This window comes from Neltuma alba, unplaced genomic scaffold (assembly GCF_004799145.2).
Source record: "Neltuma alba isolate B1F8T4 unplaced genomic scaffold, ASM479914v2 tig00003330_pilon, whole genome shotgun sequence".
Taxonomy (NCBI): Eukaryota; Viridiplantae; Streptophyta; class Magnoliopsida; order Fabales; family Fabaceae; genus Neltuma; species Neltuma alba.
The window spans coordinates 1-62765 of record NW_021633239.1 but is presented as its reverse complement, the minus strand read 5'-3'; the positions used below and the strand labels follow the sequence as shown (position 1 = coordinate 62765).

General features: G+C 30.0%; 5 protein-coding genes across 5 annotated transcripts; 1 reads left to right on the top strand and 4 right to left on the bottom strand.

Annotated features, from left to right (window-relative positions):
* Positions 1-25505: 25505 nt before the first annotated feature.
* On the bottom strand, positions 25506-26061 carry LOC114741245 (uncharacterized). The gene is made up of 2 exons (XM_028929496.1): positions 25740-26061; positions 25506-25552 (listed from the first exon to the last, which is right to left on the bottom strand). The coding sequence occupies exons 1-2, from the start codon at positions 26059-26061 to the stop codon at positions 25506-25508; spliced, it is 369 nt and encodes a 122-aa protein (XP_028785329.1).
* Positions 26062-30739: 4678 nt separating this feature from the next.
* LOC114741243 (uncharacterized) lies at positions 30740-31229 on the bottom strand. The gene is made up of 2 exons (XM_028929495.1): positions 30899-31229; positions 30740-30780 (listed from the first exon to the last, which is right to left on the bottom strand). The coding sequence occupies exons 1-2, from the start codon at positions 31227-31229 to the stop codon at positions 30740-30742; spliced, it is 372 nt and encodes a 123-aa protein (XP_028785328.1).
* Positions 31230-34886: 3657 nt separating this feature from the next.
* Positions 34887-35923, bottom strand: LOC114741242 (uncharacterized). Its single transcript, XM_028929494.1, has 2 exons — positions 35602-35923; positions 34887-34939 (listed from the first exon to the last, which is right to left on the bottom strand). Exons 1-2 carry the CDS (start codon positions 35921-35923, stop codon positions 34887-34889), a joined length of 375 nt encoding a protein of 124 aa, XP_028785327.1.
* Positions 35924-46353: 10430 nt separating this feature from the next.
* LOC114741241 (putative lipid-transfer protein DIR1) lies at positions 46354-47533 on the top strand. The gene is made up of 2 exons (XM_028929493.1): positions 46354-46678; positions 47517-47533. The coding sequence occupies exons 1-2, from the start codon at positions 46354-46356 to the stop codon at positions 47531-47533; spliced, it is 342 nt and encodes a 113-aa protein (XP_028785326.1).
* Positions 47534-51881: 4348 nt separating this feature from the next.
* LOC114741246 (scarecrow-like protein 3) lies at positions 51882-53690 on the bottom strand. Its single transcript, XM_028929497.1, has 2 exons — positions 52404-53690; positions 51882-52321 (listed from the first exon to the last, which is right to left on the bottom strand). The coding sequence occupies exon 1, from the start codon at positions 53688-53690 to the stop codon at positions 52473-52475; it is 1218 nt and encodes a 405-aa protein (XP_028785330.1). The 3' UTR covers positions 51882-52321; positions 52404-52472.
* Positions 53691-62765: the final 9075 nt, after the last annotated feature.

The following is a 62765-nucleotide window of genomic DNA, read 5'->3' as shown; positions in this document are numbered from 1 at the left end:
TTGCAATTCATGCCTCCTTAGTATGATCATCATGATCATTTGCTTATTTTTCTTTTCTTTTGGAACTAATCATACTCTTATGCTTCTAACATATCTTAAAAATAGGAGCACTTTTAGCTGAAATATAAGAATTAAGAGCTCTCATTTGAGACAGCAATTACATCTGACAGATATTAGTAATATTTATGAATGCATTACTTTATGAATTTTTAGTTCATATTACTATATTTGAGAACCTACATTGATTGTGAAAATGCATTCTATGTGTTCCCTTTTCCAGTTACACATTTTCTCCCCCTCATATTGTGAACATGCAGTGTAGGTTTTTCAAATCGATAAGTCTCCTTTAGAAATATTATTGTGTTCATTTAGAGACAAGCAAGAATAAGGGAGGTCTTGTCTAATATGATCCCAACTGACTTTTAATATTCATCTATGTGCATTATTTACAATGGGAATATATATATTGCACATTTTAAGATGGAAAATATCTAGCTTCTGACCAAAAGACAATTATAATGAGAGAATTCATAATACGTTATTCGCTTGATGCATTTAAATGCAAAAAAATATAAATCAATCATCCTAACACTCACATGGAAATTCTGTTCTATAAACTCTGGTTCTAGCTACTTATAGAGGCTTTTACTAAGCATATAATTATCAGCAACGTGAGAAACAATCATTAGCAATCCCAACGATAATCATATCGATTCATAATCAGGAACTTATATACTCAATGTAATTATTTGAACATATTTGCAAATTTCAAGTTGCAAGTTGATTATAAACACTTGTACCTTCATAGATGTATCATTCACTTCTAAAGTATTACTTTGGTCCACATAGTGTCGAAAATGAGCCAATATATAAATTTGATACATTATAAATCTGTATGATACAATTTTGAGCACCGTTAGTGATGTCCTCTTATTTAGTTCTTTGAGAACAAAGAGCACATAAAAATTCTTGAATCATATATTATTTTTAAAGAATCTTCTAGTTCTTAATAAATGACAATGCACTTTTTCATAATATTTTGTATCATTATGATCTGGGATGATCTAACAATTATACCAAATATAAATGCATAAACTTTTGGTTTATTGTAAAATTATTCTCAATTATTGGTAAAACTTCTTGTACATGTCATATTATCTTTTTCACCTTAATGTTTATAAGGAACATTTATTAATTATGGATTTTATCTTCAGGATAATAATCACGATTATAGCTCTTTAGAGCCTTATGTTTCATCTTTACCTAATGATAGATACTTGTGCACTCATAGAGGGTGAGCGCCACTAACTCTTTTAGAGCCTTTTTCAAAAGAAATATTAGATATAAGAGAATGAAATAATATTAATGATAACAAATTTTATCTAACATGATTCACACTTGTATTCTAACAATCTCCCCTTCAATTTGAGTCATATAAATATATTTTTCTTATTTGTATTTCAGATAGAGTGAATATATATATGTAAGCTAATAACATATCTTAATTAGAAATCCAAATACTTCCTGATTCACAATAATCATTGATTTTAATCTAATTGAGCTATCACCCTAAGACCTTTTAATAAACAAATATTCTAATATATATTTATGGGTAATAATTTTCATTATCAATTCCTTTTCTGCCTAAAAACAATGGGGGAACTACATTAGTTATTCAAAAAACTATATCAATTTTGTTACCAGTTCTTCAGGAACTATATCAACCTTTTGTTATTAATTCTGCTGGAACTTTATCAATTTTTTTATTACAATAGTTCTTCAAAAAATGCTATATATAGTTCTTTAGGAACTAAATATATCGCTATTTCACTATATGATATACTTCACTTCTTGTTATGATTTTTCAAAATATGAAGTATTTTTTTCCCCAAAACATATATATTTTCTCAATATTTCATTATTCAAAAAATATTACTTCTTTGTATATATTATGTAATGCTTCAAAACTAATTCATAAATTTATAAATTCAACAGGAAGAGATCTATAAGGACTAAAATCAAACTATATAGTTACAAAAATTTGAATTATAAGCTTTTAGTGAAACATCCTACCTTTGAGACACTCAACTTAGTCCCACATATCATCACAGAAATTGATATGGCAATAATAAAAGCAGCAAACCAACATGATTGTAAAAAGAATCATAATCATCTGATAGGCATAATTATACCCTGATTACTATTCCTAAAAAGGGCCTCAAGCCACTACCTTAAAGAGAAATTCCACTTATTTAAATGAACTTGTTCACCTTCTTGTGGATCCATAAATAAACAAAATAAAAAGAAGCAAATCTAACGGTTCTGAACCTACTAATCAAGTGTAGTCCAATTCAGCAGCAATAAGATCATAATAAATGCAATATTTCCCAAATTAACTAAATGAATGGAAACTAGTCTAACTGTCCTGGGTAGCAATTAATAGTAAATCAAGCATAACAATTATGGAAGGCTGGCTACTCCCCAAAATAGCCTCACGCCTCCGATGTTTTCCCTGCTGCATCTCCTCTGCTGCTCTCACCTGAAAAGTGATAAAAGTAATGGGGTGAGACAAAACATCTCAGTAACTCAATTCCTATCTACCTTACCCAGCAACACTACCCGTGAGATGCCAGATGGAACTCGTAATTTAAGCAGATAACCAGGTGATTAAATCAATAGTTCAAGCATATCATAAAGGTGTTTATGACAACAATAGAGCTATAACTATAACAATTAAAAGTATAGCAAGACAATAAAGTATACCACACATGGAAGTTTGCATTCTATTTTATTACTAGTTCCAACCTTATCTCCTCCTTATTCCCGTCGACGTGAACCCAGGGGCTAATTGCTACCCACTGGTGTGATGCGGACTGGCCAAAGTCGGCAGAACACACAGGGGCCATAGGTTCCTCTAGTAGGGGATGCTGCCCTCAGGGATGCTGCCTGGGTATGAACCACTAGAGTTTCGCAAGCCTGGGGGATGCTGCCCCGGCATAGGAAGTGGCCAACCACCGAGCGCCATGTGGTGGCCGTGCCACGTGGTCACAAATATCATGTCTCCATCACGACCTCCTCCTTTAATAACAATTAATCAGTCCATCTTAATTACCATTTGGTTAGTCTTAACAACTGCTTCTCAGCATGATGGATCTCACACAAATCATAGAACAAACAGTTAAGATAATTAAGGCTAAATAACTTAGTTTCTTTCATCCAATATCTTGAAGAAATAACTATTCCACCGAGCAGTTTCATAAAAGCAAAAAGTCCAATATATTAGCCAATAACTAAGTTTTCATTCTGAGATTTTCATAAAGCTCACTGATAGTCTCGATAAGTGAGGCAAATAAGAAGAGAGTTACCTTGTGCTCTAGCAAAAGTCATTCTAAAATCCTTAATCACAGTCTCTCAACAATAAATATATATAGTCTCTCATTGCGTCAAAGCTAGTTATAATGAGGAGAGCAAGTTATGTACAAAGGAGGAGGAAGAGGAGAAAAATACAGAGAAAGAGAGAGAAGAGGCAGAGGAAGGGACAATCACTGTAGAGGAGAAAAAAAAAAGAAAGTGAAGAGGGAAGACTCAGGTACCTGACGGTAGCTCCAGAAGCAAAATACTGAATGAAAGCAGAGGTTGGAGCCTAGGTTTAGGTTACTAATATAACTTTTTAAAATTCAAACTAACATATATATATAGATATATATATATATAACTTACTAAGATAAATTTTTAAAATTCAAACTAACGCATCTTACCTTATCTTTTTATTATTTTTATTTTATTTTATTAAAAAAAACTTGTAGATGAATTTTATGATAACAAAAGAGTCAAGATATCTCAAAAATTTTATATGGATTTTTCTAAATGTTATATACATACATATTTTATACTTCAATATCTCTTAATTTATTTCTAGATATTTGGGTGTGTTTATATTTTGCATTATCTTTTCTTGATTATATAGTCATTTGTGATTCCCGTTATCTACTAAATTAATTTTTATATTTGAAGAAAAAAAAGAGTACTTTAATTTCCTGTCATTCCCTGGCCCTTCTAGTCATTTGGACCTACTAATTACGCACCTATTCTTCTTGAAGGCCCAAATTTCATTCTAACCCTAAAAAGAATCAGGATGTTACATTTAGGGCTATTTATAAGTCATTAGTCTCCAAGACTTTATATAGTAAATATATTTTTTTAAAAATCATTTGTGTTAATCAATATTTGAACTGTAAGCCTTCAGGGCTTTAAAAATATCGTAAGTTATTATTTTCATGTCATTCAATAACATGAGTGTAATAACTGCTAGTCTTTTAGTAATAAGAAATTATAATATTAATAGATATCAAATTGAATGTCAAGAATATATGAGAATAAGATAAGAATAAAATTTAAATATTAAAATAATTAAATGTACATAAAATAAGGAGAAAAGATAAACTCTTGTACCAACACATTCTTTATTAGGGTTAATTAATCCGCAAGTCCTTATAGTTTCAATCAATTTTGAATCAAATCCTTATAGTTTTTTTTCTTTTTATTAAGTCCTTATACTTTTACCTATTTTTAATTAGGTCCTTGCATTTATTTCTCTTTTTATTAAGTCCTTATAATTTCACTAAATTTTTAATAATGTCCATGTAGTTTTAATTTTTATTTATTAATTAATAGATTAATACTGAAATATAAAATATTAATAATTATATAATAAAAATAAGTAATATAAATAATTAATTCAGGAAAATTTTTTGGAACAATTAATTTTTTTGTTAAAAAAATAAAATTATTATAATAATTCATTATTTCTAGAATATTATGTTTATAAACTAATATTAAATAATATATATTATTTTATGTTTATAGAATAGTACTATTAGAATTTATAAAATAAAGAATAAAAAATTCAGGGACTTAATTAAAAATAAAGTAAACTTATAAGGATTTGATAAAAAGAAAAATAAATGCAAGGACCTAATTAAAAAACAGGAAAAAGTATAAGGACTTGATAAAAAGAAAAAAAATTATAGGGACCTGATTCAAAATTGGTTGAAACTATAAGGACTTGTAGATTAATTAACCCTTCTTTATTATATTGTCATTAGTTTTCTGGACTATATTACTTATAATTCTACTTATCATAATTTTTCTTTTATAAACAGACCATATAATGATCATTATCAGAATCAAAACTATATGGCTTCACGTCGTTTAATAAAAAAATTAAAGATACATGACATCTAGCCATTTAATTTCAAAATAAAAAAATTAAATATATATAGCTTCTGGCTATAAGATAGAAATTTAAAGTTATATGGCTTCTAGCCATTTAGTTTCAAAATAAAAAAAATTATATATATAGCTTTTGGTCATAAGATATAAATTTAAAGTTATATGGCTTCTGGCCATTTAATAAAATAACAAAAAATAAATATATATGACTTCTAGCTATAAAATAGAAAACGAAAGCTATATGACTGCGAGCCATTTAATAAGATATAGAAAAATCAAATATATATATGGCTTTTGATCATAAAATAGAAAATCTGAGTTATATAGCTTCTAACCATTTAATAAGATGACAAAAAATCAAATATATATGTTTTTGGCCATAAGATAGAAAATCAAATTTATATTGTTGCTAGCCATTTAATAAAATAAAAAAATTAAATATATATAAATATGACTTCTAGTCATAAGATAAAAAGTCAAAGTTTTATAGCTTCTGGCCACAATGTAGTAAATCAAAACCATATAGCTTCTAGCCTTTTAATTTAAAAAGAATAGAAAATCAAAGTTATATGGCTTCTAGTCATTTAATCTTAACGAGATGAAAAATTAGAATTATATGGCTTTTGGCCATTTAACTGTAGACGGTAACCCTTTAAGGATACTACTAGTATCCATTAAAACTTTGGGTTCCATCGAAATAGTGACGTCAAATCAATAAGGAATAGAGGGGGAAAAATCCTCTTATCATAATTAGTTCGGAAGGTATAATATCCATATCAAAATTAAATTGTAGCACCAAAATATAAAGCAAAATCTCTCATCTTAGCTATGGAACCTGATGTATAAAACAACAGTAAAATATCTTTTCAATTCCATATAATTACTCAGATTATCCTAGAAGATCGATTACATATACAAATACTTTGAAACACCATATATACAATGTTTGAAATATTTTTATTTGAATAGAGCAAACGAGATATATTACCTTAGTTAAAGTTTCGTGTTAATAACGTATTATAAATAAAGAAGAAATAGAGAAGAATCATACAGAGGAAGAGAGGATCAACAAGAAAGAGTATTTCTTATTCCATTTAAAAGTGCTCGATACATTATATATGACCTTTATTTATAGGCACAGCTTTACACCTTTGATAGAATCCACAGATTACACAATAATAAGAGATATTTGAGATTATAGGAGATATAAGAGACAATAGGAGATATATAGACATCCATAAAGATATTATTATATTCATAACAAAAATAAAGTAAATTGAGGTCTTGTATTTAATATAATTTAATATAAACCCAACTTCTAAATAACTCTTATATTAAAAATTAGATAGTACAGTTTTAATGAAACAATTTCTAAAGGCTACCCTAAATTTAAAATGATAGGGAATATACGTTGGAAGTATTAGTTTGGTTTGTCAAGACGGTTGTCTAAGATGCGATGAGGAGACGTTATTCTTATTTCTTTTTCTTTTTTATAATATAAGGACATCTATTGAGTTGCGAGGATTAATCCTTCATGGATTGCGGGTTACACAGGCTAATTCATCTGACTTTAGTCATTTGACCCCACTTACCGAGTGGGTTAAATAAACCCACTCATTCAACTCATTATATATGGATGTAGGATTAATATAATAATTTGGTCCTTCAAATATGTCTTTATTTTGATTTTAATCTCTTAAATTTCAAACAATGGGTTTTGGTCTCTTTAGGGGTAAAAATGATTCATATTTTTATTGAATTATAGGAATCAATGTTTTAAATAAAAGAGATTTAAAGGACCAAAATCAAAATGAGAAAAAATTTAAAAGACCAAAAATTATAGTAACCCTATATATATATATTGACTTTCTAATATCCTAAACTTCAACAACATTTGACGATTGTTTTCTAGGCGTAATACCTCCATGAAACACCAATATTTCCTTCTTTACCATGCACATCTGTATCCACTACAGTAGAATTTAAACAAAGAAAACTGTTTGATTAGTAATATATAAAAATTAGTAATATATAAAATTGAAAGAACAATAAGAAAATTAAGAATTACTACCAAAAACACGTATTAATATATTATCAATATTACCATATTCCAATGCAGTGATTTATGTTAAGAAAAATAAGAATACCTAAAAAACACGTGTATTAATTATTTTTTAAAACTATGATACATTGATTGGGATTTAGGAATATTGTTTTAAAATTGGACTTATTTTTATTTTTATGTTACAGTGAGTTAAACAGTTCAACTGGAGCTCGTGGTTCGGCTCATTTTATTACAAGCTACTACCTCTAGGTCTTAATATATAAGATCTTATTTGATTTTTATTTTGGTCATAAATATAAGACCTCAATCTTCTTTATCTATCATATTTATGTATTTTTTTTCTAAGATAGTCCTTCTAATAGTAGTAGTTGTAGCTAATATACTTGATTAGTAAAAATATTTTATGAACGAAAACACTTATTTATTACAAATAACTAATTTAACTTATTTTTTTAATCTCCTTAAATGAGTCAACTAACTCTTATAATTAGGACCGGAGGTAATAAAAAAAGGAGACCAGACTGAACAGTTTAATTGGGAAACTGGTGAACCGAGCTGGTTTGCTTGTTAGACCAGGAATGAAATGAACTAGTAACAAACTGGTAAAAATTGGTTTTAAACCGGTAACTCCTGATTGAAGTGGGTTGCCTGGTTTCTTTTATTTTTTGACTCCCAAAGTAGAAGAAGAGACAAAGGGAAGAGAGCCAGATAAAACATATCAGATTTGAAGAAAGGAGAAACAAAACAAGGAGGAGGAGGAAGGAGGACAAGAGGGAGAGGCAAAGAGAAGGAGAGGATTTTGCTGATCGTTTCTGTGAAGAGCCACATCCGTGTTGTTTTTGCTTGTGAAATCCATTGAAGAAGAAGTGTAGAGTGCTTCAAAGAGAAGTGGAAGGAGAAGAGAAAAACAACATAAAATAAAAAAATTCAGAAAAAGAAGAAAGAGGAGAAAGAAACGAAAGCAGCTCTGTCTTGGATAACAACAAAATGAAAAGTTTGGTGTAAAGTGTCAAAGACCCTATGTACAGGTTCTATTTTGCAATCCTAGCATAACTTTTTCTCTCCATTTTTTTCATTTTTCAAAGCCTCATATTTGATTTAATTTTTTTATTGCTCATGACATGCAAGTACATATTATATAATAAAAAGAAAAGAGCAATATCCGGCAAAAAAAGAGATGAATGGAGTTTCTTTATTATATTACACATGTAATACTTATTTAAGGATGTTTTTAAGTATTATTTTGATTAAAAAAATCTATAGCCACATATAAAAAATTTTGTGATCAAATATAATATTTTGAATTTTAGTGATTGAAAGATCGTAATGATGAATATTTTCAATTATTTTGTTGCTTGTTGTAATTAAATTATTATTGTATTTTCTTATATTTTGTCACAATTGATTATTAATATTGTTATGTTTTGTTATTATCAATTGAATTATATTATTTTAATATGACCGGTTTGATTTCAGTCTGATGTCGATCTAACCCATTAACCCATAAACTACTTCCTCACTTGGTCCGATTTTTTATTCCTTGTTTCATTAAAACAAATTACCGGATGAAGAAGCGACCCCACTGAACTCAACTCATTTCATCGGCTCTATGCATAATCACTATTTAAGGAAAAAATAATCATCTCCTAGATTTAGTATTTTTGTATTACCCAGTTTTAATATAATCCATAATTATTTTCATCAATTTTCCTTCTTCTTTTTTTTGGGTAAACTACATAGATGATATTCATAAGATGTATAATATGTTTTTGTGTTGGTGTTTTGTAGACTCTTTTTTCTTTGAAATGATATGAATATATTTCTTTGGCAAATTTTTTTTCATATTATGAAAAAAAAGATGTAATAGAAATTATATTTCAATCATCAACATAGAAAATAGTAATAGTTTTTGCCAATAATAATAAATTCAAATAAAATAAGAAATAATTTAGAATGTTAAAAGCAAACATAAATAATTTGTGAGGTAAAAATACGAAATATACATTTCAAAGGAGAGAGGACATCCTTCCAAAGAGCAAAAAACCGGATTGGACACTAAACCAGTTGAAATAGTAGTTGAAGTGTTAGTTGGTCCAACCGAGAGTCAACCTCGTGGTCTAACCAGTCATATTAAAATAATATAATTTAATTAAAAATAACAAAAGATAACAACATTAATAATCACTAATAACAAAATATAAGGAAATATAACAACAGTTTGATCGTAACAATAACAAAGTATAATAATATTAAGAATTTTGATCTTTATGGTTTATCGTTAACTAAAATTAATAATCATTGATACCAAAATTATCATTAAAATTCATTTAAATCTATAGGGATTAAAATATTAGGAGCTGAATGAGGAAAAATAAAACCAATAACAACATAATATAATTATCCAAACCGGTTCATATTGGTATTTACTAGTTCACTTCGGTGTGACTAGTTTGCTACTAGTTCAACTCTCCCCTCGTTTAACATCCAAAACAACCAGACCACTGGCCAGTTCACTGGTTTTCTGGTTGAATCAGCCAGTTTGGTCCAGGTTTTTGTTCCATGCATCCTTCTGCATTGCATTGGAATTTGCAACATTGATCTATGGGAAAATTTTGATTAAGGACTATAGTAGACAATTTATTTCAAATAACCCCCAAAACATTCTGAAATGTCACTGCAGGACCAAAGGAGAAAATTGAAATTAATTTAGGAAAGGAAAAAACATTTTCACCCCTTAAAACTCTATGATCCTAAAGCTTTTCCCCCCTCTCTTGAAACATTCGACAGCTCCAACTCTTCTCTCTCTCACTCTCTAAAAAATCCGCTGTTGCGTTGAGAGAGATCATTTGTAGTCATCATCGTTTTGGTAAGGAGAGCCTTCACCATCACTACTATTCTAGTATGGAGTGTCTTTACCATCGATACTGTTTTGATAACAAGTGTAAAACCCTTAACCTTAAAAACATCATAAATCATCATAAAGTCCACTACTATGGTAGAAAAGGAAAGCTGTTAAAACGAGCTACCATAGTAGAAGGAAAATTTCATATTTTTAGAAATTGACTTTCAAACTCGGGTCAACCCGATAGATGTTGCATGCAACTAAAATAATCCATTCATATCTACTGGGCCTCCGAGCCTCCGGCCCGGGTAACACATACATCAAAGTCAGCCCATCTAAAAAGTTTTCAACTATATAATCCAGAGTTCATCAAACACTAGCAATGGCCTCCGGCCAATCAAAATAAGGAGATACATTCTCTCCAATTTACAACAAGGCCGGGTAATCAAATATATCAAAAAGCAGTCCTAAATGTGGCAATATATACTAGTCATACATATACAAATGCTAGAGGCCTAAAGCTAACCAAGCTCAAGCCTCTGCGTCTCTTCCCGAAGGCGCACGCCCGGAACCTTCACCTGAAAACATTGTAAACCACGGGGTGAGACAAAGTCCCAGTAACCAACCTTTCCAATACTAGGTACTACTAAATAGGTGCTCGTGAGGTGTCAAGTGGGGCAGTTCACAAGTAATATAATAACAAGATAGCCACAATAAATCATGTGAGTGAAATGATGCAATTCCCATTAACCAAATCCCTCACTTTGGGGGATTTTCAGGAGTCGAAGCCGGCCTATCCCTCACTATGGGGGACGTAAGGAGCCATAAAAGGCCTATCCCTCACTCTGGGGGACGTAGGGAGCCAAAGGCCTATCCCTCACTATGGGGGACGTACTAAGCCAACCATCATGCATTAATGGAGGCCTTACCACGTGGTAGTAACTATCAAACTCTCACCAAATCCCAAATCATGCATCATGCTCAAATCATAATCAAAGAGTAATAATCATTTCACAATTAACCTCATTCAGTGGCATATCTTTCACAATTCCAAAAATACATTCATCATAAATCAAAACCCCACAAGACGGTTTTCCCTTTTTATATACAACATATAGTTTGAACACAATTACTATTTAGAGCACAAAATACAAATCTACTCACAATACCACAGAAGCAAGTACTAAGGATTGGAAAGTGGTTACCTCTCGCCTGAGCAAGGAATAACAAACCGACAATGTGGCCCCGTGCACCACCACGACTCACAACCGGTCTACACAAGCACACAAACACACAACCATCATATATTAGCTTTCAAACTAATAATGTGGCCAAAACAACACTTGGGGACACAAAATTCCTATCTCCCATCAAAACTCTACCCAACTCAAAGGGTATAACTATCAAAACAACACTCCAAAGTCCTCAAAGTCTATTAAAACATCAAGTCTCCTTCCAAGCATCAATTAGAATTCAAACCTCAAGGACCCACTATAGGAATTCAACCTCCAACATCTCATTTGAGCAATTAAGGTTCCAACAACAAATCTAAACCGATTAAACATCCAATTTAACCCTCCTTAACATAACCCAATTCACAAAACTCAAAATCAATCTCTACATTATCATCCTCAATCCCAAATCATCCATTTCCATAAACCCTAGCTCCAAAAACTCAAGATTCTTTAAATCCAAGAAAACTACACCGATTAAATACTTAAACTAACCCAATGCAATCAATTAAACTCAAAACAATCGGTCAAAAACCTCAGTTTCATCACAACTTAGAAAATCCTAGGGTTCCACCAAAATCCTCAGAAATTCCAATCAAGAAGATAGATTAGAGGTTAAAATCACTTACTTGAGGTAATGGATCCTTAGAAATGTCTCCTCCAAGCCAAAAGTTCGAAACCCTAGCAGAGCTTCTCTCTCCTCCTTCAGATTTTTCTTATTTTCGCACGCTAAACCCTCCCGCGACTATATAGATTCCCGACCTTTCGCCGCGGCGAACTAATCCCGAGAGGGATTACTCGCCTGAAAACCTGACTTCGCCGCGGCGAACCCCAATCTTCGCCGCGGCGAATGCTTCCCGAGAGGAAACTCTCGCTCGCCCAGAAAACATTCGCCGCGGCGTACCCCTACCTTCGTCGCGGCGAAACCTTCCCGAAAGGGAAGCCTCGCTCACCAGAGTAACTTCGCCGCGGCGTCCCCTAGACTTCGCCGCGGCCAAACCTTCCCGAGAAGACACTCCCCTCTGAAACTCCCGGTTTACTTCGCCGCGGCGAACATACCCTGAGAGGGGTACGTTCACCTTGAAGGGAATTGAAAGACGACGCGCAGCGGAAAACAACACAAAATTTTAAAACTTTCAATCCCTTGCCCGGATCTACCGATCGCGTTTAAGTCAGGTAGTAAGAAGTATTACCTTCGGTGTTCGGTTTCCGAGTGGCTTGGTGATTCCGCCGTTTAGGATGCCTCTGCTCGCCTCCTTTATTGTTCGAAGTCGACAACTCCGGTCGGCTTCCTCTACCGGTATCCACATGAGTAGCCCTCAACCTCGAATGACGTGCTAGCGTCTATGTCCGTCTAGGGTTTTCAGAGAATCCGTCCACTCTTATCTCTCTTAGGCCGTCTCTTATCTGTTGGTTCTCTCACACCTAAAACCCTAGCTCCTCATATCAAATATATAGGATGCTATAGGTTTAATGAATAATATTTAATTTCGAAATTAACTCTAAATTAATTCCGAAATTAATACAATATCAAATATTGCCTAATCAGATAAGAGAACAATTAAATAAATATGGTTTTAAATTAAATCCGTCTCACAGATTTAATTCACTTATTTATTTAATAAAGAGATGACGGAATTAATTTATATATTTAATTTATCCTTATAAATTAAATCTAACAATTAATGTCTCTTATATTTATATAAATATATATATATATACGAATATATATATATATATATACACGTCCACCCTATTTATTCATTGAATCTGGACATATCCTAAATTTAATGAATCTGGACATCATAACTCGTGTTGGGCTATTTTGTGTGCGACCCTGTAGGCCCATATGAAGTTGGTAGTGGGCCATTAACTATAATGACTCACAAGTCATAAGCGGTCTCTAGCAAGACATCACGACTACCCAAAACATATGAGGATCATTGAACGATGCAACCTTTCATACAACCATATCGCGTCCCTTTTGTCACACGACATTTTGGTCATGGACGAGGCATGGAGAACGTCATCCTCCTATTCATGACCGTTACTTTCTCAATCCCTGAGTAGTCTGAGTATAGAAATGGAACTACCTTTCCATTATAGTATGGCCATACATTTCTCAGACTCACTCATCGAGGGGCCCAGTAATGTCTCTCTACGAATGTGAGGGACAAATTCCATCTTGACCATTCACATTCCTCCGCATGAAAAACCACTAAGCCTGAACATAGTCTTTATGATCACTCAGTCAAAAGTGACTTTTGACTAGGTCAAAGCTAAGCGTTTCTCATGTAGGAATCCATGATGATCTCAGGTCAAAGGGTACAGTGACATGGTTTGTATATGAGAGAAGCTTATGACTTAACCCATGCAGCTCTCTTATAGCGGGTCGGTCCAACACCTTGTACTCTTACATGTGCCTATGACTTTAATTTATACCTCTATATATCTTTAAAGTCATACTGGTCTTATTTCATCTTTGCTCCCACATAGATGACCGACCAGGGACATTTAGGATAAACCATGAGTTATCCAAGGATAGTCATCACAATAAACATGCAAATAATATGATAACATAATTAATAAATTTATAAATCAACAATGTTCATAGCAAAATGATTGGCCCCTAGGGCACAATTTCCAACATACCTATTCCTCCAACAAACCTCAAATTCAACCCAAACACCCAGATCAAGATTAAATCACTAATCTATCCTCAAAATCAACCCAAAAAAGACTATTAAAACCCGATAAAAACTTAGGATGTTACAACAAGAGCCTTTGTTGTTGTCATAATCTCTTTCTCTATACGCAACCTCTTTAACTACCTTTCCATTTAAAAATTCCTGCATATAATACTGCAAATCATTTTCTATTTCTTTTATTGTAGATTTTATGGGTTTGGTTTGGATTGTTGTGAACTTCTAAATCAGCAAGAAATTTTTTTACTACTCAGATTTATGATAAAATTATACAATGGGTTGATTTTAGGTTCTCACTATTGAGTGTTGAGAGTAAGCCTTCCAGTTCCTATGATGAATTATATTATGAATTTGCAAATTTCACTTCTTTGGAAAAATAGTGATTTTGTGTTGTGAAAACTCATATTTTTGTTGTGAATTCACAAATTCTTGTTGCAAACATATATTGGTATTTAATTATTGAAAATTGATTGAAATTAATATTTGAATGATGCACAACAACATATTATATATAGCTAGCGGCAGTGGAATCAAATGTTTATGAGTTCAATGATTATTTTGAGTTTTTTTTATTACAACTATACAAATGTATTGATGGTTCTTGTCCTTGCGCCCTAGGAACAACATAATGTACTAAAGTCTAAGTTGTTGTGGTGCTCATTACTCACAGAAAAAATACGAAATTAGGTGTTGTTGTGAAATTGTTTCAATAGATAAAGATACAACAAAAAAAAGGCGATGACATAGCAATTGTTATATTCAAGATGTAATTTAAGCTACTTTAGAATGTGTTCAAATTTGTGTATAGAGAATTTTTACAATTTCAGTTTCAAGGAATATATATTATGAGTATGTTTCATATCAATTAATTTTAATCTTTTGCTTATTCCTAATAGTTTATAAGTATATGATGTACTACTGGCAAATGAAATTAGGGAATTGGTAACAATAATACATTGCTTAACAACTTCATGTTTTGCAAACGTGACTATCATACAACTGAAATTAGAAAATTTACAAAAGAGATATGTATATTAACAACAAAAACATATCCACTTGCAAGTGAATTAGTTGAATTGAAGAAGATGAACATAATAATTCACAAGTCTAGGAGGGATTATTTACAAGTGGAATTAGGCAATCTGTGCATGAACACAACAATTCAAAAGTCTGGGAGCAATAGTTCACAAGTGGAATTAGAAAATTTGTGACACAATTATGCCCATTAATAACATAAGTAGGCCTATTTGCAAGGGGATTTATTCCATTCATAAAGTTAAACAGAACAATTCACAAGTCTAAGAGCGACGGTTCACAAGTAAGATTAGGACATTTGCAATACAAATACGCCTATTAACAATATAAATATGTCTATTTATAAGTGGATTTATTTCATTCATAAAGCTAAACAGAACAATTCACATATCTAAGACCAACGGTTTATAAGTGAAATTAGGATATTTGCAACACGGATATGCCCATTGACAATATAAATATGTCCAATTGCAAGTAGATTTATTTCATTCATAAAGTTGAACAGAATATTCACCACTCTGGGAGTGATAACTCAAAAGTAGGATTGGGATATTTGCAATACAGATACGTCTATTAACAAAATAAATACATCCATTTGCAAATGGATTAATTTGCTTTGTATTTACATAGTTGCCAGCCAATTTCAGAGTACAGTAGTTCATCTATTATTTTGCTTTCTAAGCTCTTCATAGATTCGCCTTTCACATGGAAGATGTAAAATAATTGCTTTCCACTACCGCTAACCATATACTCCCTCCGTTCCTTATTATAAGAGACATTTGATGCTTATAGTATGTTCCTAAATATAAGAGACACTTAAAAGTTGTTTCTACTTTTTTGTGTTAATTTCCTATTTTACCCATATTTATTGTCTCCAACTAACACTCTCTCTCCTTTCCACTTCTCTTTCTTTTAAGAATTTACTATTGTTCTCTCTCATGCTCTCTCTCCTTATTAATGAGGGTATTTTTAGAAAAAAAATTATACTTTTTACATATTAATTGTTCTTAACTAATTTTAACTGTTTTTTTTATCAACGTAATTCGGTTATTCGTCTCTTATAATAAGGAACGGAGGGAGTATAATATATTACTGCACATCATTCAAGTATTAATTTCAATCAATTTTCAATAATTGAACATAATATATGCCTACAATAGGAATTTGTGAACCCACACCAACAATATGAGTTTTCACAATATCAAATCATCATTTTTCTGGAGAAGTGGAATTGGCAAATTCACAATACAATTCATGATAGGAGCTGAAAGGCTTACTCTCAACACTCAACAGTGTGAATCTAAAATCAAGTAATCAACCAACTATATAATTTTATCTCAAATCTGAGTAGTAAAAAAATTTCTTACTGATTTAGAACTTCAGACAAGCCAAACCAAACCCATGAAATCTACAATAGAAGAAATGGAGAAGGATTTGTAGTATTATATGTAGAAATTTTTGAATGGAACGGCAATGAAAGAGGTCACGTACACACATAGAGAGAGAGACTATGATGACAGCAAAGGCTCTTGTTACCAGAACAGCACCGACAACGAAGGCACTCTATACTAGAATAGTAGTGACGGTGAAGGCTTTTCTTACCGGAACAATGACAACGGCAAATGATCTCTCTCAACACAACAGCAGATTCTTCAAAGAGTAAGAGAGAGAAGAGCTGGAGCTGTCGAATGTCTCTAGAGAGGGGGGAAAACTTAGGGTCACAGAGTTTTGAGGGGTAAAAATGTCTTTTCTTTTCCTAAATTAATTATAGTTTACTCTTTTGGTCTCGTGGTGACATTTCAAAATGTTGTGGAGGCTGTTTAAAATAAATTATCTACTGTGATCCTTAATTGAAATTTTTCCTTAATTTACATCGTTGTTTGATTGAAAAAATTAACATTAGAAAATCATATTCTCCTCAAACGCTTACATGACTATAGAATGGGCCATTCATTTTTATTTAAAAAGGGACTTATTGAATGCTTATTGAGAAAATTACTATATAATTTCACATAAGCAATCTAAAGCATTAAAAAGTCTTATAATAAGTGACATTTACCTGCTATTATTTTTTCCCTCGAAACTTGTCATTATATACTATTATTTTATAATAAGACTTTTTAGCAACTAAATAGTTTATGTGGTACTGTATAGTAAATTTTTTTTCTAATTATTTGATTTGTTTGCCAACCATAATTATTTGATCATTTGTATACATTTTTTTGAAAGTATTGAAAATGGGAAACTGTCATTGGCAAAAAAATAACAAAAGAAAACGGGAAAGTGATCATTCAATATTTTCAAAAGTAAAAAAAATTATTAATGGCTATGAGGAAGAACAAAGGCTTATTTTACTTCATTTCACTTTTTTATTTTATTTTTGGACCTTGAGAACATGGCTTGTTTGTGCTCTATTTCTTTGAGTTTGTCAGCCTTTGAAAGAGGAAGAGGATGGCAAGGGAAATTATATGTATTACATTTAATTAATTGCCAGAATTTATTACTAATGTAATGATCTTAAATAGTAGTAAAAGTAATTAGGTACATGAGGTGAATTAAATACTTGACTACTTAATGAGAATATGATCAAAAATTAAAATACATCTAAGCTCTTTTTTGTTTTTTTTGGGACTACATTTAAGCTCTTTTGTTATTGATTGGGAAAGTCAGCATGCTGGCGACATTTATCTCTGAATAAAAATGGTTTTCTAAACCTAAATCTACCAACTCTATTATAAAAATATTATTGAAGTTATGATTATAAAAAAAAAGTAAATTATGCCCTCTTTTGTCTCTGATTACATGTCCGAGAAGCGCATGTCAAGAAAAGTAGAAAACACAAATTTATTTGATGTATACAAAATTTCTTTTCTTTTAGAAGTTTTCCTCAATTATTGTCAATGGAAAATGCATTTTCATTAAGACAGGTAATCTTGATCCTTTATAAGGGTTTCTTCAGGAAAAATGTTTTTATTATATTTAAAAATTTGTAATGAGACTTATAAATAAATAAATAAAATTAAAACATTATATTTAAGATGTATAAAAAACATCATATCTAAGGACAGAAGAAATATACTCGACCAATTATTATTATAAGGGAAAATTGGGGAAAATGTTTTTATCAAAACATTTATTGGTGTGCAGAACCTAAATCAAAGTATTGTTTTTGTATATACAAAATTTGCATAATACTAACACTTTTAGTGTATAAAAATTTATTAGGTCTTTCAGCCCATTTTTATTTAGAAACTTTTTCTCCATCTTTTTCACATTATAAAATATTGTTGTAGAACAAAAATTCATTGTCGTATTGGTAGAACAAAAATTCATTTTCTTATATGAGGAGAACTAAAATTAAATTGTTACTTCGAAGTGGGCATTAATTGAATGGGAACATGAATGCTAGGTTTTAAGAAATAAATTAATTATATCTCAAATTCTTGGACTCTATATTTTTGCTACGAGTGCCTACAATTCAAGCCACACTTATCAATAAAGATAATTAAAATTATTAAATTTGGGCATTAAATGAATCGGAACTTGAATGAGAGGTTATAAAAAAAAAATGAATTAATTATATCTCAAATTCTTGGACGTATGTGTATTTGTACTACGAGTACTTGGGAGTACCTACAATTCAAGTCACACATATCAATAAAAATTGTTAAAATTATTAAGTTTATCATAAAATTTAAATGATTTTCAATTTCTTTTGGCCAACAAATGATTCTCAATATTACCTTTTTTTTTTTTGTTGCCATCATCAATACTATTCTTATTAATCACACTATATAACATTATATTAATTTCTATTCTGTCTCACTAACCTCATTAAATATGGACAGATGGGAAAAAAATTATTTAATGCTCATTGAGAGAATAAAAAATCTCATAAGACGGATAAAAAATTTCTTAAGACTTCTTATAATATAGACAGGAGGGAGTATATAATTACTATCTTCAATCTTTAATATAAGATATAGTTAACTAATTTGTAGAGATTAAAGGAGGTGTTAAATTACTAAATTATAACATATATTATATAATCTCTCCAAAACATTTATATATATTATTAGATTATATATCAATTTACAAGTAAGTCTAATTAGTTTAGATAAATATTTACTTTAAAAGTAATTTAGTAGTTTTTTTAATTTTTCCAAATTAATCAATCGGGTCTCATATTAGAGAGCATCTCAAATTATCTATAGGGTTGAATCTAGTTTCTTATCATGTGACGAACCAATATTTAAATTTCTAATAAAGGCAGTGTTTACGTTTAATGTTCAATTGTGCTTCCATGGATCCCCAATGAGAAGATAGGTGCACTTAATTAGGAAAAAAAACAAAAGAGCCTCTCAGATAAAAAAATAAAATAAAAACATTATGCAGTAATTGCACTCACTCACTCTAAAATAACTAAAAGCGTGTTGACACTCTTGTCAGCCCTTTAAACTTTTTGCATTTTATATTAATTTTTTAATTGAGGCATGTATTACAAGTTTGTGAATAAATTCATTTTTCACTATTTAAATAATGCTTGCGGAAAATGTTTATTTGTTTTTTTAAAATTTTTTTTATTAACATACTTGATGAGATTGAATCGGACAATGCTGGTGGACCTGTTGATATATAGAATAGATGTTAGTGAATTAACAAAAATTGTATTTAATTTCAATTAATATGTTGATGATTAATGGTCAATCATTTACTTTAAATTTAATTTGCAAACTATATTTTGAATGAAATTTTTTTAGTAGTAATTTTTTATCAAACAATTTATATATAAAGTCATGTTCATCTAAAATAAGATCAGCTTGATCATATTTGTATCATCCCTTTTTTTCCTTAATCCTTACCTTTTATTGAGTTTGAGGATTTGTTAACATGTGGTATTTCCTCTCAAATAATACTCTGATGATCAATTTTTAATTCTTTGTATTAAATTTAACTTGTAATTATAGATGGGGATTTCCTTATTTGAATTTGAATATTAATCCATGAAATTTTTAGTATTGATTTCTTAAATTTTATACATCAAAATGAATAAATTATTTACCTATTATAGCCAATTTGAAATTTTTTTAATTAAGTTCGGGTAAATAATTTTATTTTTGAATCAATCTAAAAATAAATAAAAATGAATAAAAATGACTATGCAGGAAATGGAACGAGCTACCAAATCATTATTAAGATTAAATATTATATATATATTATATTAATATATGCTTTTGAGCCATCAAGATTGATCCTTGATTATTGTCTCTAGGCCATGGGTGGTGGAACTTTATAACCTGAAATAATTATTTAACAACGTTAAGGGAAAAAAGCACACACATGCATATGGTCGTCAAAATTTTTTTTAAAAAAAATTGTCATCAATGTCAACAAATATGAAATTTATGATTTACATCATCAATATATAAATATAGTTTTTATTAAATTATAGGCAATGTTTTTGTTCTTTTCATTTTTTTTAACATATGAAGTATAAAAATTGTGGGCAGATGTACGTACGGTTTTAAGGGCATTTTTTATTCCCCTCCTCTTGGGAAGGAATATATTTTAAATGTTGGAGAATTTTATAATAAAAATAGGATAGAGTATTTTTTTTAAGAATATTTTTGTGTTCACCTCCTAAATAGAATGAATATAAATATGTTTGAGTGTGATTGTGTATCTGTTGTAATTAACTTCTATACAAAACGGAGGGTAAGTTTTATTATTTTAATATTTTTTCCATGTTTCCGTAGGTTGTGTGTAAATACTAAATTAAATACTGAAAGGATAAGTATTTGATGCTTTTATGGTATTAAATTATTAAAAATCCTTAATTATGTGTTTATGTATATAAACATATGAAAGGTACAATTATATCTGTCTAAAAGATTTTAATATACAATGTGAAAGCAATACTTTTAAAATCTGCATCAAATAAAATTCAAAAAATTTTAAAAAGCCAAATAAAAGAGAAAGGAAATTAGATTAGATTTAGTGATTATTTAGTAAGAAAGTACAAGTTAATAATTTTTTATTTGAAAGCATATTTAGACAGTATATATTATGTGCCCCCTAATTTATAGTAGCATTTTTACATTTTCCAAAAAGAAGAGATACACAAAAATACTCCCAAATCTATATATATTCCTCCAGTTCTTAACATACGACTTAATTGTTGAGTTAATCTTAATTTTAAATATAAGTTTTATTTACCATGTTTATCAATTTTTCCTAAATTACTCATATTGATACTATGTCAACCATAATCAAATAGGAGAGGGAATAAGGATATTAATGAAGATGATTATGGTATTTTAGAAGGAAAAAACATGTCATATTTTTTATAATTAACTAACTTACATAAATTATCTTAATCTAATCAAATTTTCTAAATAAATCTTGCATTAAGGTCTAAAGGAGTAAATTCATATCCCAAAATGTGGTGATCACTGTAAAATATCCACATACTAGTTTGGAATTCAATTCTGTAATAGAATTATCTAACAGCACCTAGTTTGAAATATGAAAAACGAAAAAAAAAAACGAAAAGACAATAATAGTTTAACAAATAATAATTTTAATTTATGAAGAATACTTCGGTCAAGTTTCTTATATCCATTATCTCAAATTCTCCAATCACACAGGATATGTGTCCTGTTTTTTTATGTACATTTATAATTAAATGCTATTAATTAAGTGCTAACATTTAAAAAATAGAACAGATAGTCATATATAATTGTAGAGCTTGACATAGTAGATATAAAAAATTTAATATAAGTATTTCCTTGCCCCTTAACAAAAAACAACACCTATTAAAATAGTGATAACTAGTTTCACGAAAAAAACTATAGTTTAACAAGTAAACAACTAATTTTAGCGTGAACAACTGTCATTTCACGAAAAAATTAATCCTATACCAGTTCATTAAAAATTTATAGGAATTAAGCCATTTTGAGAGATCATTTTGACATTCTCCCTTTTGACAAAAGAAAATATGGAATAATTTCAAGTTCTCAGCCTAAAAAATTATACTTTTAATAAAATTTTTTTTGAAGGAATTAAAAAATAAAATTCAAAACTCAACCAGTATCCAAAAATCAGAGAGAGAAAGAGAGAGAGAGAGAACATACTTCCACATTGTAATCCAGCCGAAACAGTCACTCCACAACTCCTAGCAACATCAACCACTTTCTTTGGGCTCATAACTCTCTCAATCTCTTTGGTAAACAACTTACAGAGGCAGGGGATATCGGCAATTTGCATCGCCGAGCAGCACTCTGACGACGGAGGAACCTCCGGACCCGGTGGCACGACCGATTTGCCGCATATAGTCGCGATCTCAGAAAGAGCAGCTCCTTGGCAAAATTGTGCAGTCACGCCATGAAAGTTGCATAACATGTTAATTCCAATCACCATAAGCAAAGCCAAAGCCAAGAAATGAGTGCTACCTCTAATAGCCATAATCACTTTTTGTGTTTTATAATTTGTCTCTCTTGAAAACAAACAAAGTTTGATGATGATGAAGAAGGCTTGTTTGTGAGGCCTTAAATAGAGGTTGAGGATGAGGAAGGGAAATAAATGCCGTATATTTAAGTTATTTATTAATTATTAATTATGCCGATTTATTTCTAATTTAATGTCCTTTGATATTAATGGAATTAAATAGGCAATCATTGAATTGAATGTTAGATTTAGTTAGAATATGATCAAAATAGAGTTGAACACTTTCGAACAGTCAATATTTTCGTGGTCATTATTTCCAAAAAAAAAATTGAATATATTTATATGGAAGTCATTTTTATACTTGATATGGATTATTTATATTTCTCTTTTCCATTTTAAAGCAATTATTTTCTTGCCAGCCATTTTAAAGTAATTATGGTTTCTTATGTATAAGAATCAATCAAACTAGATTAAATAGTCTCAATTTAATTTGTAGTAACTGAATTGAATGATTGACTTAAAATAAAGGAAGCATGACCCAATCGCTGAAAGACCACAGTCAAAGTTTAAAAAAAAAAAGTGAATGGAAATGTCCTTTATATACATATATATATAATTTCATAACATAATTTAATTGTAAATTCCTATAACTCAATTGCAAATCATTGAAAGTCACTCGTCTCGGGGGAAAAAAAGTTGCAAAAAGGGTGCAATTTGCAAAAGGTTTATAAATAACAGAAACTTAGTTGTAATACCATTTTTTTAATAACTGTAATATCAAAATTTTACTTGGAAAAAAAATCAGGAAGATTAGTTGCAACTAAGATATAAAGAGTAGAAGACTTTCATCACTAACGCTCTTTGATTTTCAATTAAGTTTATGAGTTTTGTAAATAGTTTCTAAAATTTGTAACTGATATTCCCCTATTTGTGAAACTTTTGCAATTTGCAACATGTTTACAATTAAACATAATAACACACACATATTGGCCTTGATTAAACACATAGCTTAAACACTAGATTACAAAATCATATAAATCAGAGGCATTATAAATGATAATTATATAGTTTGGCCTCTTAAGCCATCAAGATTCATTCTTGAGTGTCGAGGGATCTGGATCCTCTCATAATCCTTCTTTCTCCTTTTCTTCTCAGAGTCTCATCTCTACCATTGGAACAGATAATGAATGGTTTAGATTTAATATTTTAAAAAGTAGATGTTTACCTTTTCTCTCTCCTATTTATGCAATGTTATAATAATAGTTTTATAAAATATGAAATCTGAACCATTCATTATTTAATCCAAAGGTGCGAATCAGATTTTAAGAAGAAAAGGAGAAAGAAGAATTTTGAGAGGATGCAGACCCATTTCAGGGTATTGGGAGCACCTTAACTCTTAATTGATTTCCATCATGTGTTATTGGATTAATGTTCTTCAATATTCTCTCCCTCCCTTATTATAAGATCCAATATTTTGAATAGGTTTGTCTTTTTTTACAAGATTCTTTTTGAGTTTGTCTGAATATTTAATGTATTATTACCTATTTTATCCCTAGTTTAATGCATTTAATATATTCTCTTTCCTAATTTATCTCACTATTACTCTCTCACATCTACCCATTTATATTTAGGGGTATATTTGAAAAAAAATTATATTTGCTACATATTAATTGCTTTTAACTAATTTTAACTATTTTCTTAAACCGTGTAATTTAGTTAAAAAGATCTTGTAATAAGGACTGAATAGTACCATTAGTCTAATTAATTGTGTGAATTGAATTTAATGCTTTTCTTTAATCCTGTTGACTTGAATTGCATTGAATTGAATTTAATGTCCTTTAATTAATGCTACTAGTGCATTGAATTTTTTGCCTACATGTTAGTGAATTAAAATCATAGCAACATTGTCCAATACAGTTAAAAATATTAGTTGTCAATATCACTATTTTAATAGTCAATATTATTTTTTTAACATTAGGAGATAATATTATTATGGTTTCATATTTTCAAAACAAATTTACACTGAAATTTTTTTGTCAAACACTCAGGTTTTATGAGTGAAAATGTCCAAAGCAAATTTCCACCTTAACCCGTTAAAAGAATTTGACTGGGTAGTTAAGTCTAAGGAGGTTTTACAAGAGTGACTATATAAAGTCAAACTTTCATAATTTAATCGTATCTGGTTTATTTTCAAATCCATATTATGTTGACAATTCTATGATAAGCTTTGTTGGCAATTGGTCCAGTTTTTCAACATTCGCTTTTATTTCAAGAAGTTGTTGATAATTCCTCATTTCTGTTGCAAAAGTTCTTGTTTGATTACTAGTAACTGGTGTTTTCTGATCTCCGTACTTCACGAAAAAAAGCCTTTTTTAAAGTCATTCTTGACATCAATATACCTTAAAGTACACTCTCATGTCTTAAATTATTCTCATTCCTCTTTGGATTTTCTATCCAACCTGCGACAATCTTAAGCACGTTTTCTCATTTTTCTATATTCGTCAATGTATGCCATGTTTACTCAAAAGGCTTGAGAGTTTATTTTCTAATCACTCAATAATCATCTATTGTCTTAACAGTTGAACAGACTAAAGATTGTGAAATCTTGAGTGTGAATTGATTATACTATATATGTAAGGGGACCTTACACGTAAACACCGAAAGTTTTATGCCATACCAACAGCTCAGTTTAATTAAGTAAAGTTAAATGATTTGAGTCTTGAATAATTTTGATAAGAAATAAAAATATGGATGAAGAAGAAAATGGGACAAGCAACAAAATTATCATTATGATTAAACATAATATTATGTATATGTAATTATGACCTTAATTAAACACATAGCTTAAACAAGAGTGGTCAAAAGCAGATAAAAACAAATTCACTGTAAATATAATTATTAAATATTTCGGCTTTTTAAGCCATCAAGATTGATCCTTGAATGTAGTCTCAGTTTATATAGGAGGGTGAGGCCTGAGGTGGTGGAACTGTATAACCTGAAATAGTTATATAATATCGTTAGAAATACACACATATTATTGTCAAAATAAAAAAAATAATTTTTAATTGTCAGTTTAAAAAACAATGGTAATTTTTTTCATGAAAAATGATGACTTGTTTGATAAAAAATTAAAATAAAAAATTAATAAATATCCATAGAGAGAGAGAGAGATAGGGGCATACTTCCACATTTCATTCCAGCAGGAAGATCCTTTCCACAAGTCCTACAAACATAGACTACTTTTTCCATGCTCACCATCTTCTCAATCTCTCCGGTAACATATTTGCAGAGGCAGGGGATGTCGGCACCTTTCACCGCCGAGCAGCACTCCGCCGACGGCTGAACCTTGGGGCCGGGTGGCTCCACAAACTTTTTGCATTTGCCTAACAGATCATCAGGAGGGGTTCCTTTGCATTCTGATTGTGCAGAGACACCATGAAAGTTGCATAACATGATGATACCAATCACCACACAAAATGTCAAAGCCAAGCAGCGAATGGCCATCTCTTTTAGAGATTGATACACTCAATTTTGGTTGCTTGCTATGAGAGAGAAGAACTTGCTTGTGCATTACTTTGAGCTTGTGAGCCCTTAAATAGAGGAAGAGGATGGTTGGGGAAATTAAATTAATCAGCTAGGTTCAGTTAACTTATTTAATGTTCTTCAATACTATTGGTCTAATTAATAATTTGAATTGAATGCTTTAATGTCCTTCAATACTATTAGTCTAATCAATAATATGAATTGAATGTTTTTTTTTTCACTGAAGCTGAATTTAACTGAATTTAATGTTCTTCAATGCTGTCAATGAATAGAATGGTTGACTTAACGACAATATGATCAAAATATTTCCTTTTGCCCTTGTTATAAGAGGCTACTAATTAATTCACACTATCAATATTAAATACTCCTCTAATCCTATTTATAAGACAGAGAGAAAAGACATTTTTTGATCCTATTTATAAGGCACTAAAAGAAATTTTTTATATGGATGTACAATTTTACCCTTTATTTATTATTGCGTTGACTTTGTTTACTGTATATTAAATAGGGATAAAACTAAAAAGTTATTAAATTTTAAATGAGAGTTAATAAAGTTTAAGGTTTTTCTCAGTCAATGTAAAATGTGTTGGAAGTGACTTATAAATAAGATGAGATGAGCATATGAAAAAAGTATTTAAAGCTCACTAAAACTATCAAAGTGTCTTAATGTCTGATAAAACTACTAAAAAATATTTAAAGTTCATTGAAACTATCAAAGGGTCTTAATGTCTTATAAAACTAATAAAAAATATTTTCTAGAATATGTCTTATAATAAGGGCTACAGCTAAAAGAGTATATTTAGAGGGTGTTTGGGTAGAATCCAAATCATAGTTTTAAAAATAATTTTATGGTATACGAAATAAATATATGAGAAGAGATTTATCTTGACTGTGTGAAAGTATTTTTTTTAAGTGCTTTTACTTAATACCAAACACCCTCTTAATCTCTTCTATTATTTGGGAAAGTCAACAGCAGGCTGATGGTATTTAATTACTTTAAATACGCACTCCTTCTTATTTCAAATATAAGTTATTTCTAACTAGTTTGCATATATTAATACAAAAATAAAAGATTAAACTTAGGTCAAGTAGGTCCACGTGGCCAATTAATTTCTGCCATGTGTATTAGGTTTATACATAATCATTTACCCTGTTAAACCACCGCTTGCCATTGTGTGAATAAACCAAAGGTAAAATCTTGCTTCTGTCATATTTCCTTTTATTCCTGAGATTTTCGTTTGTATTCACAAGCCCTTAAGTGGAGAAGAAATCTACCCCGTCTTCCCAACAAGGAGGAATCAGACCCTTCCACCGCCGATTCATCACCCAATAACAAGGCCAGTTGGATATTTTTGCCCATTCCTCCTATCGCTGCTGAAGACTAATGACAGAAATATATAGAAGAGTCTTTATTCCAAGGGATGAAATTCATTTCCCTTTTAGTTCTAAATGGATTCTTCAATTAACAACAATATATATTTCGAGGTTCTTTTAGGGAAGTAAAAAATGTATCTACTCCACTTACCACCAGCCGTGTTTAAACTTCTTGCTGCCATTTGCATCTGTCGACTTGTTTTTGCAAGAGGAGTGATGTTTGCAACACGAGCAATAAAAGCGGAGAAAAAAATACAAGTTCGATCAGAGAAAATAATAGACTTCGGAGATGCAAAGATATGAAACAATCGATCATATTCACCATCCCCTCACACGATCGACCGACTAATGGTGGGTTAACAAAAGGGTACGTGTTGATGTCATATAGACCTAGTAAAGCCGAATGACAGTGCGGATACAGGCTAGCCCACGATGGTACTGGCTGAAGGAGCCTGACCCTGCTTGTATTTATTTTTCTTTAGAAACAAATCTATTGTTACAAAATTGAAGCAAGCCAAGGACCAAACCCGATTTTCAACAATAAGTTAATAATTGTTCCACAGTTCAACACCAATCATCATTTAAAAAAAACACAATATTAAAAAACAATTTAATTTCCAATTATTATTTGTTTTGCCAGCTAAAATTTTATTATTTGACATTATTGTTCGTCTAGGTTAGTCTGAAATGTCGGAGTGTTGAACTTGGACTTGTTGTAAGAAGATAATGGGACTATGTGAGATTGCCTGCGAGGATTGATTTATTAAAAAAAAGAGCAGTGAAGCAGGCTCAAAGCGGTGCAAGATGGAAAAGTTTATACTTTGGGTCTGGCTGTTCCCCAGCCTAAACCTGTCATTTTTGGCTGCATTGTTGACACGCAGACAAAGCTTAGTTGTATTACCAACTGTAATGTTATGATATGTCTAATTAATTGCATGAATTGAATTTAATGCTTTTTTGATCGAATTAAGTTGTATTGGATTTAATGTCCTTCAATGCTACTAGTGAATTGAATTTTTTTGCTTACTTTTTTATAAAAGACATTTGACCAAATCTCGTTGATAATCAAAATTAGTTAAAAACAATAAATATGTAAAAAAAAAAAAAGTATAGCATTTTTTCTCAAAAGTACCTCATTTATGAGAAGAGAAAGAGTATAAGGGACAAAAATAAGGAAATTAAATTTTTTTTCTTTTGCAGAAAGGACAAAATGCCATTGCTTATAATTAATTAGTTCAAAGACAGCCAATGGAATAAACATATAAAAATCTAACATCCGACTTTTTGAAAGAAGCAAAAGAAGCACCCTCTAGAATAACGGAATCAAACGTTGAGAAGAACTTCAGAATGTGCTGGACCCCAAATTCAGAGCCTGACGGATTCAAGCTCTGGTTGTTTATAAATTGCTTTCCAATGCACCAAATGTTGAGTTCAGACAGCGGCAGATTTTGATGATTTGACCAAGACAACAATCATAAGATGATTCCACGTAAACACTTCAGATAGCAGTGATCATGAGAATAAGGAAACTAATTATTAGAACAAAGAGGATTATGGAATAAAAATAATGTGTAATGGAGAGGGGTGAGTGTAAGGAGTAAACGATGCTTGGAGAGTTGTGTGATAATAAATGTATTAATATTAAAATGAGTAACTAAATGGGGGCAAAGTGAAAATCAACAAAAAAAAGTCATATGTAATACTACTCCGTCCTTTATTATAAGATCTTTTTAACTAAATTGTATGGTTTAAGAAAACAGTTAAAATTAGTTAAAAGCGATTAATATGTAGCAAATGCGGTTTTTTCCCAAATATAGCCTATATATAAATGGATAAAAGTGATAGAGTAATAGTGAGATAAATGAAGAAAGAAAATATATTAAATATATTAAATTAGGGGTAAAATAGGTAATACTGCATTAAATACTTTGACAAACTCAAGGAGGATCTTATAAAAAGAGACAAAACCATTCAAAAAATTGGATATTATAATAAGGAACAGAGGGAGTAGTTATTTCTTATAAAAAGGAAAGTAGTGAATCCAATTGAATGTCTGACTTAACGAGGATATGCTCAAAACACATTGAAGGGCGAACTATTATAAGCTCCTAGAGATTAAATCACCCAAAAGTTTAATAACAACTTAGTAGCACGCAATAACAAGATTCAAAAATGCAGAAAATGACAACAGGTTTATGTTGTTCATTTGTTATTGAGACTTCATAATAATTACATCTCTTTTTTGGGACATCATTATAATTTTCCCTACATTTTGATATGTTATGTTGTTTAGCAAATTCAACATGCTGATGATATTTACTCCCTCTTCTCCAAAATATCGTGCATCTTCTTTGAAAACAAATCTTATTTATAAGGCTTTATACTTTTAAGGTAGAGTATATATCAGGCAGAAATAAAGTTGTAAAGTTGTTTAATTTTAAGATAGAGTTAATGAGATTTAATATTTTTCTTCACTTATAAATAGAACCAAAAAAGCATGCTTTTTTGGGAGAGTAAGTGGTTGCCAACAACTTCATGTATTGTCAACAATTGACTTATTTCCATTTGTTGGCAAACCTTGGAAGATCATGTTTGATTTCTAATAGCAGACTTGTGTTTTCTGATTTGCATATATATAGTGTACAAAGATACTGATCTTTATCAATTTCTAACATCAATATACCTTAAATTACATTCTCGTGTCTTAAGTTATTGTCATTAATTCCTCTTTTGAGTCTATCCAACCTGCAACAATCTTAGACATATTTTCTCACTCCTCTATTCTTCAGTGCGTACCCTATTTACTCAACTTGTGGGGTTATTTTTTAATCACCCAATGATCATTTACTGTCTTAATACTTGAACAGACTCAAAAATGTGAAATCTTGAGCCCCACATGATTACACTGTGTGAGGGGGAGCTTACACGTAAAACATCAAAAATTTTATTCCATGGTACAAAGAACCCAATTTAATCTCGCAGGAAGCCAGTGGAATTCTCAGGGCTATCTGAAAAATGAATGTAGGTCATATTTTAGTGAAGCAAGGTTACATAATTTGAACTTGGAATCAGTTTTAAAAGAAATTGAAAACAGAATGAAGGAGAAAATGGGACCAGCCACAAAATTATCATAAAATTATATAATATGGCCTTGCTTAAACACACAGCTTAAACGAGGGAGGACAAAAGCATATAAACAAGCACTATAAATATAATTAAATATGTTGGCTTTTTAGGCCATTGAGATTGATCCTAGAATGTTGTCTCAGTTTACATAGGAGGCCTGGGGCGGTGGAACTGTATAACCTGAAATTGTTATAAGACAACATTAGAAATACACACACATATTATTGTCAAAATGGATAAAATTATCAATATTAATATCAATAAATATCCAAAAAGAGAGAGAAAGATGGGGGCATACTTCCACATTTCATTCCAGCAGGAAGATCCTTTCCACAAGTTCTACAGACATAGACTACTTTTTCCATGCTCACCATCTTTTCAATCGCTCCCGAAACATATTTGCAGAGGCATGGGATGTCGGCGCCTTTCACCGCCGAGCAGCACTCCGCCGACGGTTGAACCTTGGGGCCAGATGGCTCGACAAACTTTTCGCACTTACTCATCAGTTCATAAATAGGGGTTCCTTTGCATTCTGATTGTGCCGAGACACCATAAAAGTTACATAACATGGTAATACCAATCACCATACAAAATGTCAAAGCCAAAGAGCGAGGGCTAACAGTGGCCATTTCTCTTAGAAATTGAGACATGTAGTTTGGCGTGATTGCTATGAGAGGGAAGAACGTACTTGTGCATTTTGAGCTTGTGAGGCCTTAAATAGAGGAAGGGGGTGGTTAGGGAAATTAAATTAATTAGCCAGGTTCTATTAACTTATTTAATGTTATTCAATACTATTGGTCTACAGGTAACTAATAATATTAATTGAATGTTTTTTTTTTACTGAAATTGAATTTAATGTTCTTCAATGCTATCAATGAATAGAATGTTTGACTTAGTGACAATATGATCAAAATATTTCCTCTCGTCGTCATTATAAGAGGATTCTAATTAGTAATTCACACGTATCAATAAAATCAAGTAAAAATATTAAATCTGTCATATAATGCAAGTTATATCCAACATTATTCTTATTAAATGCACAAATATCTAGGATCATATATATTAATGTCTACTTTCTTAATACCCTTATTAAATTGATCAAATATACTCCTCTGGTCCTATTTATAAGGCACTTCCAACATGTTTCACACAGACCAAGGAAAACCTTAAATAAACTGCATTAACTCTCCATTAAAATATAGCAACTTTCCAACTTTACCTCTATTTAATATATACTCTTTTCAAAAAGATAACTACTTACACTATAATAAATGAATGACAAAATAGTACATTCATACTAAAAAGTTAATAAAGTGAATTATAAATAGGACCAAAAAAACCTTCTCTCTCTGCCCTATAAATAGGACCAGAGGAGTATTTTCTAGAAGGTATCCTATAATAATGACCAGAGAGAGTATATTTAATCTCTTTTGTTGTTTGGGAAAGTAATGGTAAGCTGATGGTATTTAATTATTTTAAATACATGTTCCTTCTTTTGAAGTTTTTTTCTTGCCAATGTTCCTTGTCATTTCTACCCCTCTGTTCTTTGTTATACATCACTTGTATTCCAAACTCACAAACAAAGAAATACATTAAATTAACCTGTTTTTTTCTACATTTACCCTTATTAAAGTTGAGAGAGGGGGGGGGAGGGAGGGATGAACTGCATAGGAAATGACAAGTTGAAAGAGAAAGATGGAGAGGGATGTGTTTCAAGGAGCCATTACTTCATACTTGAATTAATTAGTTTTTATTAAATTGATAGGGGTAAAATTAGAAAAAGATCATTAATTATACTACAATTGACTTATATTTTGAAACAAACTTCTAGGGTACAAGTGATCTATAATAAGAAACAGAGTGGTAGCTAATTTACTTGTAGTAATAAAAAAAATTATAGGATTAGACTTAGGTCAAGTAAATCTAGGTGGCCAATTCATTTTTGCCATTTGTATTAGTTTTACACAAAATCACTTACCTTGTTAAACCACATTAGCCATCATGTGAGTAAACCCAAAGGCAAAATCTTCTCTCTCTCTCTCTCTCTCTCTCTCTTTCCCTTTTTGTTCTGGTATTTTCGTTTGTGTTCACAAGCCTCTAAGAAGAGAAGAAATCTACTCCACTTACCACTAGCCATGTGTAAATTTCTTGCTGCTATTTGCATCTATCGACTTGTTTTACAAGAGGAGAGAAGTGTGCAACATTAGCAATCAGAGAGAAACAAATAGAGGTGCGATTAGAGAAAACAATAGAATTCGAAGATTCAGAGAGATATGAAACAATCGATCATAGTCAATTCAATGCTTTTTTGACCCAATGGAATTGAATTGAATTGAATTGAATTGAATTTCCTTCAATGCTCCTAGCAATCTGAATTTTTTTTGCTTCCTTTTCTTAATAAACATTTGATCAAATCACGTTGATAAAAAAAATTTGTTAAAATTAATTAGAAACAATAAGTATGTAAAAAAATATAACTTTTTATTTTACAAAAATGCCCTTATTTATTAGAAGAGAAAGTGTATAAGAGAAAGAATAAGAAAAATTATTAGAACAAAAAAGATTGTGGAAGGAAGATAATGTGTAGTGGAGAGAGTATGAGTGAAGGAGGAAATGATGCTTGGGGAGTTATGTGATAATAAATGTATTGATATTAAAACGAGTGATTAAATGGGGTCAAAATGGCAAATTAAAAAAGAAAATTTGACACATCCTCTGCATATCTCTTATGTATAGAAACACGTTATCTGTAGTACTTGTTTTTTATAAATAGGAACAAAAGGAATAATGAATTCCATTAAATGTTTGACCTCATGAGTAAATGCAAATACATTTGGGGAATTACTATGAAGTTCTAGTAACAACTTTGTACGTAACATGCAATAACAAATTTCAGTATAGGAAATAACTATAGGTTTATATAGCTCATTTGTCATTAGGATTTTATAATAATTAAATTCTTTCTTTGGGACTTCAGTAATTCCCCCTATATTTTAATCTCTTCTATGAAAAATCTTTGATTCTTAACATAAGTCCCCTCAAAAGTTATGAATTATCATTTTGTAATCTCGTCTTTATTTATTGGTGGTACGGACTTGATATCGAGAAAGATGACAGATGTCATCACACAAATTTGAATGGGAGCAAAGTTAAAAAAACTCTCAATTTAAGATATACTACCTAATGAGTTAACTGCTCTTCCAAAATTTCGATTAGGTAGTTGAAAACCTGAAAGTGACTTTTTTTAAAAAAAAAAAAAGTTTACACATAACCATGAGGACTTTCACAGACACACACAGACACAGAGCCTACATTAGACATCCACTCTAGGATTCGATCTTGAAACCTTTCTATTGAGAGGTGCAAGTGATGCCATCAAGCTATTAAGGCTTCGGCAAAGTGACTTGTATTATTTATATAGGTTTTACATAGAATTTAAATGAATAAAATTTTCTTTACACTTTTCATTTGATATGGATGACTCTTACTTCTTTTGTCCAATTTAAAATGGACATTGCTTGGAGCAATGTACCTGATGTTAAAATTTTATGTATTGATGATTATATAAAACTCCGAGTAGATTGTTTTGCAGAGATAAAAGAATCATCGAGTGGATCTACAAAACGATGAAGAGCTATAAAGATATATTTTTATAATATAGGACTTTTATAAAGACATATAGCTTTTGTTTGGTTTCTGATAGCAGACTTGTGTTTTCTGATTTGCATACTTTACAATACCTTAGATTACATTCTCGTGTCTTAAATTATTCTCATTATTCCTCTTTTGACTCTCTATTAAGAATATTCTCTTCCTCTCTTCTTCAGTGTGTACCTTATTTACTCAACTTGTGATGTTATTTTCTGCTCACACAATAATCATTTACCGTCTTAACACTTGAACAGACTTAAAATTGTGAAATCTTGAGTGCAACATCATTACACCGTTTTATACCATGGTACCAAGAGCTTAATCTCATCTTGGAGAAAGTTAGTGGAATTCTCAAGGCTACCTCGGAACTAAATATAGATCTTATTTTAATTAAGTAAAGTTAAATAATTTGAGTTTTGAATCAATTTTAAAAGGAAAAAAAAAAAAGAATGAAGGAGGAAATGGGACATTAAGAAACAAAATTATCATTAAAATTAAACATAATATTATATATATGCCTTGATTGAACACAAAGCTTAAACAAGGGAGTACAAAGCATGTAAAACATGTTCACTATAGATATAATTAAATATGTTGGCTTTTTAAGCCATTAAGATTGATCCTTGGATGTTGTCTCAATTTATATTGAAGGCCCGCGGTGAGGCTTGGGGTGGCGGAACTGTGTAACCTGAAATAGTTTTATGACACCATTAGAAATACATACACTTATTGTTGCGAAAATAAAGAAAATTATCAATATTAAATTATTAATATCAATCAATATGAAATTTAAAAATTACAGAAAATTTTATTTTACTGCAACCATTTTTATTCTTTTGTTAATAAATTTCCTAATTTTTTTGAAGTTTCATATTATCATTTTTATTAATTTTCCAAATATTTTAATTGGTTTTAAATTTTAAGTATAAAAAAGATAATACATATATTTAAATAATTTTAATTTATTATCACTCACATGAAAAAATGTATAATTATATATATTGTGAATAGAAAAAGATAAAACAGCCACAACTTATCTATTTATAAAAAAATAAAATTAATTTTTTTTATAAAAAAGAGCCAAATTTAGTTCTTATAAAGCAAGAGTGTACATGACAATATTCTTTATTTAAATGGTTCAAATTAAATTTAGACATCACATTGTGTTTTTCCTTTCAAAAATTTATCTTTAAAAATTTCAAAAATCAGAATACAGAATTAAAATAATTTTTAATTGTCAGCTTAAAAAAATAATGACAATTTTTAATAAAAGAAAAAAAAAGGTTATAGTTTATCCACAAAAAGGTTGGAAAAAAATCCACAAAAAAAAAAAGAGAGATAAGGACATACTTCCACATTTCATTCCAGCAGGAAGATCCTTTCCACAAGTCCTACAAACATAGACTACTTTTTCCATGCTCACCATCTTCTCAATCTCTCCGGTAACATATTTGCAGAGGCAGGGAATGTCGGCGCCTTTCACCGCCGAGCAGCACTCCGCTGACGGTTGAACCTTGGGGCCGGGTGGCTCCACAAACTTTTTGCATTTGCCTAACAGATCATCAGGAGGGGTTCCTTTGCATTCTGATTGTGCAGAGACACCATGAAAGTTGCATAACATAATAATACCAATCACGACACAAAATGTCAAAGCCAAGCAGCGAATGGCCATCTCTTTTAGAAATTGACACACTCAAGTTGGTTTGATTGCTATGAGAGCGAAAAACTTGGTTGTGCATTACTTTGAGCTTGTGAGCCCTTAAATAGAGGAAGAGGATGGTTGGGGAAATTAAATTAATTCGCTAGGTTCAGTTAACTTATTTAATGTTCTTCAATACTATTAGTCTAATTAATAACATGAATTGAATGCCTTTTTTTCCCTGAAATTGAATTTAATACTATTAATGTAGTTAATGATATGCATTGAATGCTTTTGTTCTACTGAAATTGAATTCATTGTTCTTCAATGCTATTAATGAATAGAATGTTTGACTTAATGAGAAGATATCAAAATATTGGCAAAATAATATGATCAACATACTCCAACTAGTTCTTATTATAAGAAAATTTTAACTAATTCACATGTATTAATAAAAAAAAGTTAAAATTATTGATTTTGTCATAAAATTCAAGTGATATTCAACATTATTACTATGCTAATACTAATTTTTATTCTTTTTTACTAGCTTTATTAAATATGGATATATGAAAAATATTTAATACTCATTGATACTATCAAAATGTCTTATAAAAAGGATCGAAAATATTTTCTAGAAGGTGTCCTATCATAAAAGCAGGAGGCAGTACATTTAATTTCTTCTGTTGTTAGGAAAAGTCAACAAGATGATGTTATTTACTTTAAATATGTACTCCTTCTTGTCTCAAATATAAGTTACTTCTAATTAATTTACATACATCAATAAAAATAATTAAAAAGCATTAAATTTATTATAAAATTCAAGAGGTTTAATTGAGTTTGAAGTTCTTCAACAATATTGCCCATTAGTGAGTAGCATGTGTGACTTAACAAGAATATGATCAAAATGCATTTAATTTCTTCTTTTTTTTAACAACAATTTAATTTCTCTTGTTATTTGGAAAAGTCATCAAGCTGTGTCTACTTTAAGCATGTACTCTCTTTGATAACAAATATAAGTAACTTTTAATTAATTTACACATATCGATATAAACAATTAAATTTATTAAATTTATCGTAAAATTTAAATGATTTTATATTACTCTTATTAACTTTAGCAACATTAATTCTTACTACCCTTATTAAATATAGATATATGTGTGTGTGTGGAAAAAATATTTAATACTCCTTATGGAAAAGACCAAGATCACTTTTGAGAAGATGTTCTATATATGGGATTTGGAGGGTGTAAGTTAGTTTTATACATTAGTTAAATGAATGAAGATTTTTACATATTTTGTACTTGACATGGATGATTTATATTTCTTTTGTCCATTTTTAAAATGGATATTGGTTAAAGTAATGCATAAGATATTAGAGTCCCATATTTTGATCATTATAAAACTTAGAAAGAAATTGTTTTGCAGATATAAAAGTGTATGATTAAACACAAAAGTACGTCATAAAAGAATTAATGGATCTACAAAAGGACTTTCATCGTAAGTAGTTAAAGATTTAAGAGAATTACAACAAAAGTGAAATCTAAAATGTTTTCAGAAAAATGATTTCATAAAGTCAGCCTTTCAAAACTTAACTGCACATGGTTTTTATATCAATCTTGTGGACAATTTTGTGTTTTTGTACGTCAACAATTGTGTGTGTCCTGTTCTTGATGTTCTTGAAGGTTTGTTGACAAGTGGTTGACTTGTCAGCAGGCGCTATTTTTCCAAAATGATGTTGACAATGCCTTGTTTCTGTCCATAATTGCCATGCTTTGTTCCATGTTCCTTTTAGATGGTAGCTGTTTACCAACAATTTCAAATGTTTATTAACAGCTGCCTTTGACAAGTTATCCCAATAGCAACGTCACCTGTCATATTTGAATGACATCTCAAACTCAAGTATCATGTTAACATGTTTGTGTGCACATGCGGTTAAATGAAAATGACTTATATCATATTTAAAATAACAAAATATGTAAGATGTCAGCCAAAAAAATAGTTACTTATGCATCGAAACTACTCTCTCTAGTTACTAATAAAGGGGCTAATTGAGTGTCGGATTTGACCTAAGTATGATATCTCCAGTCCACTAATTATCTTCATATTTATTATTTTTTTCTAACTATTTTATTGAACTTATAAACGAATTTCTAATATAATATTATACATGTGTGTTTTAAAAAGGATATGCCATATTTGTTATGATCAGTATATAACTAATATGTTTCACTCCTTTAATTTATTTAAATCAATTAAATAACTCTTATATTAAGCATTGAAGGAAGTATTAAATGACTATTAAATGTGAAAAGTTTTTGCTAATAAAACGACAATTTAATTGCAATTTGTTTATATATGTATCTTTTTTTAATGTAGTGCTTTGGTTGCGGAATAATGTTGAATGATGAAGACACTTTGGAATAATCGATCACCTTATAAGCTAAGTCGTATAATTTGGATGTTAATTAATTCTTCCCCACTAAACTTTACAGCACAATATGTCAATTATATATATACACAACAAATAGAAAGAGATAACTCTTGAGCTGTTAATGTCTCACATAAAAAGTTTCAGCCCAATGATGTGATCCGGCGTTCCATTCTGAGCAATGATTGATTTATTCTTCTTAGGAACTTTGAAAATGACTATTTTATCATCTTCTTCCTCGTCCTCCTACGTATATACCTAAAATCACAGAGTGAGCGACTTCAAAAGGATATATTACTCACACACTCCATCGTTAACATGGCGGATTCGTTGAGAACCTTGGCGATAATTCTGGTGGTGATTGCAGGAACCCTAATCTGCAACAACGACGTTGTGTCAGCTCAGTGTGGAGGAAGTGTGCCGGACCTGCTGGCACAGTGAGAGCAGTACTTGCAGAAGACCGGGCCGATGATACCGCCGTCGCCGGCGTACTGCACGGAGCTGAGAAAGTTCGATCCAAAGTGCGGGTGCCAACTTGTCACAAAGGAGTTCGTCGATCTCAAGCGTTCCTAAGGCCATATTCGTTGCTCGCACTTGTGGCCTCAATGCTCCTTCCGGTACCCAATGTGGAGGTAATAACAACAACACAAAAGCACACTAAATAATGAATTATCACTAGTATCAATATTAATACCCCTCGTACTTAATATAAAAGTTATTTTGCCATTCAATTTGATTCTAAATATAACATCCCAATCCACTTTATCTTTCTTTTTTTTTTCTTTTTTTTCCCTGAAAATAATTATTGTAGTAATTACACATGTTAAAAATTTTATCAAATGGTAGTTCTAGCTAATACACATTATTAGCAAGGGCATTTTACGAAAGACAACACCTATTTATGACAAATAATTAGCTTAACTAATTTTTTTAATCTACTCAAATTCGTCAACTAACTCTTATATTAAGGATCAGAGGTAGTAATACCTACTCCGACTCTTGTAAAACATTACCCTCTCTAATCTTTTAATATTAGAGCTAGTTAAAAATTTAATATAATCAAATATAAAATCTCAATCTATTTTATCTTTAATATTTAGAGTAAAATACATTTACCGTCCTTTTATTTTATCTAAATTACAGAAACCTATATGGTATTTTCAAAACACATGTGAACCTCTTTTAAAATTAAAACGTGTATCGTACAAGCCTTGCTTACGTAATTGAAAATTTATTTCCATCTACATAAACAATTAATTAACCATTAAGTTTAACTATTAAACTTTTATTTTTACCAAAATAACCTTTTTTTAATACAAGAATTAGTTAAACATTTTCAAAAATAATTTTTATATAACTTAAAAATTATTCAAATACATATGTTTTCAAACATTCTAATATGTTATAATATTTATTAAATTTTGATTATGTCATAAAAATTTATAATTTTAACTTTTTATCATATTTGTTGATATACTTGTTTCTTTAGGTTTCTTTTGAGGGAAAATGATAAAAAAAAAAAAAAGAAGCTGAAAATTTGTAAATGTCAAATAAGGAATGTCAACAAAAATTAGTTGTCATTTGCAAATTCAGTACTGTCAATACAAAATAAAGTGTTGTTATACCAAACTTGATTCAGGATTTAGTAATTTCAAATTTCCTTTTTTGTCATTCTCCCTTCTTTGAAATAGCTAAAAATATTTTTTTTAAATGTATTTTTTTAATGATATGATATAAATGATATAAGTTTGAGAGATTATATAAATCAATTAAATTTATAATTCAAAATTTTCAAACATTTTTGCTACAAACATATATAAATAGTCAAGTTTGTATTTATTAACAAAATTAATCAAATTTTTAATATCTGCGTTAATCAGATTACTTGAATTTTTTGCCTAATATGGTTAAAAAAATAATTTCTTTTCTAAAGGAGAAAATAAAATTAAAGGAAAAAACTCTTAAATTCTTCAAAAGAATTTTAGCTAAAATTAAGGAGTTGGTATGATGAAGGGTAGAATAGTAAATAAGATTTATTAAAATATATTTTTAGTATATTTTTGATGGAGTTAACAATTCAGACTTATGTATATGTTTTCAAAATAGAGGAAAGGTCTATCTAATTTTACTCTAATTAGAGTATTTTACTCTAATATTTATTCATTCTGTCTACAAGTAATTCCTACGGTAATTGCATACAATAAAGAGTCTACATGAAAAGATATTTCAATACACATAATTCATTGAGGTATTTTAGAGAAGACAATATACATTTATTACTCATAACTAACTTAAATAATTTTTTTAATATTCATAAATTAGTTATCTAATTTTTATATGAAAGAGTGGACGTGGTATTTTATTAGCAGATTTTGATGTTTCCATTTTTCAAACCATTTACAAAGTTTGGGAAGTAAATTCTGCGCATATTATGCAAAAATAATACATGAATCACATACAAATCTATTAAATTTTGTATGATTATAAACAATTCGTCCACAACTCCTATTTCATGAAGTAATATCTGCTGTATTTTTTTTTGTATAAGAAAAATTAGATGAATTAAGTTTAAAAGACTTATCAATGCGGCCGATGCATACTTTCAAACTCAAAAATGCTTACAAAGTATTAAAATATATTATCTATTAATAAAATATTGACTAAAATATACTCATCTAACTTTATACAAAGTTTTAATTTGGTTTCTCTTTAAGGTGTAAAAAAAATATAGTCTCCCCTTAAGGTGTAAAAAAATTTAATCTCCCTTAATTTTAAAAAATATATTTTTAGTTATTTAATCCTAAAACCATTAATAAAAAACGATATATGCTACTAAGATCCTGAATTTTGATAAAATATTCTCAAATGCTAACAAAACATTCTCAAATGTTAACATATTAAATTTAATATTCAAAACAACTATAATTATTACAAAAAATTTATCATTTAAAATTAATAATTTTAGAGATAAAAGACTAAAAATATATTTTTCAAATTTAAAGGACCAAATTAAAAACTTATACAAAATTAAAGGATTAAATATTAATGTCTACTTTAGTCTAAAATCTTCGCCTCAATGGTGAGATTTGAATTCATAATTTTGTGAATTATGAATTAAATTCTTATCAAATGAAATAATTTTTGTTCATTGAATTGATTGGTGTATATTTAGTTTAAACATCATTTACTGTCCTTAAAACATAATTTTTTGTTAAAAAGAATAAAATTTCTCTTTTATATATATAAAGACAACTTTGTTACTCCTCTGATTCTTAATATAGAATCTAATTGTTGAATTGATTTTGGTCCTAAATATAAGACCTATTTATCACATTTATTAATTTTTCTAAATTATTCTTATTAATACTCCCTCAATCATAATTCAGTAGAATATAGAAGGAGAATATTAAGATCATTATAATATTTTAGGAAAAACTGTCACATTTCTTATAATTAACTAATTTACCTAACTTTTTTAGTTTAACTAAATTAGTTAAATAGATTTTATATTAAAAGCCGGAGGAGTAATTTTTTATAATAGTCTCCTCCTTTTCTTAATTTTTATTATTTCTTTCTTCCTTTTTGTTGGGCTGATGATGAGTTATTATTTTTGTTGGAAGTGTTTCAGCAATCACTATCCCATAAGGCGTTGGAGTGGGAAATGCGGCGTTGTGGATTATCTGGTGAATAAATGCCTGCGTCTTGTATCCCATTAAATATTAAAGGAAGTGATAGATCACTCTTTCTCTTTCAGTTTAGACGAAACAAATAAACCGTAGTTAGTTAGAAGAATTACTATGAGGTCCTAAAAAAATGTATATAATTATTAAAAAATTTCAATAATAAGTGAACGTATTGTTATTTTCCTAAAACTTGCGTTCTTGTTATGAAATTTTTTTAATAATTATATTTCTTTTTTAGATTTTATGGCAATTCCCCCTAATTAGTTAATGAACAGTTGCTGTCATATATTATAATAATAATTCGATCTTCTCTTACCAAAAAAAAATATCGCTCTTTTTTTCAGTTTAAACGAAATAAATAAATTGTAGTTAGTTAAAAGAATTATTGTGAAGTCCCAAAAACATATAATAATAATAATAACTCGCTTGCTCGATCCTTTTTATGAACCGTAACATCTTCATTTTGATTGCATGGCTTTGGGTGATGCTCATTAATTCAAAGTGCTACCATATCAGCAATAATATAAAATAATTTAAAAATTAAAGAAAAGAGAAACCAAAAATAATAAAATGAAATAAAAAATAAATTTTCATTCTTAATATAAGATCTGCTTAACTAATTTGAATAAATTAATAAAATTAGTTATTTGTGAAAAATACGTGTTAGTTTTTTCATAAAATACCTTTTTAAATCATTTGCATTGAAACTACCATATAATGTAAACTCCCTTAACATTTATAATAATATGGATAGTTTAAGAAAAAAGTGATAAATATGATAAACAAAATGAATTGAGATCTTATATTTAAGATTGAATTTAATTCTCAACTAACTTTTATATTATCTCTGATTCTTAATATAACACCTTATTTAACTTTTATTTTAGTCTTCAATATAAGATATCAATCTATTTTGTCATTCATATTCATCTTTTTTTTTTAAAGTAGTCCTTATAATAACGATAATTCTAACAGCAAAGATATTTTAGAAAAGACAACACCTATTTATTAAAAATAACTAACTTAACTGTTTTTTAATCTACTCAAATTAGTTAATTAATTCTTATATTAAAAATCTGAGATAATATTAAGCAAGGGGGTAATAATACGAGTGACCAAACATATCCAAACAACTTCAAAAGGCACAAAGGCAAAAATCTGTTGGGCTACATGATATCTCAAACTAGCCCATCGGCAAGAGGTTGGGCTTTAAAAGAGAGGCGCGGGTGTGGACGAAGATAAATTTTGTCCTTTTTTTTTAATAACTAAATTTGTTCTTTTTTCCTTTTCCTCTTTTGAATAAAAAGCGTGAGAAGACCAACAGGGGTTGGTCCAAATAGTAAACAGCTTGGTACCGCTTAAACGAGGTCTCGAGTTCGAGCCTCAATGTATGCAGAAATCTCTGTTGGGAGACTCACCCACCACAGCCAAGTGCATGACGTGAGTCGGATCCAAATGTAGTCAAAGCAAAGCTCCGGTGAACTGGGTGGGCAACCGAAAAAAAAAGCGTGAGAAGACACGCAATGATGACTACCTAACCAATGAAAGCCTTTAACTGAAGGTTTTAATAATTTCTAAAATGTTAGAACCACACAATTTCTGCCTAAGTAAATAAGTAGTATCGTATCATTTTTAATATAAGAATTAAATAATTAATTTACAGGTATAAAAATTTAGTTAAGTTAATTCTTTACAATAAATATGTATTGATTTCCTAAGTACCATATTCAATCATGTGTATTGAAACTACATTTTAATTGAGAGCCCCTCTTAATGTGTAATTAATAAGAACATTGAAAAAATTATAAATTTGGTAGGCAAAATGAATTGAAATCTTATACTACCTCCGACCCTTAATATAAAAAATAAATAACTAATTTAAGAATATTTAAAAAGTTAGTTAAGTTTGATAAAAAAAAAAAAGTTAGTTAAGTTAGTTATTTATAATAAATTAATATTATTTTTCTTAAAATATTTTTATTAATCATATGCATATTAGAACTACTACGTGAAGAAAACACCTTAACATGTGCTTTCACCATAGGAATTACATGAGGGCACAATTGATAAGGAAGAATTATTGTAAAGTTCCAAATAAGAAATATGATTACTAAAAATTTCTAATGACAATAGAGCTACTTACAATGACAAATTTCAGGATAACAAATGACAATTGCTCACTTGTTATTAAAATTTATTAGCAATTATTTTTTTCTATTAAGACTTCATTGTAATTCTCCTAATTGATGAGTATTACAAACAAATATTAGAGTTTTATATTTAAAGTCAAATTAAATATTTAACTAACTCTTATATTAAGAATCAGCTACTATTTAGCATAAAGTGTTCCTTGTATCCAAAACCTATATGTAAATTTTAATTTCCTAGTTTTATTTGTATATTTACAAGCTTACCCTTGAAAATTATAAATTGAAATTCAATTGAAAGGATATTTTTGTTCTTAACATTAAAAAAAAAATACTATATCTATTTTTAAAGTTATAAATTTTAGAAAAAAAATTCAATTTTTAGACTAGTATTTTAGGGGGGAAATTACAACAAATTTTTGACAAATCAAATATAAATAATTAAGTTAGTTAATTTTGATTATAATTAGGGCCGCGGTCTTATAGTGCAGATTGAAAGATATAACCCTTAAACTCAATGTGGATGGACACCTCTGCCATTCATGATGATCAGTTTATATAGCATATCATTAAAACAAATATTTAGCACAATATCAGAATACATGAAATAAATATCTTACTTTTTACTTATATATATATAGACACAATGTGTTTATTAAAAAGGTTATTGAGATTATTGATTCGATTATACACAGTGTATCTTATCCTCTTGTATTTTTCCCAGCCCTAGGATGCTAAAACGGCAGCATATTCCGTCGTTCAATTCTAAGCATTGATTTAATCTCATTCACAAATTTGTCATAAACAAAAGGGTTAAGGTGCACCTAGCACTCCCAAGTATTTTGCTAGGTGCACCCAGTGGCCTAAAGTAATTTATGGTATAATTTTGCCCTCAAAGTAATTAAAACGGTGCACCAGTATCCCATGCTAACAGATCTGTTAGTTTGACCGTTAAATTGATGAATCAGCACAAGTTTGACCAGAAAATCTGACGTGGCATGTCTAATAAGCAGGTGACGTGAAATTTTTTTGGGGTTAAGGTGCATCCAACACCCCCAAGTATTTTTCCAGGTGCACCCAGTGACTTAAAGTAATTTATGGTGCAATTTTGCCCTCAAAGTAATTAAAATGGTACACCGGTATCCTATGCTAACAGATCTCTTACTTTGACTGTGAAATTGATGAGTCAGCACAAGTTTAACCAAAATAATCTGACCTGGCATGTCTAATAAGCAGGTGATTTGAAATTTTTTTCGTCTGCCACCGCTTTGTTTTCTCTGTTTAGTAAATGCTCTCTTTGGCTCTTGGAATTTTTTTCAAAGTAAGAAATTTTTTCAGAGATACTCCTCGAGTCCTATTTATAGGGTAGCGAGAAAACATATTTTTTGGTCCTATTTATAAGGCACTGAGAGAAATTTTTTGTACGGATGTACAAATTTACACCTCATTTATTATTGTATTGACTTTGTTTATATAAGGTATAAAGTTGGAAAGTTATTAAAATTTAAATGAGAGTTAATGAAATTTAGGGTTTTCCTTGGTCTGTGTGAAACATGCTGGAAGTGCCTTATAAATAAGACCAGAGGAGTAATATTCAGACAAAACAATGGAATTAACAAGAAAAGCCATGTCACCTGCTTATTAGACATGCTAGGTCAGATTATTTTAGTCAAACTTATGCTGACTCATCAATTTCACAGTCAAAGTAACAGATCTGTTAGCATGGGATATCGGTGCACCATTTTAATTACTTTGGGGGCAAAATTGCACCATAAATTACTTTAGGCCACTGGGTGCACCTGGAAAAATACTTGGGGGTGTTGGATGCACCTTAACCCCGAAAAAATTCCACGTCACCTGCTTATTAGACATGCCACGTCAGATTTTCTGGTCAAACTTGTGCTGACTCATCAATTTAACAGTCAAACTAACAGATCTGTTAGCATGGGATACCGGTGCACCATTTTAATTACTTTGAGGGCAAAATTGCACCATAAATTACTTTAGCCACTGGGTGCACCTGGCAAAATACTTGGGGGTGCTGGTGCACCTTAACCCTAAACAAAAACTTCTTCATCTTCTTCTTCCTCCCACATCTATATATATACCATCAAACCATCACCTTCTGAAATCACAGAGATCGGAGACTTCAAAAGCATTACACGCACAATCAAACACCCCTTCACATATAGTAAGACCCAGTCATATGGCGGCGGCTTCTCTGAGAACGTTGGCAATTCTGGTGGTGCTTGCCGGAACCCTAGTTTTCAACAACGACGTCGTAGTAATGGTTTCAGCTCAGTGCGGAGGAAGCATACCGGACATGGTATCGCAGTGCGAGCAGTACGTGCAGAAGACAGGGCCGACGATACCGCCGTCGCCGGCGTGTTGCACGGAGTTGAGGAAGTTCGATGTGAACTGTATGTGCCAGTATATCACCAGCGACATCGTTAATCTCATAAGCGTCCCTAAGGCCATCTACGTTTTTCAGACTTGTGGCCTCAGTCTTCCCCACGGAACCAAATGTGGAGGTAATAATACTAATAATAACAACCTTAATAAATAAATAAAACCAGATTAATTAATTAACGAAAATCACTGGTATTATTGTTAAAGAAAAGACTAGTTTGTCAATTATCATAATTTCACTTATTTTTAATCAGCTCCTGAGAGCTTTAATTATAGGCATTAGTTCATATGTTCACTACGATCTGTTAATTATAGCTGATGTGGATATTAACTAAGCGACCTGTAAGTTGCTACACACACACACACAAAATACTACCTCCACTATTAAACATGAGAACTAATTAAAGATTCAATTTGATTATAAATATAACACCCTAATATATTCTGTCTCTCAAATTTATCCATTTTCTTTCAAAGTAATTCCCATAGAAATTATATTACACATATTAAATGATTTTCATTTTAACATACATGACTAACAAAGATATTTTAAGAAAAATAATACATATTTATTACAAATAATTAAATTAATTAATTTTTTAATATTTAAAAATTAATTATCCAGTTCTTATATTAAAAACTGGAATTAGTACAAAATAAAGAAGATGCTTTTTAGAAACAAAATAATTGAAAAAAAATCTATTTATTGTCAGGATAATAAAAATTATTATACTCATAATTATCCATATATAAAATATCATATATATGAGGGTTATTAATTTCTTGATGTGAAAGCAGCTGCTGTACATTTTATTTTTAACATCTTTTATCAGCCTCAAAATACTTTTTTTGCTTTGAAAATAAAAATTCCTCCTGTTTTATTTTAATGATAAAACCAAAGAAATAAATATGTTGTTGTATTTTCTCTGGCTGATGAGTTATCGCTGGGGAATGTTTCAGCAATCACTGTCCCATGAGGCGTTGAGGTGGAAATGCTGCCTTGTGGACTCTATGGAGAATAAAGGCCTTCCTCTTGTAACCCAATAAACCTATTTTTCACTTTAAGTTTTAAACAAAATAAATAAAGTTTAATTACACTTGTGTGTTGCCCACTAAAAAATATATATGCACACTTGTATATGAAGCTATTTTATGAAGGAAGCACCTTTGTGTGTAATTGTATTTCTGGCTCATTTTATACATACATACATATATATATAGGAATTTTCGATCCCCACCCTCGTTTTTACAGATTATGATAATTTGACTAGTGGACCTTCACCTACACTCGTACCCACCTCTGTATTGAGCTAATCTCAATCTAACTCTTATCTTTTAAACCTTAAGGGGTTGGGTTCTTAAAAAAAAACCTAGTCTGTCATGATATAGTGAACTAAGTTTCAAAGCTCAGATAAGAAAAGTGTCTATATTTAGTACTTAACAATATCTTAATAAGATACATATGCATAGCAAAAAGAAAAAAAAACTCTAATAGGGAATATTAAAGGGTTACATATGAAATAATTAAATTGAAAACAACAGTAAGTTGGCAGGGGAAAATTGAATAAAAAATCTAGAGACTCCAATCATGAAACACTTTCAATCTTTCATGGATTAATAACCAACATAAGGGGATGGGCCCACATGCATAGTGGCCCATTAGTTTTCCAGGCCCACTTTACATTATTCTGGCCCATAAATTTAATTATTTTGCTTTTATGCAAAAAAAAAGGGAAAACCAGATAAAATGGCCTTGCGGGCTTGGGTTCTTCAATGACCTATGAATATCACGACTAGGTTCAATCCAACGGACATTTAACATTTCTTTCAACAATCTTTTTTTTTTTTGAATGAAAAAGGTTACAAAACTAAACAAAACACTCAGCCCAGGTGAACAAGAGCCAAGGGTGACTACTATGACTATCCCTCACCTCCGTCCAACTCAACGCCAAGAGTGGGAGGGTGGTCAAGGATACAAAAATTCTTATCCATCCTATGAGACAACTTTGCTAAAGCATCAGCAAAGGGAATTAACTCTCTATCTACTGGACAGAAAACAACCTGCCAGTCTCTATGAATAATGATCCTAATATCATCAATCAAGTCTTTAAAGGGATAGTCCTCTTCACATCCTCTTGTAACCAGATTAATTGCCTCTATGCAATCCGATAACAAGCAGATCCTCCTGAAACCTTTCCTCCAGCAGAGATTTAGACCATGTAGCATGCCCATAACAATCTTATATATTAAAACCACTGTAAGGCCATTGTATCCAAAAATAAAAAATCGACGGTACCAATATATATATATATATATATATTAAAACCAAGATATTAAAAACTGGATTGGTCATTAAACTAGTCAAGATAGTGGACCAAATAGGAGTCAGCCTGAGATCAAACTGGTAAGAAATAAAAAAAAAATAAAAAATCATTTAAATTTTCATTAAGAACTAAATACTACTTCCAGTTTTTAATTTGAGTAAATTAAAAAACTAGTTAAGTTAATTATTTATAATAAATATGTGTTATTTTTTCTAAAATGTCTTTACTAATCAAATGTATTGGCCAAAATTATCATTATTATAAGGACTACTTTGGAAAAAAAAAAAGATAAACATGAGAGACAAAGTGAATTAGGGTCTTATATTTAAAATCAAAATAAAAGTCAAACGAGCTCTTATATTCAGAATTAGAGGTAGTATAAATTTAATATCTTAAATCATTAATAAAATAATCATATAATTATAATTTCTATCCAACTCTTTTGAAATTCCTTTGACAAATTAAACTCATAATATCATACTACTAAAATTACTAAATATTTATCCCAACAAAATATCAAAATAGATATATAATAACAAAATATTCCTTTCTACAGTCATTCAATCACTAAATCCTAAGTATCAACAGCTTTTTAAAAACATCACCAAAATTAGTTTTTCTTAAAAAGAAAAAAAGGCTAGTTTAACTGACCACACTGGTTGTGTTACCCAGGTTATTACCAGGTTATTTGATTTAGATCACATTGAGTCAATTCAACCCATTTTCAATGCTTATCCATGTCAGTTACCACGCCAGTTCGTTAGTTTTGAGACTGAACCGACAGTTTAGTCTAGGTATCAATACTATGATTAAAACCAATTCAGATTTGAATCTATCAAAATAAACTAGTTAGTCACAACGTAGTGAACCAAAAATATCCACTGGAAGAGATAATCACATTTAGTACCAAATAGTATCTCAAACAAGATTACATTTAATAATAGAAGGATACTTGTGCCTGGTAATATATATACATATGAAAAAAGAAAAGATTCGAATTACAGAGATGTCATATTTAGTGCCCAACAATTCATCTAATAAGACAATATCCAAGGTACTGAAAAATCAGACCGATTGAGACAGTGGGTCAAGGGTCAGTGGGTTAAACCGAAGTCAACCTAGGGTCAAACCGATAAGAAATAAAAAAGTTAAAAAATAATTTACCTTTTCATCATACTATTTAAGGACTAAATATTAATTCATTACCTTGAATGACAAACAAGATAATCATATACTTATAATTTCTTTCCAATGTTTTTTTACAATTCCTTTGACAAATTGACACATAGTACCATATTAAAAAATCACTATACATTAATCCTAACAAAATATTAAAATTGATATATGATAACAAAATATTCTTACTTCCAATCTATTAATCAATAAACTAATAATTATCAATAGCTTAAGAAAGAAGAAAAAGTTTTTGGCTCAAAATAGCTTTTATAAAATAATAAAATAAAAAGCAACCTGGTTAACCTACCAAACCAAGCAAGTTAATTGGGTTGCCCTGGTTTACACTAAGTCACCTCCGGTCAATTTGATCTTGGTTTACATACTCAACCAGACCAGATAGTGAGCTTTGAGCAGAACCAGTTGGTCCAGTTCGGGTTTGCATACTATGAGGATATTTGTGCTTATCAACAAGAAAAAAGAAAAGGAGTTTTCCATATTTTGCAAATATCTAAATTTTACATAAATCAAGTTTAGGATGTCGTAATTAAAATTCACTATGTCTAGCAGCACGGGTATTTGTTTAAAAAAAAAAACCAGTGGTATTCTTTGATCAAACCTAAATAAAGTGGTATATAATTAATAATCAAAGTTTAAAAGTTTGATGTAACCCAAAAAGAAATTTAAAGTTTGAAAAATGTAGATACTAAAGTAGTATTTCAATTTCAAATTTATTGGGAACGAAAAGAAACTTAATGATGTTACTATAATTATGTTATTGAGATTGACCTTTTGGTTAACAATTCATTTAAGGATATAATTCTTTAAAAAGTGCACGAGCACCATATAAATCATGCACCTGATCTCATTTAATGGGATAACGCCACTTATTGCTGCTGCTGTGTTTAGGACCGGAGGAGTACCATATCAAATTTAAAATATTGCAAAATTAAGTTGATAGAAAAGATTATAAGAAAGGAAAAACACTTTGATAATTGGATTCATTTAACATAAGAAACTTATTTCAAATCAGATCAATACATGTAAATTTTTTTATATATTAAGCCAGGGGCTTTACTATTATTAATATCTTAAAATCTACATGTTCTGATTTTGATTAGACAAAAACAAATTAAGCCAGGAGCTTTATTTTGGCGGAACAAATAAAAGTGACTCCCTTTAAATAAAATTGTCCTAAGATGTTCAACTTTTTTTCTTCTTTTATTAAAGATGAAATATTGTTCTAAATAATAATAAAACGGGACAACAAAAACAACATGAACAGTAGTAATATTTCATTATTTGTTATTACTTATTCCTCTGGTTATTCATATAAAACTCATTTTGTAATGTAAATTATATTACAAAATGGGTCTTATATTTAGACCGAAGGAAGTATTACACATCTTTTATATATTACATGTCTTTTATATAAATAAATATATATGTATATATATAATATTGGGAATGCCAACTCAAGAGATCCCAAAACTGCACACTGGATCCTGCTGTCCCATGTAGAGCCACAAACTGCACTCACAATCTCAACCATCAAAGCTAACTTACAGAATCCAAAATATTGGAAGTAAGACAGCCGAGACTAGTTCAAGTGGCAGGTTCTGAGATAAAAACAATTGAGACGTTTCCAGCAAGGTAGGTTAATAATTCATCTTTCTTTCAAAAGCTCATCTTCCAACCGTATGGCCTTTATTAGCAAGGTGTAATATCTGGAGCTTGTTCTTTTATTGAATTTGGATTCAAAAGTTAGTGGAATAAATGTCTCTTATTTTTTACTCAAATAAACATAATAAAAATCAATCGACGATAATATCGATAACAAACCTTATCTTTTTCCTATTAGGTACGGTTAGGGTCAGTTACATGAATCGCACAGCTGCTCTATAAACACTACAGAAAAATGCCAACAGCATATAAAATATATTACAAAAGGCATTACCTTTGTCTATCTTTCCTCAGGAATCAGTACAACCAATTCCGCCATGAAGGAAATGAGGAAGAAAATAATCTTTTCCCCAGTAGTTTAAATGGGGAAAAATGATTGCACTGAAAAAGTGAATAATAAGCAGCAGAAATATGTAGTCATGAGTATAGGAATTCATATTCATATATAATTAAAGCAGCAACAATAAAGAGAGAATCAGAAAGATTGCTTCTTCTTCTCTTTCACTCTCACAGTCACTTTTTCCCTCCCTTGTTTTTCCCCACTTCTCCATGTGGTGTTCACCAAATAATAAGAGCAGTCCTAAACTGGTTATGGAAAAATAGTCATTACCATATGGACAAAACTCTTTCATACAAACAATAAAAAGAGCAAAAACCAAAAGAAAACCTGATCAGTGCTTCTTCCTCTATTTTTTTTTTTTTCCTTTTTCCATTTTGGGCTCTAGATTTTTCCATTTTACTTCCTAGGTCTCCATGCTGATACTGAAAAAAGTGACCTATCCTGCCAGCAAATAACAACACAGCCATTTTCCTCCCTCATTTTGTATCCCTCACAGCCATAGCTCTGTAGTAATCTCCTTGCTTGTAACATCCCATAATAGCTTAAAGGCACATTCCCAAACCCGGCAAGATCAAGCCTCTGTAGCCACTTATCAAGCTTTTCATGCCTTTCCTTTCTTTCAGCTCCCTCACACGCAACAATGTTCTTGATTTCCTCACCGAAAAGCATCTTCTCCACCTTTAATCTCTCCATTGATGTTCTTGAGACTGTGGATTCCAAACAATCAAACAACGCTGCGTAAGAGTACAGAGCTTCTAATACCCTCTCCATTAGAGTTGAACCATTGTGATTAGAGTCTTGTTCTGTCACAACCATGACTTTGGGAGACAAACCCCACAAGGCATTGAGAAAGCTCTCCATGCTCATTGAAGCAATTGACGATGCTGGGGATGATGAGGTCGAGTCAGGACTTGGGCTGTACCTATTATTGATCATATCCTTCTCAAGCAAATCACCTAATGAGCTCTGATTCATTGGCACGGCTCTTTGTAGATGACTTCCATTTGAGCATTTTGTTAGGAGAGGAGGTCTTCTGCGCAATTCATCATCCAATGTCAAAAGCGAATGTAATTGGACAATCGAACTGATTGCTAGTGCTTCTCCAGTCTTCACACGGAGTTTGTCAAAATCAAGATTCTCTAACTTGCTCACAACAGGATTGAACTGGAATGGGATGTCCAACTTTTCTGCTTCTTCAATCAGCCTATGAGCCATCTGATCCAGAATCTCTTTCTGTTGATGAACCCCAGTAATTCTCAAGTGAGGAGGGCCTTCAGGCCGAGCACTCAAAACTTGGAGGAGTGCAATCCACTGTGCAGGTTCAGCAGCATTGAGATCAATTATATGAACCATCTTCTCTCCTTCCATTGCTTCCATGATAGCCTGATTTGTGAGCACGAACGCCACCTTCAAGAATGGGAACAGCTCAAAAAACAGCTTCCGGACCAGAATTTCTTCGGAAACCATGACTATTCTAGTAGAATTGAGGGCCTTGTGGAGACCAGGCCATGTTTTAAGTATCCGATCAGCAAGTGCTTCAGTAAAATAGGCAGCAATTCGCTGCATAGTATCACCATCCGGGGAAGCAAGATGGGAAATTTGTTCGAGAGCCATATTTGCATTTTCAAGACTACCAGAAGCTACATGATTTGTACAAGTCAGCAACAAATGGATTAAGTACAAGCCCCTTTCCTCTGATTTAAGCTCTCTAAGCCAAGGGTATGGAGATCCTAAGCTAGGTGAAAGTGACATCATAGAGAAGAACTGAAAAGGTGATGAAGTTACAGAAGATGACCCTTCATCTTGAAACATAGATCTTATTTGACAACAAGAACAGTCTTATTTGACAGAGTCAATGATAAGTTGGATTGATTACAAACTCTAGGATCTATTCAAATAACTCAAGGATAACCAGAGATAAATTTGAAGAAATGCACAGAATATACCTATGCAAAAGGAATGACAAAGAAAACACGAATCCAAAGCACGAGGTCTGGATAAGGAGGAACTCAGTAATAAAATCAATGCTGCGGATCCCACACGCAAGGCAGAGAAAGACAATTCCTAAATAAAAACAAGAAATAATAGACTTCAAGTGTGAGCGAGCACAACCCGAACAAACCAACCCAAAAAAAAAAAAGTATGGTCAGAAAAACTCAAGCTTCGTCTCACAAGCACATATGGGAATAAAAAATTTCCATCAATCCAGCAGAAATTCACAGTAAGAGACGAAAGCGAACCCTACCGGAGGAGGAGGAGCATCAGAGAACTGAGGGCGAGAATTGGTGAATCGAAGGAGAGAATCGGAAACCCGCGAGTGGGCTTTGAAATTGGGGCAAAACCCAGAAGAATCCCTATGAAAAACAGGAAGAGGAAGGTGTAGAAACTGAATCTCGGCAAAGCCGAACCGAAAGGGGGGTCGGTTTTAGCAGGCTAACAGCGAAGCTTGTTCTCGTGTGGGAGTGAAATTCAATGTTTGGACTAAAAGTTTCGGTTTCAAGGACTTCTTCATGGCTACGTTGTCGACAATGCGTGACGGGCCCCTTTGTCGTTAGTGTTTTGTTGTCCTTCCCTCCTCTCAGTGGACAATGGAATTTCTGAGAAGACGAGCCTAAGCCTATCGCTTCTTGTTCTCTCTCTCTCTCTCTCTCTCTCTGTCTGCGAAACTACTCTTATTTGATCATTTTATTAATAAAAATAAAAATAAATAAAATAAAATACACTTTAGGAATTAATTGAAGCTGCTAAGAATTTAGTGGTTTCTTTTTCCTGAAACGGATTTTCTTTTCTTTTTTTATTATTTCTTATTACAACCTTAAATTATGACCATCAATATATCAATATAATTTGTAAAATCTAATCTTTTTGCAATTACGAAAGGTCTATTGTTTAAGTTTAATTTAAATTAAATTATTTTCATATTACTTAAAATAAATATAATAATAAATCACTTTGGAAAGATGAGGTAAATTTAAGTCAAATTGCACCAAATTGATAAGAACATAAAATTGACTATTTTTTTTTAAAGTTGATCAGATCAATTCAATTTGATTCTAACCTAAAAATTAAACTTTATTGATATTAACAGCTTGTAGTTGGAAAACAATCCTATGGGCCATATTATGCTCTCTTTTTTTCCTCCTTTTATCACAGAAGAGAATCTTATTCTACGCCAAATAGGATCTAGGCAGAATTTTCAAATTTATGAAGAGGCATAAAATAAAGCAAGCATGGGTCAAATGGAAGGAAAAATGCTAGTTGAGAAATTAATTGGTAAATAATTTTGAAGGATTTAATGTAACTCAATTTTTATTTTGTGTAACTTAATTATCTTTATACGCTACTTAAAATTCTCTCGATGCTAATAAAACTAAATAAAAAATTCTTTTTTTACAAAATTACATTAAGAGAGTTGCTCTTGTTTTTTTAAACTAGAATTGTCTAATAATAATATCATCCCAAATCCTTAATATGAGAATTACTTAATTAATTTTTGACAGATCAATAAAGGTAGATAAATTAATTAATTATAACAGACATAACAGTATTTTCTTGAAATATTCGTATGCGACATTAGATTATATATTAGTTATAAGTTATTACTTGTTAGATAAATTAGTTTTGAAAAAAATATAAATATAAAAGACAAAGTAAATTAAATTTGAGTATTTATCACTAAATTTAACCTCTCACCTAACTTTTGCATCAAGTTCAGGGGTGAGTAATAAAGAAATATTTAAAAAGTTAGATAAATTACTTCACTGTAACATATGCAACATAGTTTTCATAAAATAGCCTTATATAATATTAGATTATATATATCAGTTGATAAGTTAGATAAATTATATTAAAATAATAATAAATATGAGAAAAAAAGTATATTTAAAATTTTATGTTTAAGATAAAATGTAGTTCTCAATAAATCATATATACATATTAAGAATGAGAGAAAATAATAAATAAAGAAAAAAGAGAAATGTGATAAAGTAGTGATTGAGTATGATAATGGGGGGAAGGAAGGGAGGGACGGATGCTGTCAGGAAGCAGGGTGGATAGGGAATCCAGCCAAAGAGGAAGAAAGAAGTAAACAAGAAAAATATTCGGCGAGGGAAAGAAAAAGACAAACGAGAGGTAACAAAGACAAACAAACATTGGGGTCAGGTTTGTTTGGTAGTGAGGGAAAGGGAAAGAAAAGGGAATTATAATCCAAAATAAGGATTTGTTTGTATGTGGTAAAGCAAGTGTCCATACAAATTGGTGTTATTATCTTTACTTCCCTCTCCTTCTCTTTCTCTCTCCCTATTAAGACAACCACACCACCTACTTTTGCTTCCTTCCAAGACTGGTTTGTACCTTTATCTCTTCTTCTGCTCTCCGACGTGGCACCCCCTCTCCCTTCTTCTAAACCCTAGGCTTCCACCCCTAATTATTCTTTCCAATTTTCTCTTAAATTTAGTCACACAAAAAAAAAAATGTTCAAATACTACTTCTGGTCCTAATTATAAAAGTCAGTTAACTAATTTGAAAAAATTAAAAAAGTAAATTGAGTTAGTTATTTGTCCTAAATATGTGTTGACTTTCCTAAAATATCCTTACTAATCAAGTGTATTGGCTAAAACTATAATTATTAGAATGACTATTTTAGAAAAAAAATTGAGTAAATATGATAGATAAAATAAATTAGGGTCTTATACTTAGAACCAAAATAAAAATCAAATATGATTTTATATTAACGACCGGAGGTAGTACTTTATTAATCAAAGGGTAATTATTTTTTAACTGTGTGCGATTCGTCTCCATTATGTGCAAAGGTCTTTGATCATAAATCATTTGTATTTAACTAAAGATATATTGCATCTAGTTAGAAAAGAATTGTGCCTATTAAATATGAATTGCGCCTGCTTAAATATAGGTTTTTTTAGTCAATAAATTTTCTAAACAAGTACTTTTAATTATTTTTCTATTTTTGATTATAACTAATATGATGTCATATTTGAGGACACATTTGGTTAAATCTTTTAGAAAATAAAAGATTCATTGATGAGAAACAACAGACCGCTTTTTTAATTTTAAGGGATGTCTCTTCAGCTTCAAATGATCTTTTGTAAGCTTTTTGTAGTCATGTCACAATAACAAGAGCCAAAAAAAAAAAATAGGTAAACAGTAAAAAGGCTAATGCAAAAAACTTTGATAAAGGAAACAGTAATTCGATGGATAAATATGAATAAAAATTTTAATTCAAAGACTTGGACTACACATGTAAAGATTTATTTGGACTTAAGTCACCTCATTGTGGAGTTGGGTAGTATTTAGATAGAAAACAAATCATAATTTTTAAAATAATTTTATAATACACGAAGTAAATATGTAAGATGGATTTTATTTTGATTTGCTTAAATTTTTTTTTAAAAAACACTTTCAAAAGCAACCAAACATACCTTAATATAACGACTATATCTACTCATTGTATTTCTCTAAAAATTACTAATTAGTTGGTATATATATCATATTTTTTACTTCCCAAGTGATCGAATTAAGTCTTAGTTATTTATTAGTCAATATAAAAATTAAATAAACACATTATGAAAATAATAAAAAATCGTGTTGTCTATAAATTATGAATAGTGTGATTCATCTTATAAGTACAAATGATCCATAATAGTTGCACTTGATAAGATAATTAAAATGAAAATGTTTGAAAAAAAAATACTTAGTTTAATATATATATATTTCCCCAATAATATAGATCTCAAATGGCAAATCTTATGGTTAATTATTAAAAAAAATGGCATAATGACAAGTTGAATAGGACTCCTAGGATAAATTGCCTTGTTAATTATTAAAAAATTTGCAAAGTGACAAGATAATGGTAGCTTGCCAGAGAGGTTAGCATATGTTTCTGGCTTTTCTTCAGAGTTTACCAACTTTTTTGTTTCTTTTTCCTCTCCTTTAACTTATTATACCCAATTTTAATATAGATTCCGAGATATTATTCCAATCTAAATTTCATAGACCATTTATTTAATAAAAGGTTACTCATTTTCACATATCGGACAAAATTAACGTTGTTTGTCTCGGCAATTGGCTCTTTGCGTATCCATTTGGACACCTGATCTATCATCAAAGCAAAACAACAAGAAAGGGAGTAAACTTCTTCGTGAAAATACAACTTTTACTCTGTTGCGTGTAATATATTTTTAATTATATGTAGATATTTTTTATTTTACACATAATTAAAGATATGTTATATATAGTTGGAAAAAAAAAGTTGCAGCTAGATCTTTAAACAATTTTAGATATTGATACACAATTAATTTTCTAATAAGAAAAATTTCACCAATTTTGTTTTAAAAAATTGAGCTTTCAAATTTATTGAACTAAAAAAAATTCTAAAAAATATGTTGGTTTGAACATTACATCGTAAAATAAAAAATAAAAAAGAAAGAAATTGAGACAAATATATATATTTGCACATGTAAGACAAATTAAGATCTTTTCATATACAAGAAAAGAATCTTTAAGTTAAAACAAATACAGGGATATGAGACCTGATTAAAGAAATGATTGTGATATTAGAATTAAAAAAAACTGGCCATACTGCTTGAAAAAAGTTGATGTTTTATGAGGAAAATAATTAAAAAATGGTAAAATAATAGAAGTGAAATGGTAAAGTGGAAAATGGAAGATGGTGGGATATCACATGAAGAAGAGGTATTTGTCACATAGCTCTCATCCCTTCCATGTTGACTTATGTGTTTAGCAACTTTCACTTTGTACATTATCATCTCACTTCCTTTCTCTTACACTCCACCTCCTCCTTTCACTTTATTATTCATCCTCCCACAATAAATAAATTTAATATGTTATGCCGGCATCCCTTTGTTCGCTCCACTTTTTTTTTTTTAAAAATATTATTACTCTCTCTAATTTTAAATATAAGAGTTATTAGACGGTATGTTTTTATCTTAAAATATAAGACATTAATTCACTTTGTTTCTCAAATTTATATTAATTATATGTATTAAAGAGGATTTCCATCGATGAGGCTAAATATTACATGGGGTATTTTAGGAAACTAATATACTTTTGTGGTTATATTTATAAATCACTTTCAATATATTTCACACACTAAAAATCTTAAACTCTACTAACTTTGCATTAAACTTTAATGACTTTTCAATTTTGTCCTTATTTAATATACATTATACTTTATGAAAATAGAATCCATATAATTATAAAGGGATGGTAAAATTGTATATTTATAGGAAAAATTTCTCTCTCTGCCTTGTAATTATAAACAGAACGAAAAAAGCTTTTTCTCTCTATCTTATAAATAGTATAGATAAGTAGATTTGTTACAAATAACTAACTTAAATTTATGCATTAATAAGAAAAAATTTATTGGTCTTTTTAAAATCAGAGCTATTTAAGGGGTTTATTTTTATCCTAAACATAGGACTTTGATTTATTTTGTCTCCCAAATTTATAATTTTTTTTAAAGTTATCCTTATTGATTTTCTATAATGAGGATAATGATTAAATGGGATACTACCTCCAGTCCTAAATATAACTTATATTTAAGAATAGAAGTATTATATTAGAAAAGATAATACATACTTGTTTAATTTAACTTATTTTTTAATATTAATAAATTAGTTATGTAAATTTTATGTTATTTTTAAAGAAAAGGCGAAATAATATATTAAAAAGAAACAAGGTTTACAAAGTGCTAAAACAAGTAGAAAAAGGACTACATCCTAAAAAAATTAGAGAATACATTCAAAGGAATTAATTTAAATGGTGAAACATGAAAATCATGAAGAAGAACTAAAATCTCTGGCCAGGCAATAGTTGAAGATTGAGAATGATAAACTGTGTTCATGGTGAATATAAATTTTATATTTAGAATTGAAGAAAGTATATCTTATTAAAAAAAGAGAATTGAAAGGAGTATAATGAAAAGGGTTTTTTCCAGAGACTATTTTTAATTATCTTGCATGGATATTTGGCGCATTAGTTTTCTTTTAAAAGAAAATCAAGAATATCATTCACCAATATAAATATTAATTTTCCTCTATGTCCAAAAGATGACAAATAAAATTTTTTTAACTAAGTTTATACATAAGAGTGAAAATTGAATTTAGGGGATAAAAATTCTTAATTACCATTTTGTTCAATTATGGTGCTATATTATCTTTTAAAATAAATCTAAATTCGCAATCCATTTGTTTCATTAGGATTTTTTTTAATGAAGCCTGTACTTTTTTTTTGCTGCGAATATGGTGAAAATATAGTTTTTAACAATAAAAAACTTCCATTTTTAGTTTTAATTATTTTTTAAAATTTTTTAGTTAATTTTATTTTGAAGAATTTCAGGTCAAAAAAATATTCTGAAAAATAAGATAAATTAATAAATGGTACTTTTTACATATATTTAATATAAAACATATTTCATAGAACAAAGTATATCATAAAATAAGGCTTATATTGCACGACAAGCCGCACAGAACATCAACACCGTCCCCTACCAGTATCCACTGTGAGCCTGCCATATCGCAGCTACCCATTATTTTTCACATTATTACCATCCCTATCATTTACTTACCCCCACTATCCCATTATTTTTATTTTTTTCAATCTTATTTAATCCTCATTTTTCTCTTTTTAAAATACTATATCCATGTTCATTTATATTTTATGAAATATCAGGTATCCACCAGCAGACCTAATAACTAATCCTTTAGCTCGTTTATACGCACCTCAATAGATGGGACAGCTAACCCGGGGTTTTAAAGTTTTTTTATGTTCAAGATGAGAATCAAATTCTCAATAGATGGGACAGCTAACCCGGGGTTTTAAAGTTTTTTCCCTCTTTTTCAGAAAGGCAAGAAAAAAAATAGTGAAAAGAAATAATTTATAGATAATCAAGATTTCTAGTAAAGTTGTTATAGAAGATTTTCTATAATATTTTATCAGTTAAACCCATATTATTAGAAGTTTTAGAACTAGAAGCTTGTAATAAGCACATGTTCAATTCTAGTGCTCAAAGTTAATATCTTAATGTTTCTGTATTTTTTTTCGTTAATTGTGCGAATACATATTTTATTTTAGTTTCTTAATTTTATAAAGATTTTTTTTAATTCTCCCTTAATATTATTAAAAAAATTAATGATATTAAAATTTAAAGTGTTAAAATATACATGAATGCCAACATAATAAATATATTTTCACACAAAAAAAACCCATCATTTGAGATTAGACATGTTCTTGAAAAATACTTTATATAATCAAGGAAAAAAAACTGAAATTTTATAAAGTAGAGGGCTAATAAAAAAAATATGTGAAATGTTTTTAAAATATGTTGAAGTACAATAGACAAATTTATAACACCAAAGGCTTGTTTGGTTTGAGAAGAGGATAGGGGAGGAGGGGAGGGTGGGGGTAGGGAAGAGGAGGGAGGTTTCATCCTCACCTTATTTGGTTTGATTAAGAAAAAAGAAGGGAATGATATTTAATGATCTTTTGTTTGATTCAAGAAAGGGAGGGGAAGGAAGGATAGTAATAATCAATTTATCATTTATCCTTACATATTAGTTTATATTTTTATTGATATATTATATAAATTAATTTACATCTTAATTTAAATTATATATTTTAATGAAAATTCAGTCTTATCATGTTAATGTGCATTAAAAAATTGATACAGTAATTTTTATTCTAATTAATATAATAATATATTTGAAATAATCAAACTAACAAATTTTATATGCTCTAAGAAAAATAAAATTTTATTCTCTTTAGGCTATCCTTTTTTTCAGCTTTAAAATATATTTAATAAATAATATATTTATAAAAAAATGATTTTATAATATTATATTTTTTATTTAAAAATTTTTTATTTTTAATTTATTTTTTTTATTTTTTTATAATATATTTTTATTAATTAATAATTTATTTTTTATTTTTATTAGGCTAATATATTTTTTATTTGAAATAAATATTATAATAATATATTTAAAGGTAATAGAGGAATACTAAAAAAAAGATAAGGATATGATGGTCTAAAAATTCAGCTCCCCTCTAAAAAATCCCAATTTGAGGGGAAGCTAAAATGGGAGGAGGGGAGGGGAGGGAGAGATATTTTAACTTCCCATCCCTTAAAATTTTAACCAAATGAGGAGAAGGACTCATTTTCCGTTTCCTCTCCCATCCTCCCCTCTAACCAAACAAACCCTAAACCGGGAATGGGCATGGGTGGGAGAATAATGTTGAAATAAGATGTGTTGGGTTCAACTATGTCAAGTGAGGTGGACTCCAACGAAAGGAATCTAAGTACACAGGCAATCATGGTAGCCCACTTACTCAACCTTAAGTGCCCTCTGTTGACTCCTCAGCTTGGTTCACTTGTCAAAATGGCCCATCTCAACTTGCTCCTCCCTTAGCCACTTGCTTGCCTCACTTTAGGCTTTAGTTGCGAGGGAACATTTTGACTTTTTTTTAACACACACCCCCTCTAATTAGATGCATCAATTTGCCTACAAAGATTTTTTTTTTCCAGATAAAGTAGTAAATTCATTAAACATCAACAAGAGAGAAAATGCAAAACTCAATTAAACATGTCTACACTAAAAAATAGTCCAAACACAAATACGCCTAAGATAACCCTAGACAAAACCTAACCCTAGCAAA

Coding starts and splice junctions, on each gene's coding strand:
- LOC114741242 (XM_028929494.1), bottom strand. CDS start 35,923: ATGGCCATTCGCTGCTTGGCTTTGACATTTTGTGTCGTGATTGGTATT. Junction 34,940..35,601: donor TGCTGGAATGAAATGTGGAA/GTATGTCCTTAT, acceptor AAACTATTTCAG/GTTACACAGTTCCGCCACCC.
- LOC114741246 (XM_028929497.1), bottom strand. CDS start 53,690: ATGGCTCTCGAACAAATTTCCCATCTTGCTTCCCCGGATGGTGATACT.
- LOC114741243 (XM_028929495.1), bottom strand. CDS start 31,229: ATGGCCACTGTTAGCCCTCGCTCTTTGGCTTTGACATTTTGTATGGTG. Junction 30,781..30,898: donor TGCTGGAATGAAATGTGGAA/GTATGCCCCCAT, acceptor TAACAATTTCAG/GTTATACAGTTCCACCGCCC.
- LOC114741245 (XM_028929496.1), bottom strand. CDS start 26,061: ATGGCCATTCGCTGCTTGGCTTTGACATTTTGTGTGGTGATTGGTATC. Junction 25,553..25,739: donor TGCTGGAATGAAATGTGGAA/GTATGCCCCTAT, acceptor TAACTATTTCAG/GTTATACAGTTCCACCACCT.
- LOC114741241 (XM_028929493.1), top strand. CDS start 46,354: ATGGCGGCGGCTTCTCTGAGAACGTTGGCAATTCTGGTGGTGCTTGCC.